The 63,302-nt window shown below is 30.7% G+C and overlaps 5 protein-coding genes across 9 annotated transcripts; 2 read left to right on the forward strand and 3 right to left on the reverse strand.

Annotated features, from left to right (window-relative positions):
* Positions 1-13,215: 13,215 nt before the first annotated feature.
* On the reverse strand, positions 13,216-19,463 carry LOC113398473 (mitochondrial pyruvate carrier 1). Of its 2 annotated transcripts, none has more exons than XM_026637225.2 (4): positions 19,323-19,463; positions 18,892-18,963; positions 18,658-18,758; positions 13,216-14,651 (listed from the first exon to the last, which is right to left on the reverse strand). In XM_026637225.2, exons 2-4 carry the CDS (start codon positions 18,957-18,959, stop codon positions 14,476-14,478), a joined length of 345 nt encoding a protein of 114 aa, XP_026493010.1. In that variant the 5' UTR covers positions 18,960-18,963; positions 19,323-19,463; the 3' UTR covers positions 13,216-14,475. The 2 variants fall into 2 exon arrangements, with proteins under 2 accessions (XP_026493010.1, XP_026493011.1); XM_026637226.2 differs by lacking the exon at positions 19,323-19,463 and adding an exon at positions 19,211-19,298.
* Positions 19,464-23,243: 3,780 nt separating this feature from the next.
* LOC113398468 (uncharacterized) lies at positions 23,244-29,717 on the reverse strand. Its single transcript, XM_064216412.1, has 11 exons — positions 28,788-29,717; positions 28,387-28,520; positions 28,170-28,299; positions 27,916-28,081; positions 27,078-27,258; positions 26,630-26,747; positions 25,990-26,110; positions 25,237-25,356; positions 24,567-24,855; positions 24,162-24,279; positions 23,244-23,539 (listed from the first exon to the last, which is right to left on the reverse strand). Exons 1-11 carry the CDS (start codon positions 29,559-29,561, stop codon positions 23,285-23,287), a joined length of 2,406 nt encoding a protein of 801 aa, XP_064072482.1. The 5' UTR covers positions 29,562-29,717; the 3' UTR covers positions 23,244-23,284.
* Positions 29,718-29,903: 186 nt separating this feature from the next.
* LOC113398467 (large ribosomal subunit protein uL1) lies at positions 29,904-33,451 on the forward strand. The gene is made up of 8 exons (XM_026637218.2): positions 29,904-30,039; positions 30,112-30,164; positions 30,264-30,394; positions 30,709-30,922; positions 31,467-31,634; positions 32,439-32,672; positions 32,933-33,030; positions 33,257-33,451. Exons 1-8 carry the CDS (start codon positions 30,021-30,023, stop codon positions 33,387-33,389), a joined length of 1,050 nt encoding a protein of 349 aa, XP_026493003.1. The 5' UTR covers positions 29,904-30,020; the 3' UTR covers positions 33,390-33,451.
* A 599-nt stretch (positions 33,452-34,050) lies between these two features.
* LOC113398460 (ras-related protein Rab-11A) lies at positions 34,051-49,589 on the forward strand. Of its 2 annotated transcripts, none has more exons than XR_010309282.1 (6): positions 34,051-34,361; positions 34,797-34,918; positions 44,866-45,098; positions 45,847-45,962; positions 47,318-47,505; positions 47,939-49,589. XR_010309282.1 is itself a non-coding variant. In XM_064216367.1 (6 exons), exons 1-5 carry the CDS (start codon positions 34,322-34,324, stop codon positions 47,446-47,448), a joined length of 642 nt encoding a protein of 213 aa, XP_064072437.1. In that variant the 5' UTR covers positions 34,051-34,321; the 3' UTR covers positions 47,449-47,452; positions 47,939-49,589. The 2 variants fall into 2 exon arrangements, 1 of the variants encoding a protein (XP_064072437.1); XM_064216367.1 differs by having other exon boundaries at positions 47,318-47,452.
* A 683-nt stretch (positions 49,590-50,272) lies between these two features.
* LOC113398459 (glutathione S-transferase 1-1-like) lies at positions 50,273-60,466 on the reverse strand. Of its 3 annotated transcripts, none has more exons than XM_026637208.2 (5): positions 60,323-60,466; positions 55,034-55,178; positions 51,402-51,602; positions 51,063-51,268; positions 50,273-50,514 (listed from the first exon to the last, which is right to left on the reverse strand). In XM_026637208.2, the coding sequence occupies exons 2-5, from the start codon at positions 55,172-55,174 to the stop codon at positions 50,412-50,414; spliced, it is 651 nt and encodes a 216-aa protein (XP_026492993.1). In that variant the 5' UTR covers positions 55,175-55,178; positions 60,323-60,466; the 3' UTR covers positions 50,273-50,411. The 3 variants fall into 3 exon arrangements, with proteins under 3 accessions (XP_026492993.1, XP_026492992.1, XP_026492994.1); XM_026637207.2 differs by having other exon boundaries at positions 60,327-60,462; XM_026637209.2 differs by having other exon boundaries at positions 60,281-60,378.
* Positions 60,467-63,302: the final 2,836 nt, after the last annotated feature.

Genomic DNA, 63,302 nt, shown 5'->3' on the forward strand with positions numbered 1-63,302 from the left:
AACAACTAACAAAGTTCCTAGTTTATAATATCAGTGAAATGGCCAGAAAATATTGACACTAAAATCGGGTTCGACTGTATCTGAAGAGAAAATCACGAGGGAATTGTGTGAATAACTTCAAAATCCAAGATCACGTCGTTGCTGGATGGGATTTAGAGATAAGAAGTCTTAATGTTTGACAGGAACGGAACTTCTTAATGTTTGCCTTAAAATATGAATAGATCTTATATTGTATCGAACGATAAAAAATCATCATTTCACTTCATTAAAAATTTAAAAAGCTTATCAAGAATAAATTAATAAATAAATCTTATTCATTAAAATAATACTTTAAAAACAAAACGCCTGGATTTATGCTCCGGTTCCATCACAGGACACTAATTATTGTGAAAAACAGCATTGCAAATCTGTTTATTTGAAAAGCGCAACGGGTTATGAGTTTCTTGCAGTTTCTTCTCGCTGGAGGCTGCTTTCCGCAACGCTGGTAGTGTTTAAATATTGACGATTCAAAAACGCATAATTGTGAAGTTTACTTCAATAAAATTGATTTGATTTGATATTAACCAGAATTCCTCAGTAATTTCTCCTTTAAAAATATCATCGAACAAGTAAAGATTTTCTACTAAAAAAGAAATATTTATACGATCTGTTTTTCTGTTACGATGAATATTGAGGCAGCCATTGTCATTTCTCAGAAAAACGTTATTTTTTTCTGTAAATTATTTTCATGACCGATTTGTTTAATTGCTTTGACAGGTGAAAATATTAATTTTATATTTATATTACTATTTTATTAAATATTAATTCTAAGTATCGACTTATAAATGTGCTTTAAAACTAGTCTAGCTAGGGACTAAGTCTGACTTGTCTTGGTGGCACGGTATGTTTATGCGATGCCGTGACTCCCCTCGAAAAGACATAGTGTATACCGCTGGTTTTTTTATGTAATAGTTAGGCGGACCGGCAAATGGGCCACCTGTTGGTAAGTGGTCACCACCGCTCATAGACATTGCCGTTGTAAGAAATAATTACCATTCCTTAAATTACAATAATGTGGCAACAACCTTGGGGGCTAAGATATTATGTCCACTGTGCCTTTAGTCTGGCGCACTCACCCTTCAAACCGGAACACAACAATACAACTTAGTATTGTTGTGTTCCAAACAAACATTTTGCTAATATAAAAATAAGACTAAGACATATATTAAAATATACAAAATTATAATATACATAACATTTTTTTAAACTAATATGCATGATTTTTCATTCGTGCGAATGAGTGTATGTATGTGTATGTTTCGTTCAAATACAAGTGCTATTACTTTAATTGTAAATACATAAATACAATATCAAGCAATACTGATTTAATAAAAACTTATTTGATTAAAATTTAAAATTAAATGATGAACATATGCCAAGAAAAATGTTCTTAAGTATCGAAAAGCTAATTTACAATTATGCGTACGAAAAAAATTAAATACTATTTTATATTATTAAATACAAAACGGGTTCAATAGAGACTGAGAAAACTGTAGGACGCAGGACACTTGATGTCAATCTCGTCGAAGTTATTGGTATAGTTGCGGCTTTTTAAAACTGAACTGTGTATATGTCTCTTCATAGTGACATTTTTGCAAAATCTATTTTTGAAATTATGAAAAGTGTCTTTATATTTTACTGCCTCGTTCGTCTAGTGGCTAGATATGTTGGGCCGTAGATCCGAGTTCAGTTCTGAGTTTAATCTTCAGGTCGGGCCGGTAAAAAGTTTCTGGGTATTCTATCGGAAGATAACAGACCGGAGTCTGGGAGTTGGAAGTGTGCACTTCCGTGCAAGAGAAAACACGTAAAGTAGTTGGTCCTGCGTTAGAACTCTTTCCGGTCGTGACTTGCATGCCGTCATGCATGAGAGAACAGAGAGAGCCTGTGTTTGGGCACACACTTGTGCACTATAGTATGTCTTGCGTTGGCTGATTTCCTTTATTGGTCGCCATGGCCGGAATCGGTCAGAACGATATCATTGCCTCAAAGAAATTTGTAAATATAAAAGTCATCAAAATATACAACAGATTGATTACATTAATCAATTAACCAACGTCCTTATTGATATACTATAAAGTTGAAAAAATGAACGTCCTTGGTCTGATTTTTGCCTTAAAAATATATTCAAATTGTTCTATCCCTTTATTCTGTAGCGATTCAGATTTATTTTACCTTTTTACTTGGACACCGTAGCGTTGCTCTTGCACGAGAAAAATTTTAAACTAAATTCCTGACAGGCATAAAAGCGGCCAGTGATAAAAATAAAAATTAAAAACAAATGCCAGTCATGACGACTGACAGCGGTGAAAATTTAAAACTATAAAATAACAATGTTTTTTTTTTTAAATAAGCATAGCCGCCGGCTGACGTCTTCCATTTCTTTTGGTATAAGTTTTATATATAGTGGTTTAGCCTCTGATTATTATTTATATGTCTCGAGACCGCGTCAAAAATAATAGAGGCCTCTAAGTACACGCACACCAAGAAATTAGTATGTCGTTTGGCGAGTGTAAAGCGTAGCTGTCACGCACACCACGACAATAAACTGGGCCCGTTTGTTTTGGTTCTTTTGTAGTGTGAGACTCTATCTAGATACATAAAATTTACCTAGATTCTTTTTTGATTTAGGGAGTACAAAAAAGCGTCCCCACACTTATTAATATAGACTAAGTATAGAGTACCCATTACATTTTTTCATATTTAAAATCTCTCAACGCACTTAAAGTAGTTTTTAACTAAATTTACTTGATAATATTAGTAAATACTGAGTTACTTGTCATCTCTTCTAGATATTATCTACATTCTGAAGATACAACAATACAAGTACAAGATGTACTAGGTACTTGTATACCTATGTGTTACCCTGAGTTAACTACAGTATATCAGTGAAAACCGCATTCAATTCGGTGAAGCCGTTTCCAAGATTAGCGGTAACAAACGAAATTATAAACAGTCAAACAGACAAAAATTCTAAAAATCATATTTTTAAATACCCGCAGTACAATTTTTTCTTAAATATCTTCTGTGTACAGATTTCGTTCAGTTACGATTTTATTATATGTATAGAATAGATAAGAATTTTTTTTCTCGTCTTTGTCCGGGTGTCCCTGTTGGGAACGGGTTGTCTCAACATATTCTCAGTATCGTAAGAGTTAGGCCATAATCCACCACGTTCTCATGGGTGTTGAAAGAGGTGTATGTTTGGTAAAGTAAACTTCACACATCTTCAAGAACTCTAAGACAAAAGTTACTCACGATATATTCATTCATCGCTAAAACCCGCGATAATTCACTAATAACATCGATAGGACAGAAGTACGTGCCATAATAAAATAAAAGGAAAAACATATTCCCATACAAAATGTTCATGGTTTTTGTAACTTTCAAACATTTAATTTTCATCCCGTCGATTCGGTCAACTGTCTCCTCAAATTAAAGAACGTATTTAAATAAAGGTTTCGAATCTACAATATTCGGATAAGGGCGTATTTTATATTTTAAAAATGTAGAATAATATCAGTAATGAAAAAGGATTGACATATTTATTTGGTGTCAAATATTCATGCGTACGTTCAAAAATTTATTTTGTCTACACTAAGGCTAATATATAAAGTATCTCATTCCAGTCAATCAGTATATTATATAAATATTTACTTCGCGAAAATCTATTCTATTTAATTAATATTGTCTGTCATTTGTTTTGTTTTGTATTATTAATATAATACCGTGATCAAAAATATCTAATCTTTCCCGACGGACCCGTAATGCAATTAGGCAATGGGAGATTTCGAATCAGTTCACAGATAAAGAACGACAATTTGCACTAGAAGAGCGCTGCGTTGGCGTGGCATGAACATACTTTGTGCTTCTCGAACACAAGAACAAAAGAGAGGCGACCCGTGAAACAATCGCACAGATCAATAACGAAATAGTCTTCGAAGTACAAGAATAAATACTTCAAGTGTTGATTTAGATCGAGCAGTGTTTCTAGACGATTGCGCAATTGAGTAGTCAGCTGTATTTGGCATGTGCACGCGTCGGTAAATCATCCTCTTTATTTGTTCTTGTGACTGTTTAAAAAAATTGTCGTTTATCACAAAATGCTTCATGGAAAAGAATTATACCGAGTGCACTCGTGCTGCACAGTACGTACGTAGTTAAATTCAATCATGTCTTGCTGACACACTATTGAAATACTTACATTTTAGACTTTTTAATTCTTCTTTGTGTTATTATCTTAATAAAGTACTGAACTTAATATTTATTTTGTATTAATGTCATAAAATCATAAATGAAGATCATCTAATCTGTAACACGACGTTCATTGACTGTTAGGCGGTACGAAGTTCGCCGGGTCAACTAGTAAAAGATAATAAACCGATTTAAATTAATCACCGACTAAACTAAAACTAAACTAAAGAAGAATCGTTATGCTAAAACAGCACTTTAACAAAATAGCATAAAAGCGCGTGCTAATTACGTCACGTTCAGCTAAATTAAATAAAGATAAACAAAATTAAATTGTATCGCACAGAGTTTGTTACGAGGAATTATCGCAGCCGTCTCTCGAAAGCTGGCTTCGATCGAACCGCTCATTACCGCTGACCGATACTATCTGCAGTATTCAATAAACAAGACTTTAACGACTTCCTAGTTTAATGTAACACTAATTAAGGTCATTTATTTAATCTAATAAATTGCAATTGAGGTATTTTATACTTAACTATACCATACGGGTATAACGTGCGCAAGTATAGACGTGCTGCGAGGCCAATTAGTGGTGTACCTGACATAGTATATTTAAAAGTAAATGAATGTCATGTATTGTCTTTTCAAATGTGTCTAATTTTATTCGACATTCATTTACTTTTAAATATGATATGTCATTCACCCCCTCCCTCAAAACACAACGTAATCATTTAAATAGTTCGGCATTCTTCGCTGCCGTGTCGAAAGACGTTCTGTAAATGACGAACTCGTGGAAGGGAGTTCAGGAGGTTGATAGAAATCATGGGTAGTAAAATCGAGAAATGTCCACACACATTGGGATCCTCAAACTCATTATCTAGTCACTAAACTAACATACAGCCAAAGGATAGTATCTATTTTGCTCATAGCAAGAAAAAACAAGCTTGTAAAATACATTTAATTTTATCACCTAACGAAGTTTTCAACTGTAGCGTTAATTGCGAAACTTTATTAAAACGCCACCTAGCATCCAAAGTTCAGAGTTATTGCAATTAAATATCAAGTTAATGACTATCTGTTTAAATATATTTCAACTAATTATAATAGTAGAAAAAAGACATCTATCTAACTTATATAATTAACCGATTAATATTGACATAAAAAAATTAAAAGAACACGACAATCTGTCATATTGTGAATTGATTTAAAAAAATATATGGCCAGTGTTACTCGGGATGTATCTAAGGATTCTATAAAATCTCTGAAAATATTACACTCCTTATTTCAGTCGTGTAAGAACATCAATGTTGACGTAATATTTTCGCTCCAATAAACGTATCGAAATAAATCATTATCCTGGCTATATACAGTACGCTTAGAGTGCTAAAAAACTAATAGATTATTCATACCCGACGGGAAGTTCGTAAGCAATAAATATATACACTTAAAGCCATTATCAGTAGTCAAAGACAGAGTTTCTCCGCCAGCTAGGTAATAGCTTAAGCAATTAGCAAGTATGTACAACTATTATTCAGATCTAGGGCATGAATGGCCGGCTGTAGATTAGAGGCTGAATCGGAAAATGCCTTTGTCTGCACGTCAAGCAATGAAATGGCCGCTGGCTTAACGGAATGGTGGCAAAAATGTGACGTTTTGTGATTTTACGTATACGGTCTATGCACTTTAAATAATCCTTTTTTTTTAATATACTTTATTTCAGTGAATATTGTAATGTAAGAGATTTAAATTTTTTATACAAAATAATACATTGTAAATGTTATAATTTATGTTGCTTGCAGAAGTAAAAATAAAAAATAAGGTCTTATTACAACTACAAGGTATTAAAGGTCGGGCAAACAAAAATACCGCAGCAAAAAGATTTAAAAAAGTTCGATAAATAATTTATTTGCGTGATTTTGCGTAAAAGGAAAGCGACAATTATAAAATATACATTATAATTAATTATTAAAATATATTTTAATTTATTGTTATTTAAATTAAACACTGTTAATATAGTTCTTGATCAAATCAACATATTTTAAAATATAGTCCACTCTTGAATATATATTAATAATTAGTTGAAAAATGTGGTCCTTGCAGCCGGATAACTAAATATTCTATACGTACATTATTCTGTATTAATTTGAGATGTATTTTGCTTATTTACAAAATACTGGAGATTAAAATTGATAAAGACATCGTTATATCATATTATGACAGAAAGTTTTATGCTTCATTTTATTAAAAACAAAATTATTGTTATATTTTGACCACCCAGGAAACGGACTGAATTCAAAATAATAATCCTTTAAATTAACATAGTTTTAAATAATAATTGTAAATTATTTTAAACATATAAAAGCTGATATAACATTTGGATCTGTAAATCAATACAACATAATTTACACGTGTAGTATTTTACGTAATGTGTTCGAAGCAATTACCATTATCTCACGGGAATCGCTATCCGATTTCCGGGAATAAGCCGCTATTAAGTATTTAATGGGAATTGTCATGTTGTAAATAAAACCTTTTATTATCCATCTATGAGCCTAGCCTGTGTAATGCGATTAACCTTTGCATTAAGCTGGTTTTTAAGGGACTTCGTGCTGCCCGTCTGGGTGGATACCGTCCACGTCGGTTCCCGTTTGATGGGTTAGTAAGCAAAGTTCAATAATAGGTACAACTGATATATCTACTTAGATCCCTTGGTTTGGGTAAGGGTCCATGGACGAATATAGCCATTTAACCATCAGTAGTGGCTTACTTCGTTTGAAAATATAGAATAGTTATAATAAAATTATATTGGACTAGTGGATCAATATCTACTGGTCTTTGTCTCTAATATGTTAATTGATGACGTTAAAGAAAACCGTCAATATATCGGAATTCAGAGAAATGTATGAGTATTGAAGTGCCGCAATAAAAACCCCAGTATTTAAGATAGCGCTCTATTTCTATTAGAGGGATGTTTAGCTTATCGCCCAAAATTGTTCATTATTCTCGTGGATTGGTTGATATGAACATAGCAAAATTTCAGCCAATCAAAAAGCAGTATATTCCGGCATATCTCCTTCATCGTTGAGCACGAAATTGTTACACCAATTAAGGATGTAAAACTGAATGCCCAGTCTCAAATTCGCGATCTTTGGTTAAGATCTACATTATCACCTGGCAACTCCAACTTTCCGCATCCCCCTTAGTGTATCTTCAATCAAAGCTTTATCTTGATTAATTATAATCATTAGCATTCATTGCATTGCAGTGCACACAATGCAGATCCTATAATGTAAACTGTATGTGAGGATTTCGAGGCTCAGGAGAGATTAAGGAACGACAAATTAAACGATGTCATCGTGTTTAAACAGACGTCAATTAGCATAAAGAACGGCTGAAATTCGTTTATTTACAAGAAATTCGTGCTTGTTACGTCAATAGCGTAAATTTAAAGCGGATGAAACCGTGAAGCGCATCCACTTATATAATGATGTTATATACTTTAACATTCTCCAAAACGCATATCTTGTTATATATTTTTTAATATATAAAAAACGTCTTCTCATTTTTAGTACAGATAAAAAAGTGTGTAATGGTTTTAGGTAGTAAATATATATTGATTGGTCCACAGGATATATATATATGTATTTTTTATGTAATAGGTAGGCGAACCGCCCATAGACATTAACGCTGAAATAAATAATAATCATTCCTTACATCACACCCTTGCGCCACCAACCTTGGGAGCTAAGATGTTATGTCCATTGTCTGTATTTACACTGGCTCACTGACCCTTCAAACCATAACACAACTAAGTATTGCTGTTTGGCGGTAGAATATATGATGAGTTGGTGGTACCTACCCAGACAGGCTTGCATAAAGCCCCACCGCCAAGTACATATATATAAAAATCCTAAAAATTAACAAAACGTCTGCAAATAAATGTCTATGTCTACCACTTTATCAGGTCCAACTGCCAGTCCAACTACATATATTCTAGGAACTACTTTAGTCATTCTAAGTATTAAATTTTTGTCGTTCTAAGCAAAATTCAAAACAATAGATTATAAGCAATTACCAATCAGTGTTCTGTGAAATCATTTCCATCAAAATTTGTCCATCGGGAACACCCCGGTCTAATTGTCAGTGATTCGTCAGACCTATGGTGGCAGATTTTAATTAAGTTAAACGAATTTCAGATGGCTAATTACACAGTAATTTAATATCGGTCTTTTGAATCGCCATTCTGTTTGAATTATGTTTATATTTCTTGTTATAAAATATTAAGAGATTAATAATTATTATACAGATGGTAACAATAATTTTATTTAAAATATAATCTTCCCAAAAATAGTTCGTTGATTTTTTTAATCAAATTTAAAATATCAACTTTCACTTTAGTATATTTACGATTCTGTTTTAATAACATTTAACTGGTTAGTTTTGGATTTCAAGGCTTATTTTCATGGAATTTCCTGAATAAACACTAAAAAATATATGTATTATTAATAAAAAATTTAAACATAAAACTCATTTCCTAATCACGGATTTTTATAACACAAATAAATAGATAGAATTTTAAAATATATTACTGTGCAGAGTTAATGTACTATCCTTTTTTTCGGCGCTGTATGAATTATAATCATTCTTTACATAGTACTAATTTAAACAATTCTAATTTGTAATTAAACAAATTTTGTAATAAATTTATATAAGATGTGAAGTTTTCAATTACGAGCAACTTGATACTTAATTGTCGGTTCAGCGAGCAACTTTATCACGAAGCTATCATATCATAACATCGCGCACCATAACAATTAAATCCGTCGTTTTTCCATAAAACGCCAATTTTTCAACACATATGTATTTCTGTGCAGTGTTACTTTACGATTCATTTGAATAACAGTTTTACCTTATATTTTTATTCTATCGCCCACACTACATAACACCAATGCACCACCAGCCTAAAGAGCTAAGCTGCTATGACCCTTTAAACCGGAATACAATAATATTATTGTTGTATTGTATTGCTGTTTAGCGCTGGAATAACTGGTGAGTGGATGGGTGGTACCTACCGAGACGGGCTTGCTCAAAGCCCTACCACAAAGTGAAGTATAAAAACAATAATATAATAACAATTAAATTGAGATCCTGTAAAAAAAATAATTCGTTTATTATTATAATTAGAAGGTTTTTAATTGAGATTCTTCTTGGATTTATTGCAATTAACTATATAGCACCAAAAATATATTATTTTCTTACAATATTATATGTTAAAATATCTAATATATAAAACAAAAAGAGATGAAGCCGGTAGCCGGTAATGTGTATCGTGACGGCACCGGACGGAGGCTCGGTGGCGCCGCAGCGGATTCTCGCACTTGCCACTCAATTGAGCGTGAACGCGTGAAGAATTTGTTTTGGCATACGATGTTTAGGAATACGTTATCGGGTCTGTTTTTCTTATAGAAATAGACAAATGTAAAAAAAAATATCCCTGACATATTAATCGTGATGAAACCTGCATATTTCGAAGGAAAGTCTGTTGTAGATGTTACCACCAACCGGCATTAAAGAAGCCTAGTGGAATAAGCTCTAATTGTCTGAGAGAAGGTCCCATCAGAGGTACATTAATATGCTGTTACTTCACAACTTAATAATGTATTATAGGTATAAAATCTTTAGCTGTGACCGCTCTTGATTAAGTTTAACCGGAACTGTCACGGTTAAAGATTTTGGGGTGGGGCCATAACAATTAAATATGGGGAAAAGATATAAACGAAAATCTTCTATTCTTATAGATCAAATCAAAATCAAATCAAATGTATTTTATTCAAGTAAACTTCAAAATGAAGCATTTTTGAATCGTCAATATTTAAACACTACCACCGTTTCAGTAAGCAAACTCCAACGAAAAGAAACGTCAAGAAACTCGCATAGTTGCTCGTTTCAAATAAACAGATATACAATGCTGTTATTCAAAATTAGTTTTCAATTAGTCCTGTGATGGAACCCGAGCCTAAATCCAATCGGTTTTTTTTTTTTCTAAAAAGTATTCTTTTAATCAATAAAAATTTTTACTAATCAATTTAGCCGGAATAAAATTAAAAAAAACTTTTAATGGTAAATTTGTGATATTTTCCGGTAACTTATTATATATGCGTATACCATTGACCAAAAACGTTCTCTGTACCGTATACAAATGTAAAATAGGGGTTACAGGTTTATTCCTATTTCTTGTATTAATAGTATGTACGTAATAAAAATTAATAGTATAAAATTCCAGTTTATTATATTTAAGACAAGATTAGTTGAATATTATAGAAGGCTTTTAATTTGATGTATACGATTGGGAGAGTCATGACTCTGACCTAACCTTAACCATAGTATAATAGTTACGTAAAATATAGTATAATGTAAAACAATAAATCTAAAAAAGAACAACTATCTCTAAAAAGTAAATAATTACACCAAAAATGTATAAAATCGGTGCTGTCAAAATCCTTTTTTTAATTCGATTAAAAAGAACTTTCACATTCTATTCTATTATATAAACTAAATTTTGTCGTATAAAGTTGTGTAAAAAAAATATAGGACACAAAAAAAATAATTTTTATATTCGATTAGGCTCACAAGAGCACTTTCAATTAAAGGTAAAGCTACAACAAAATTATAATTTAAATTTCATAAACAATAACTTCAATGAAACTAATTCGTTTTGAAGTTATATTTCTTTACGCGTGTTATGAAAAAACGACGGAGTAAAAGTTGCTCGCTAAACCGCCAAGTAAGCGTCAAGTCGTTTGAAATAGACAACTTCACACGAATTCATATTTAACAACATTTATTTTATAACAAATTTGAATTTTGAATGTGGTTGTTAAGGTAGTGGTGAAAAATGAAATTATTTTTATCACATATATTATTACCATTCATAAGTAGAGTTCAATATTATTATAATTATTTTTATGCGTTTAAAAACTATTTTTAATAACGACAAAAAACAATAACTTAGATATCACGGTAAATTGTATAAACGGACCCGAAAGTTAAAAACACGTATCAGTAACGCGGGTCGCTTAATAAGTTTGTTTACAGCGTACATTATCGATGGGACAGAAAGGGGACGAAATGGTGCTCAGTTATCGTTCTCCGACCAATTTATTTGTAACCTACTTGTATTAATATCGTGAAACGTGAGCGAGTTTCCGTTATGTTGGGGTTAATGTTACTTTTTCTTGTATTTTTCGTAGCAAATATTTTATGTAATATTTATCACGCGCCGCGTGACCGTTATTTGCCTCTTTAGAGTAAACCCTCCCTTTGGCGTGACTTTTATGAGCCTTGGGATAGACAAAGACAGGGATACGTACCAAATGTTACACTATGCCGACTAATCACAGCATTTTCCTTTTCGTTACGAATCTGTTGTCACGTTCTCTATAGTTACGATATACGTAGATACCTAAACGTAAACCTTACAAATAGAAAGTTTTATTTTTTTGTTTTAATGTTTAGTTTCATTTATTTATTAACAGTTTTTGTAATAATACATTAGTATTTGTATTCGGTTTTGAACGAATGTAACTTGGAAAGCGCTGTCGGTTGCGTTTAGTCACGTTTAGGCACATTTTTGTTACGTGAGAGAGAAGAATGATATGATTTAAAAAGAAAGAGAAAAAGATTTAGGTATATATTAAATTAGGTTCACTTCTATCACGCATAGTCTGCTGCAAGCTGCTTTATTTATTTCTGCTTTACTTATTTTTTGTTATTTTAATCTCCACAGACTACGTCTGTGCATTTTTTTTATTTGATGCACTACTTAAAAAATGTTACTATTAATGTACGTATATTGCAAGCAGTAACTATAATTGCAGCACTAAATGTAAATGTAGTACTGTTTCTTCACTGTTCAAATTCGCTGCTCTCGGCTCCGGCAAGCGCTTTCACGTTTATGATATTTGTGTTTGTAGAACTTCTTCTCACCTAGGACTAAGATTAAAGATTTTCAAAATATAAATACCAAATAAAATTATACAAACAATAAAAATATGTATATAAAATACGGTCTTATCACTAAGACCTCTTGTGGTTTCCTAATGGTTTTATAATAGACATATGTATTATATCTGGTAACTTATAATGTCCTATATTACGTGCAGACGTAATCATCATTGTTGTAGCACTGTTGATATCATATCAAGTTGTATTAAAATACTAAAACCGTTAAGTATAAGAAACACAAAAAAAGTCGTCTAAGATTAAACTATAATGAAACCATTATTCCGTTAGCTTCACACTTCACTATCTATATCTTATCTGTGAAAGTTTGCGAGCATTGCGCGGGAAACCTCTATTTCCTTCCAAGTTGAGGCGTTCAGACAATAGGGAACGTTTAGAAACGTGAACAATGAGACATCTTCATTGTGAACAAGTGTTTGTGAATATGCGACCGCGATTCCCAGGTCGCTATCAACTTGTTTTGATGAAACGAAAACGGTCCTGTGAAGCCATTGTACCGTCGCGAAACAACTATCAACTCAAATTCCATGAAGTGAGCGACTAATGTTTTTTTTTTTTAACATACAATAAGACTATGCCAGTAACCATCTTAACATTTCTTTAGCCCTTAGCAACTGTTATTGCAAAGAAAAATTTATAAATCGAATTAAATGTCTTATTAAAAATAAATCTAATAGTTTTTGAGAAAACTGTTTAGATATTTTAAATTGAGAAGTACATTCGTACACTTAATTATAATTTTTTCAGGATTATAAATAAAGATATCGGGTTAGAACGCGTGTTCGTCATTTATTGCGTGTTTATAAATCATTATTTTGTAAAAGGGGGTGAAGAAAATTCATGTGAGGAAACCTGCATGTGTCGAACGAAAATCTTACACGGTTGAATAAGCTCGAAGAATTCTTAAAAGGGTAGGATGTCTTAGCCCAGTAGTGAGACATTAACGGGCGTCAATAAAACCATAGATAACAGATCAACAATAGAGTATAATTAGATCGACATGATCACAATAAATATTCGAAAAATATACTTTTGTACATAAACAGCGATGTCACATATAATATGGCCACAACCCTAAACATTTCATACTCAACGTGTTAAACTTAATGAACATTATTATCTAAGCAGTAAAGTTCAAATTTCCACATAATTTAATATAAGTTACTCTCCTTCAGAGAGGTGACTGTGTATTCTGAAGAATACGATATATTACATGCAAATTTAAACTCTATACGCAAGACATAAGACTCAAGTTTATTGTAAATACGGATTTAAAAGAAAAAAAAACGATACTTTAAAAGTATTTACAATCATTTAGAATTCATTAAAAGTTAAGTATTTAAATTAAATTTCATTAATTACTATAAAAATATAATATTTAATATAGTTATCATATCTTTGTTATTAAATCGAGTAAGTTAGTTAAGTTGTTAAAGAGTAACTACTGAGTATTTTACCAGTCACACATCTACATGCCGTACCAGTGATAACTGTATATTATAAAATTTAATTTAATCTTCTGATAAAATTCTCTAGTGCTTCAATGCGCCTACTTTAATCGATTTGACTTATAAAAAAATGGACTTTGATTTATAAGTGCAAGAGTCTGAGACCCGTTCGGAAATACTATATAAGTACATTACGTATTTAATCGGAAATACAGTTAACAAAACAAGATACTAAGCTAAGTTTTATTAGCTTTTCATTCAGATTAACCTGTTGTCCAGAATAGGATCCGGACTTACGGGACAATAGTGAAATGAAAAATTGTTCTATTAATTTACATCCCTTAATTTCATTTAAAATATATTAAAAAATGATTTAAAACAGTATAAACATTTAAATATTCATTAAAAATTGCGTATTTAATTTTGTGCTTTATTGAAACATTTTTACTGCGAGTTAAAAGATTGTTACTGATTATATAAATTTGAAATACTACTATCATATTAGTAAACATTGTGCATTATTTATTCTGTATATAAATCTAAAATAACTTATTTTAATTTGGCTAATTTCTCTACACAAAATTACTCTTGGCAAACTTTCATAATAAATATAAACTTTGGGTAACTCAATAGAGCAAATATACAAATATACACACATTATACATCACTATATATGTATATATTTACATTAAAAAAAAAGAAACCGTTGTGGCCATTTTGAACAAAATTATTGAACCTACAATTGTCTACGATATAAAACTGTCTAATAATTATAACTTTAAGACTTCGCTTCGGTCGTCTTGTTTTCAGCCTGTATATAATAGTAGTTAATGAAGCGAGCACCCTGTGTTAGCTGTGCGCACTCATTCGTGAAGTGGCAAGCGAAGAGCAGAAGGTTACGCGGTTGGACTTTCCAGGCGAACCTCATGAACATGAGTGAATATATCGAGAGAGCTGAAACAGAAGAAAAGTTTCATTTTTTTTATTAATAATCAATAATACAAATATTTTTATAACATATATTTTTTATTAATAATTAGTTATACAAATAAATAAGGAGACGCTTCAGTAATACCTAACTGAAAACTAGAAAAAAATACACACGAAGCTGATACTAGCAGATACAAAGCGTTTATGAAAATATTTTAGTATTATTTTATTATTATTGTGTAAGTACCAGCTTTGCAGTTTCGCCTGCTTTAAATTCAGATTATTGTCATGATAAGCGTAAATTTCTTGTATAAATTCATTCTATAATAATTAAACTGAGGACTTAGTTTGTTTGTACTAGCTCATCTCTGGAACTACCATTCGAATACGAAAAAAGTATTTTGTACTTTATAGCCCGTTTATTGAGTCTATTTTACATTACGTTATAATCCCAGGGGACGAGGAACTTTTAACACGAGTGAAAACACGCGGAGTAACTAGTTCATTAATAAATGTAGATCAACATTTTCAAGTTATGATTTAAAGGGAAAGTTATATCTCTTGAATTATTTATATAAAGTTTTCAGTCTCTCGTGAAACTAACCCTTAACGACTTAGAGATATTAGTTAATAAATATAGATCAGATCCATAGAGAATAGAATAATTAACTTGGTATCTAGTTTAATTTGTCTAGCCTAGTTCATACTAGCGTTTGTTCGAAACTTAAGTTATGCGATTATTATTTGTTTTGGATTATTTGGCTAAAAATATCATAAAACACATAAAAAAATTATTATACACGAATAATGTAACTTTTTAAATTAAAAATATTTTATAATGGCAGACAAGCAATTGATGTTAATGGCACTGATCAGTGGTGTTCCTTCGTGTTCTTAAAATAATTCATAGTACAAAAATCATTTAAAAAATAGTTCAGGTGACAAACACCCAATTTACAAATTCAGCACGAACGTTAAAGATATTTATATATTTTTTATATTCTTCTAACCTAACCAATATAATTTTAATAAATTCATTGTATTTCAAATATAATTTTATAAAATGCAAATTAGTATTGTAATTATTATTCAGAGAACTTTGTATAGAACCAGTAGTTTATGTGATTAGAAGTCAGAAGAAAATATAAATAAACCAATAATAAATATTGGACAACATCACATACATTACTCTGATCCCAATGTAAGTAGCTAAAGCACTTGTGTTCTGGAAAATCAACGTAACGACAAAGTAACGACGGTACCACAAACACCCAGACCCAAGACAACATAGAAAACTAATGAACTTTATGTACATCGACTCGGCGAGGAATGAAACATGAAAACCGGTGTCCACACTACTCGGCCACGAAGGTCATCAAAATATGATTTATAATTGTGTGATGTGTGAAAAGTTGTTTGAAAAATAAAACTTTATCATTTGATTTTTACACCGGTAATAAATAAGTGGTCCTAGATTGACACTGTAAGAAATATAAATAACTTTTATACCATCAATGGAGCGCCGATACAGACTTTTGACCCGGTTATTATAACGGCGCTTTCAAAATATATATTATTTCATTTTTAGCAAAGTAGAGCTCAATAACATTTGTTTAAATTTTTTCTGTAAATACTTTTTTCTCGGGTTTTTATGAATAAATTTTATCTGATATTTATTTATCAAGTTTATCGTCGAATCAAGTGTGAACTAGTTTTTTTATCCTTTTATTGATGTTTAAGATATCATAAGATTTTAGATTTTATTGCCATGATAGAAATAATCTTTTTATAGCTTCAAAAATTCTGGTTCAAGTTATAAATTATGAGACGAATTTTGTTTGAGAAAATAATAATAAGTACTTTTATTTTGTTTGATAAAGTTAAATATTTTATCACGAATAAATCTTACAAAAGATATTTTGATATGAGTTGATTTTGCAGTAGACAGATTTTTTTTTAAGTAAACATATCTATGATATATTTTTCGTTATCTGCGACTGTTTTGGTATTAAAAGTCAATTAAAATTGTCGTGATTATTTTAATCTGATTGATATGTTCAAATAAACCTAAATCTTATAAAATATTCCGTTGAAAGACTTTTTACATCATATTAACAGCCTGTAAATTTCCCACTGCTGGGCTAAGGCCTCCTCTCCCTTTGAGGAGAAGGTTTGGAGAATATTCCACTACGCTGCTCCAATGAGGGTTGGTGGAATACCCATGTGGCAGAATTTCGTTGAAATTAGACACATGCAAGTTTCCTCACGATGTTTTCCGTCACCGCCGAGCACGATATGAATTATAAACACAAATTAAGCACATGAAAATTCAGTGGTGCTTGCCTGGGTTTGAACCCGAAATCATCAGTTAAGATGTACGCGTTCTAACCACTGGGCCATCTCCGCTCTAACAGACTAAATAACCTTTATCTATTTGAGAGCAATCATGGCAAGTTTTTTATTAATCAGATTAGTTAATTTAATTTGATAATATTAAAATTAATTATTTTAAAATAATTTAATATTTCCGTAATCTTAAAAAATATTTGTTTTATATATTCAAAATTTAAAAAAAGCATGTGCGTTCTATATTTCAAAATTAAATCGAGTAATGGAATATTGTCTTATTTGACTTAGTAATGCAGTTTCGTCTTTATCTATAGATAACATTCAAGCGCTTACATGAAGTCTAGAGATACAAACAAAATGTAGATCTCAAACATAATTGAAAAAACCCTCCATGTCACCGATACACACTCGCTATAATACAATAGGCACTTGACTATATATTTACTTATGAAATAATATTTTTTCCTAGAAATATCTTAATTGTATTCGGAAAAAAAACCATTGTTAATTAAAACAAATTAAAGCATTGGAATGCCGTATATCTTACTCATTTTTTTTTTCTAATGAAAACTGTCTGTCATTAATTTGTATAATACTTTTTTGTAGTCTATACTTAATTTTTTTTTTTTTTATTAGTGGCAATCTGTAAAAAATATTCCTATGTGACCTCTTATCAAAGTTTATTTCTTCTCTGCCAACATAACATTATTCATAATAGTGATAATCAGATTATCATCATATGTTCATCATATATGCAGTAATGAACTAGCTTGCCTATCAGTAAATATTTCTAATAACATTTTATGTAAGCACTTAATACTTACTATTGGTATTTGTAATATATTTTAATATAATTAGCATATTTTATTACAAATGGTGTTATCTAATACCATAAATCTATACTCATTTTATAAATGCTAAAGTAAATCCGTCAGTTATGCTTTGACGGCTAATACCGAACTGATTACTTTTTTTTAATGATTTGATTAATGAAAGCTACTTTTTTGTACTGAAAACCTACGACCACGTAATATACAGACGAAGCAATGGGCGAAAACTAGTTCAATAAAAATTTCAAAACATGTTTTTTTTATACTTATTTGATGAAAATACTCAGCAGCACATTTTTTGGCATAGTTTTTTTTTATATGGAATGGGAAGACGCATGGACCACATAAGTTGGACGCTGTAAGACATAACCATCACTTTCTTCTCCAATGCACTTAAAACCATGGGAACTAAGTTGCTATTTCCCTTGTTTCTGTTACTATGGCTCATTCACCATTTAAACCAAAACACAAACATTCATAGTATTGCTGCTCTTTGGTAGAATATATGATGAGTGTGTGGTACCTACCCAGATGGGCTTACAAAAAGCCTTACCACAAAGTTAGGTTATTAAATCTTCAAATCAAAATGAAATTGAACCTTCATAATGTGTCTTACATATTTATAATGAACTTGGAGCTTATATAGAAAACGCATTAGTAGCTGATTCTGGCTAAATATTCAAAAGGAATAACATTAGAGGCTTGTTAAAATTGTTTAACAAGTATAGAAAGAGACTTTCAAAGTTAATAATTTTGAAAAGAATAAAACAGACTGGCAGTAAATTTTTTTTTTTTTTTTCACCAGTTTGTTTCTATTTGACTATAATTAAAAATATTTTCTTCATACAAACCAAAAGTCATTTTGCCACTTATAAAACTGGGATCCTTCCTAGTATCTGCAATAGCAGCTAATGGTATTCCCCAATTTGCTACTGGACCCCAAAAATGTGTGCTGAAAAGTTTTAAAAAGATAATTATAATTTTGAAAATGAAATAATAATTAAATAATTTTATATTTTGTAATACACAGCTAACAGTAATAAAGTTGAAACATTAATTTATATTATTTAAATACAAACATTTACCTCATCAAATATTCTCTAAATTCTTTGCTTTTAAGCTGATTTAGTAATTTTCTTGCCATTCCACTCATTTTTCTGGAAAAAAGTTTTTTTTTTTAATATCGTATTTACAGAACGATTTATATATTTTTGAATAACCAAATATTGTACTTTAAATTCTATTAAACCATTTTTTGTAACTGGAGTCAAATTTATTGAAGAATTTAAGAAGTGTTGTTAAGTCATTTGAACTCTGCCAAAGTTATATAACAAGCAGGCACGTTTGTTATGTATCATGTTTTAAATATATTTATCAATTAAAGCTAATACATTTTAATTTTACCGTATATAATTACGTATACAACTTTTCAATAGATGTCAAGGTTATAACCTTCTCAGTGGTTTCATATGAAAAATTTGAATTATATGATTAAATATATGCTACAATTATTTACCTTTATTATATTTCCTTCCTTCTCTTATTATAAAACTATATTTCGTTATCTTTTAAAACAAAGTCACAGTGGTGCTTCTTTTATTGGATTTTAAGCACTGAGCAATGTCAGTGTCACTAGCTAAAGTCACTGATAATCATGACATTTGTTATCAAAAAGAAATGTCACAGTCATCAGAATTAAATTGAAATTTCATAGAATAAACTGTCGAGAATCATAGTTTCGTTAAAATTATTGGTTGAGATTTTTAGGTTTTTAGACTATTGTCATCTAACGGTTTGGCACGTAAAGAGGTCTAAACACAGAGATACGAGACCTGTACGTGAGACCGTGGTCATGTCTCTTCAAATATGTTGTAATATTTATTAAATTATTGGTTCAAATTACAAGTGATAGCAATTTTAGAAACAATTAATTTATTATTTATCTCTATAATGTTTAATATTATATGGCAAATAAAATGAAATTAGACCTTTGAAAGATCTACAAAACTTACGTACTAGTATAAACAGGGCCATATTTTAATAGCCCTTGGTGTGCGTAAGATAAGAGTAAATTCAACAAAAAAAATACAAGTACCTATAAATTATATTTGTTAAGTTTATTTCATTGAAAATTAATTTATTTAACGTGGAATGAAGTAAATAGATCTACATTTATTATGTAGTAAGGTAAAAGATTCTCTTATTGCAACTTTTTTGATAAAACTCAAATATTTGACAATTGAACCGTCATAATAATTATTATTTAATCAACAATCATCACAACACTTCATAATGTAAAATAAAAATAAAATACCGATAAAATGTAGTTTTTCAAATTATGAGTTTATTTCGTACTATAATAGTGATATACTTGCTTGTATATGTAATTCTTTACATAGCTCTTGTTGGAGCACTAATTTATGTGCGGAGCATGATCGTAACTGACCACAAGTGAGATTATAATTATTTTTTTACGAATCTCTATGACGATTTTGAAATTATTAATTAAGTTATCAGTTATATTGAACACTGGAACTTTAAAGATATATAGATTAAATGATCGAAATTATTTTATTTATAAAGCTCAAAGTCGAGTAAACAAACAAGCAGGATTTGGTAACATAGGTCCTTGAGCAGTAAAAGTATGTTCTTTACACAACTCCAAACTTGTTTTAAAGTGGAATCTTAACAAATAGACAAAAATTGTTTTATTATTATTAATTTAAGCAAATATCACCCCAACTTAAACTGGAGCATTCTATTTCAGTATACCTGAGGACTTATATATGCAGAATGGATAAATAAAACAAAATTATTTCACATGAGATTTAATTAAAAAATTGTAAAAGGCACTTAAATGGACGGCATCATGGATATATACCCTGGCTTTAAAACAAATAAGTAGAGCAGCCTGCAAGTGTAAATTAGTATAAAAATGCATTAGAGATAAAAAAACAGTACAGGAAAAATATTTTGACAAAAAAATAAATACATAATGGACACAAATTGAAGGATTCTCGAATTATTGAATGAAAAGAATATTAATCAATAATATATAACAAACTAAAGGCACTAAATATAAACAAAAACATGGAACACTCAAAATAATAGCCATTCTATTTAGAAAGTCTTATAATATAAACTATAAAAATTTTAAGATTTAAAATAAAGACTTCTTTAATGGAATGATTTAAATAGTTTTGTATGAATATACAAAATAAGAAAGTTGAAAGTTAAAAATGAGATTGTCTTAAGTTAAAAGCATATTAACTTCAATGTATAAATTCCTATGGCATACGTAATATAACTATTTATTTACATTAATATGATCTAATGGAAATGTATAAAAAGAAAATTACTAATATATTATTGCTTTTACAAAACCTATGTAGCATATAAACTACTTCAGTACAGTGTGTATAAAAAGTAATGAAATAAAATGTGTGTGTAATTACACCATGTGACAGGAATGAAACATCTTTATGTCAATAACATTAAATGTTAAAAATAGAAAAGATGCACTAATATTTAACATTTAAATATTATTATTACGACACCAAAGAAGTTTCACTTTAAAGATCTAGTAAAATGACACTTTTTTATTTAAGTCTTAATTCTATTCAAATTGTTTCAATATGCAATAACAACAAACCAAACAGAATATTGACATAACAACTCAAAACTGTATTAATTGTAATAAAATTGATTATTGTTATATTTAACATATTCAAAACCTTAATAAATTATCTAACTTATATTTAAAATATAGTGAAACCTAAGATATGCTTAATTTCATATTGTATATTATATGAAACACAAAGAATATAAATAAATTTAGTAAAATATATAATTTTAAATTAGCAATATGCTTTCAAAAGGACTTAATTTTAACTGTCTTTGACAATAAAAAAAAATTAAATGAACAAAAATTGATTTAATTAATGGAATGATTAATAAAAATGTCTATAAGAAAGTAAATTAATCTGGTGAGATAAAAATTCGTTTTCAAGTTATATAATTTTTAACTAACTTTTTCAATGAGTCAAATATACTTGCTGACTTATCTAAAATCAGATCTATAGCCATTAAAAAGATACTAACAATGGAAGCATTTAGGAATTCCTATTTTCTTTTTTCCCCTTTTAAATTGTATTACAATAACCAATGGTAGAACTTTTAGATTCACTCATTGGGCGGCATGTATGTGCTATTGATAATTATTCTAGAACTGTTTGTAGTGCATAACATAATAAGGTTCTATCTTAACCTAAGATTTGTTTATCTTAACACCTTCTTCCATTGATATAGGCACATTACAAATTCAGTGACATGTGAGTGCTCAATTAGCTTCTCTTTATGTATATCAGAAGCATTACTATTTTATTGGTAGCATAAAAGGTTATTGGATAGTAATGAATAAGTCTCCACTGGGCCAATATATGTAAATTTTATGATCTATTATCAAAACTATTTGTCTAAGTACACTGCTAATGATGAATTAACCGATATGTTTATTAACGAGGTAATTTGTAATATATAAATACATATAAAAAAAAGTTTTAAAAAAGTCTTAAAAAAACTTACTTAAGTATTTGTGAAATTATACAACATAATTGCTTACTATAAGTCATTAATGAAAAAAATTAATTAGTTACATAATTCAAGTGTCAATCAACTAAAACTTTTTACATTAATTGGATTAGTATTATATGTGTATTTTAAATAGACTGAACACTTTGAGCTCCTATTTACCTACCTACATTAAAGGACAAGTGAGATTCAGCTAAATGTTTTGGCATTTTCAAATTAATAAAATAATTAACTCCTATTTTGAAGTCAATTCTTACAAAAATTATAATAAGTAACTCAATTGACAACTCATTGTGTCATAGAATTAAAATACATAAAATAAGACGAAATGAGATTTAACTCACAAAAAGTGTTTCGAAATTAATATTACTTTCGTGTTGATTTGTCAAAAGTAGTTTAAAACACCACAAACAACAAAAAATGTAGACCATATAGAAAAAAATATATAGTCTATTACACCCAACAGAGAATTGAAACAAAAAACACCTTGGCTATAAATTGACGAGATATCTTTTGTCGAGATTGGTCGAGAATGTAAAATAAAGTAAAAATTGTATATAATGTTGTGGAGAAGTGAAATATTGTTATATAAAACATCTGAAGGTATATTAATCAAGAACTGTCTGCAATAGCAGAGCTATAAGCAAATCACATGGAATAGTATATCAAGATCTGTTTATATTAACTCCTTTGATTGGAATAGAATATATATATGTATATATTATACAAAGAAATATCATGAATATCCAAACATTTAATCTTTTCAAATATTTTAAGAAAAGTTTCCACTTAACAAAGGAACATATTTAAATTACAAAATATTTGAAATCTATCTATGAATAGTTGGGTCAGACTATATTTATCAGGTGCAACCAATAGACTATTAAATTACCTGAATCTCCACAAAAAGATCAGAACTGTAAACAATACAGCGAAGCTACCTTGAATAGCTGCTGCTCCAGCCAGTCTACACTTGAACATATCAATGCGTGTTTCCTTATTTTCTATGATATTCTGGAACTCAGCTTCTACGATCTGACCATCGTAGTATGTAATGGGATCCTCGAATGGGTACTCGTAGCCTTGTAAACATTCACACTTGTAACCACCAGCTTCAAACCCGCGTCCTTGGATCGGTACACACTGTAAGAGAAAGGTAAAGTTATGTTAGTTACTATATTCTATAATTTCAAAGGTAATTAACTTAATCCAGTGAAGTATATACTACTCCAATGCAAGTTAGTTCAATTTGATAAATGTTGCATATTTTCATCCAAGACTCACAATACAAACATTGAGTTGTTATTTCATTTGCGAGCATTAGATAAATTGTATAATTAATCCCAATAAAAAAATAACTTACATTTTTGTTTTAGCATACAATATTTTGTTTTCCAAATTGCATGATACATTTATCTATTAGCTTTAAATCAATTTACACCATAAGAGAAAAGCCAAATAAACATTTGACAGAAAATTAACGCGATATCATTGGTTATCAGAGCTTGATTAATTTATGATATTCACTATGGATTTGTAAAAATTTTCGTTTTGAACTTCGACGAAACAGTTATCAGAATTTTGGAAGTAAAATTAAAGTGTAAATAAGTAGTTAAGTGTAATAGTGTTGTATTATAAATAAGATATATTAATCTCAAACTCTTAGTAGTGTGCAATATAGCTGAGTTATTAGAAAATCGCATGAAATACGTAAATCTGAGGTTTATTTATCTTTATTCCTACTTCCATAATATGCTATACTCACATAAGAGGATCTCCTATCACACTTGTCAGTGCTTTTAAATGCATTTGGTATGTAAAATTTGTCCGGACACTGATTAATGTCTAAAGACATTAAAGACATGGTCACAGCCACAACTCCCCTGAAATAAGGAAATTTAAATAAATATTACATTACACATTTAAATATCACTTATGATTTTATTCAAGTCTCTGTGTTAGCTATTTAAAAAAAAAAAAGAATTTCGATTAAATAAATGTACTAGTATGCTAAGTATATTTTTGTTATTTGTAATTTGTTATTAGCAGATTAATTGGTTACTTAAGAAAAAAGTTCATAATTATATAATACGTATGAAATATCAGTTAAAACTTAAAGGATTTAACATAGACTACACATATAATAAATAAAATTTCCACCCGCACTCACTTAAATTCCAGCTTAACTTTGACACTGTCCCACCCAAAGAATGGTGAAGCATACGTAATAACCCATTGCTTCAAAGGTCCTTCGCAATCGTAGTACGGGCGTGTCCAGTGTCCATGTTTGAGACTAGCCGCTCTATAAAACGTGGGATACCTCTCGTATTGCTTCAAATATTTTCCGAATTCGGAATCACGTATTTTCATTTTAAGGAAATACTTCTCAAGGCTGTCGAAATTAGTCGACCATCTCTGTTTCAGGAATTGGTACCACGATTTGTTAATATACACAGCATCTGAATTTAAACATTTTTTCTATGAGTGTCTTATCAGATTAAGAAATTGTCTTAGAAACGAAACAGATTAAGTATTTTATTAACTTTTTTTTTAAGTTAATAACTATATTTCAGAATAGAATGATAAAGAAAGCCTTATTATGACAAGTTTGCTTAAAATATTTTTGTGCAAGATGTGTTTTGAAACTTTAATTCCATCAATAACTATTATTAAAGCTGGTAATTAATGGTATTTAACTATAGACATTTATTTTAGTTAATATTAATTTGTTCAATGTAATATCAAACATTTGTTGTAAATAAAATTAAAATAGAAACTATTATAGTAAAATAATCTATCAACACTACAAACTTATTTGTAATTAAAAAAAAACAACATACCAGTCTTATTAATTCGCGCCAAATCCTCGAGTTTGAATTTTCTAGTGTTTAGCTCAGTCTTATGTGCAAATGGTGCAAAGAATGTTCGGTTTGTAAACTTGTTTCTATCCCAATATGTACCTGAAGTTATTGCAAGGAAAATGTTTATTCAATATAGTGTTAATATTCACATAGTGGACAATACACAATAGAATTTAATTGATTGTCAAATTGAGGATTCATGGTCATCTGTTGGTAAGTGGTCACTCCTACCCACAGACATTGGTTCTGTAAGAAATATTAATAAGTCTTCATACAAGGAATGGAAACTAGGATGTTATGTCCCTTGTCTATTATGTACACTGCCTTACTCTCCCTTCAAACTGGAACATGACAACACCAAATATTTCTGTTTGGCAGTAATTATTTTTTGATTCATTTATTACATCTAGTTTATTTCAATAGTGATGGTTAGAGGAGGTCAAAAGGCCCACAGAAGACATAGACAGATTGTTAAAAACTTATTTTATTATGAAACTGTTAATAATTTAACTACTTCCTGTAAATACGGCTATTTTATTACAAATAATATGGTGTTAATTTTATTGTAAGTATATGTTATTCAAACAAACAGAAACAAAATCTGCATTAGGGGTATTTGCAACTGTAGCATTTTACAACCTAAGCTTTTATTTTATATCTATGCAATGTATCCATAACTAATACTGCAATCAGTATGTAAATTGTTTATTTTCAAGACATGTTATATCTTACCCGCAGACCAAATTTTAGAATCACCCAGAACTATAGCAAGAGTTTCTCCAAGCATCTGATCCTCAGTGAGGGGCTTATCGGCTACTCTTGTACCACTGAAAACTTCTTTGGGATCTGACACCTGAAACAATTATAAATTGTATTATTTACAAAATATTATAGCTAATATTATATAGAGAAAAAATAATTGTATCTTTAAAAACACTTCAGATTTTCACAAAACCTTTTTATATGAAAATGTCTGAAGAGTTTTATTATATATGTACAAAATAAATAAATGATTTTTTTTTGTGAAATAAATATTTTTGTTTTCCGGAAGACAAAGTGCAAAATTTAAGTGTTTATAAAACACAAGTGTGACCCTTGCACTCTTGCCAGATATGCTTTCATATTTAATTTCCTTATTTTTTTATTCAATTTATTATTTCTCTTCTGATTCTGAATAATATTGTTATTCAGTTTTGACCCGCAGAAGTCTGATTAAAGTTGTATGATAGGAACATAATAAACATGATTGTTTTTATTACAAAAAAATATTCAGATAGTTTATTTTTATGATATAATGTTGATTATATACAAATAATATGAGTATGTTACTCATCTTGAAAGTGATTAAATTATTTAGTTCTATGTGACATACCTGTAAGAAAGCACTTATGAAATTCGCCAATCGCACAGCCATTTTGGCTTGATTCTCAAACTGCTCTTCTGCACCAAAAGCAATGTCACCATTCAAGAATAAATCTGTCGGATTGTACCTGCAACAAAAAATACTTTCATACAGAAGTATATATACAATTTTATTTTTAAAATTATTGTGTAGATGTTTTTTTTTTCGATATAGTCTGAAACCTCTGGGCTGTTGCTGACATTTTTTTGACAAAATCAAAAACATATCTCATTCAAGTAGGCTTTCTTTTGAATCTTCAATTTACATAGTCGACTCATGGTTAGACTATATTTGGCAGGTTATGATAGTGGACCAAGGAATTCAATAGTCATTCTTTTTCATCTACCAAAAAATGTAAACATAATAAACATACACAATTTAATGAATTCATACACATAACACAAAAGCCGGCACTCACAGCGAGCAGTTCCAGGGCTGCACGGAGCGGATGTAGTTGAGCACCTCGTACACGTTGACGCGCTCGGCGTGCAGCGCGGCCGGCCCGCTCGTGGCGTTCACGTACTCGTAGTAGCGGTCCGCGTACAGCGCGCGGATCAGCGGGTGCGCCTTCTCCCACTGCACCGGCAGCCGCTGCACCCCTGCACCACACACCACATATACACGGTCTCCTCCAAGCACAAGGACGCAACAGCCAAGTAAACAACATCTGACATTAAATCGACGAATTGAGCCGAGAGCTTGAATAATCTGCTATTTTCAAAACAAAAAATGGCGTTCTGGACGTCGACGACGCTCTCAATGAAAGATACATGCCCTTAGTTTTAATAACTTATTTTGGTTGGTTTTTAAATAGTACTTACAAAATGTATTAATCTTTTTGGGTATAATGTTAGGTCTCATCTAATGCTAACCCTAATCTTTGTATCTTGAGGCTTGACAACCCAGTCAAATTTTAATCAAGCAATTTAAGACTGACCTCAAATAAATGGAATAATGACTGACATTGATAACTAAAGTATTTTAAAAAATAATTTAATAAAAAATCTGATGATACTTTACCAATATAAAGGAATGGTAATAAGATATAAATAAGTTTATATAGTTATTTATTTCTACTAAAATGATGTTCAATTGGAAATTTTTGTCTTCATTCTATATAAAGAAGTTTGACTATGATCAGTTGTGGCTTAACATATATGTCATCTACGCCAAAAATGCTTTTTTGCTTCATGTTAATTATAAGTAAGGCTTGGATTTGTATGCAGCACAATTAAAAAGTATAATATCATACATACACCCAATTTCCAGACAGTCAAAGTTGTTATAATACTGGTCGGATGTTGCTCGTTCGATAATCTCCCCGAGGTACGGTCGACGCACAATACTTGGCAGACGGAAACCGGGCCGGCACCGACACTGATAACCGCCACGACGGAAACCCCAACCATGGATTGGTTCACACTAAAAGAGATTCAGAAATCAAATAAATCATGTGTATCATTAATTAAAACTTGAAAAAATATATATATAAATATTAATTTCAAATTACTTCAGTAGTCTCCTCTTTACATCTCGCTGTAGAAGCAAATCTATTTGGTTTGTCATTACCCTGACTCGGTGGACATTGGTTTATATCTATCCTGTCATAATCCATTTCCATAACCACAGCTGCCGTATATCTGTATATTTTAAAAATATATTATATATATGCTAATATATAAAGTATAATCACACTTTTTAACTTTACTATGGTTTGATTAACTTACGTTGGATATTCAATATGCCTGAACTGAGTGTGACGGGGATAAATATCGGCAACAGGTGAAACTGCTGCCACGAGCCATTTGTTCAACCGACCGCAGTCGAAATAAGGTTTTGTCCAGTTCACTGGTCCAGGTGTCTATAATATATAAACTTAGACATGAGAAAAAAATACAATAACATTTTCAACCAGACTCAAAATACATCACAGTTTAGCTCATTCTTAGAATGTATGTTAAGGATTTAGGTAATACTTATATTAATATTACATTCAGAGTAGATATACTAAGTACAACCTGAATTTTTACAAATAAAAATTATTGCAGTTTTAATAATTTTTTAGATGAAAATGACAAATTACTTTATAGCCCTAAGTTAAATTATATCTATTTTTTTACATACAAACCTCATCATTGCCAGGGGGTCCATGGAAAGTGAATGTTTCATTGGTGTTATTAGCATATCTTATTTCAACTTGATATGTTGTTTTTGTGTCATGTCTGTTTGATACCTTGTCGGGTAACCATAAAGAATACCACTCGTTAGTACGATAGAAATCAGATGTGTAATCCTTTGACAAGCTTTCAGGGTCAAATGCACCCAGATCTTCCACAAAAAATGTATTTAATGTTGATATCTTTTGCAAATGAACAGGATCATTGAAATCATCTGCTCTTAGAGCTCTAGGCGCGAATCTAGGCATAGTCTTATTGAAGAATCCTCGGTATGAGGATGTATATGACATGTTCGGTGAGAAATATAATGAACTAGCGTTTATATATGGATTAGCAGAAACGTCGGCTACAGATGATAGAAAATAATACATCATCCCTGGATCGTAGGTATCGTTTATCGCAGGTCGAATAAACCTGGACTGCAGAATGTAACTCCAGAAAAACGCCCTTGTCATAGCCATATTGTGCAAATGTAACATTGCAGTACGATTTGCGAACACGGGATTAATGTTTATCTCTTTTACGTCGGGATGGTGAGACACGGAATCCTCAGGAAGGAAGAGATCATCTAAATGGCTGATAAAGCAGTTGTCGGTATTAATTTTATCCATTTTTCCTCGAATTTCGTCTACAGAATCGCGTATTTGCCATTCGTACTGACCGGCCACACCCCATAGCAAAGCACATAAAGAAACCACAAGTAAAGTACAATTGATTTTATACATTTTTACTTAAATTCTATTAACACCACAATATAACTCAAACTTGTGTTATAATCAGGAATATAAACATTGGAATGCTTATTTTGTAATTTTATTTGACCGCATTGTAACGGAAACCGATTGTTTTGGTTTGACAGAGATACACAAATTTCAAATGACATTAGTGATTTGTAGGTTTCAACGATAATTAATGTCATAATTTCAAAAGCTTCTTTTTCTTTAACACTTTGGGATAACAATTTGTAAGTGATGTAGATAGGACACAATCCGATACAAAATATGTATTTCTATGTATTCAAGTAAATCACATTTTGGAAAATAGATACGAGAACAATACTGTCTTTTAACCTTTTGCCTCTATTACATAAAATAAAACAAAAAGTTGTCTATAGTTAACCTAATAAGTGTTTAAAATTTTATAAACATTAAAAAAATATTTGACCTAATTAATAGTAATAAATAATGGCCGGAACGTTATTTCGTAAGTTTAAATACGAGATCTTTCGTATAATTTGCCTATACACCGTTTTTCATTGAATAATATCTATTACAGGTTCCTTGTTTAATACTGCTTTAAGTCTTCATAAACCCAATGTTACGACTTTAGTAAGTAACTGATAAGTTTATTGTTTTGTAATTGATCAATTATTTATAATGCTATTACTTATAAAACCAAATTGTTTCTAATACAAATTACAATTTCAGAAATCCATACACACTGGATCAGTATATTATGCAGCTCGTAAGGGTACTCGAGCCAAGGCTCGTGCGAAGAAAGTCAAAGTTGAAATCACTAAAATTGGTTTTATCCCCCATAACCAAAGAGGCAAAAATAAGTAAGCTTATATCGTTACTATACCATCACAGTTCGGTCTTTTCGAATTATAGGACTGAGAGTCTAGATAGTACATTTATGAGAATGAGGAATAAAGAGTAAACTTGTGTATTTTAATATCACCCGAGAATAGCTGCTATGACCGAGATCACTCAGAAAAAAGTATATAATGCATAACTATAAAAGAAAAAGATTGAACATTTTGTAGTCGGTGGTTTTATAATACATACATTTATTAATTTTTATTAAGTATAATGTATTTTTATATGCTTATTCAATTCATTATTTGATGTAAAACATTTTAATATTTTTTAGAATAACAAAAGTTCATGTGAACAAGCATTTAGATTATTCATTTAAAATGGAATCAAAAGATGATGTGTATCCTATGCGATACTACCGCTGGTTGACATATACTGCTGAGGATGCTATAACGGCACATAAGGAAACTCACGATCCAACAATGTATAATGCCCTTGATTCACTTTTGTTTGCTCAAATTGAATTTAACATGGAAGCTGTTAAAAAGGTACAATTTAATGATTAATAAAATAAAATAGTGTATTTTAAGTATTTATTTTTTCATTTGGTCTTAGAACCAAAAAACATTAATGTAAAAGTAATTTATTAATATTGATATAATATAGGTATTGATCTATGTAAGATTGATATTTATATAGGATTTATATTATTTAGATAGATTTTTATTCATATTAATTTCATTGCTTTTGGTCAGTTACTACATATTTTATATGGTTTTACCCTCAACTGATTGGGGCAGGTGTAACTAATATTAACTTACTAATTAATAATAATATTATGGTTATCATATACCAAACTAAGTGTTGGTAATAGGCTGAGAGATTGTATCCTATCAGCTAAATTTTTTGCTGTATCCTTATTAATATTCTTGAATCTATCAGTGTGCCAAGCAGTCAAGTAAAGTCGAGCTTCAATTTTAATTGAATTAATAAAAATCATTCACCCAGGCAAATATTATTTAATTTGGTCATAAAAACAATTTTCTAGTTATGTAACAAGTATAATATACCCACTTTTTTTTATCTTTACAGAATCGTTATTTAGACAATATTATACGTCTCACACTACTTCCCCATTTCTTCCCACGTGATGAGGAAAGAACCATCCTTGCATTTTGTAAGGGTCCTGAATTGATCAAACAAGTTACAGAGGCGGGAGCAACTACTGTTGGTAGTACAGAATTAGTTAAGAAGATTCAGGTAATCTAAAGTTATTTTTGATACTTAATTAATGCAGTAATTCTGGAAAACACTATGAAAACAGAATATACTTTATGGTTATTTAAGTGGGTTCTTGTCAATTTTCGAATCTCTCAGTTCCTCATAATCGGAATATAAGATGTATTCTGATAAGATATACTCTTGGATAACATTACATATCCTGTAAAAAAGAAACCCTATCATCATTGAAAAGTAAGAAATGCTAAAGCTCTGAAATGATACTTTTGGCAATGCAGCTTAAATCTAGATAAAAAATATTTATTTTAATTTTCATTGGAACTAAATTGCTTAAAAACAAATGAAATGATTTTTGATGAAACCACTTAATCCTTAGATGCCTCAAGTACCATTTCTTACATTTCAATAATGTTATAATTGAATATGTTTGATGAATTAATTTTTATTTTAAATATGGGCGATGAGGATTAGTAGTGGATTTCATTTCAATGCATTTCCACTGCAAACACCAGTGACTTTTTAATGTCACATCTATTTATTAATAGGCAAAGACAAAACAGTTCACACCTTTTCTTCCTGTGTTTGTCAAGCAATTGTTTGTCTCTTGTTCAGCTATTGAAGAGGTATAGTATTATGAAAATAAATTTGGAAACATACAAATATATATATGAATATGTATACTAGTGATTTTTTATTTCTAATGCTTGATGGTGAAGCAAAACATTGTAAAGAAATCTGCATCTGTATAGAAAAAATTCTGTCATATAATTTTCAAACAAAGCATGAATCCAAAAACTAACTTCTCTATCCAACTTTTATTTTCAGGAGGGAGAAATCAAACTAAGTGATTATGACTATGTAATAGCTCATCCAAATATCTTAACGGATTTAGTTCCAATCCGTGGTTTGATGAAGAGACGTTTCCCGAACGTGCGCTCCGGTACCCTGGACCCCAACATCTGTGACCTAGTCAAGAAATTTGCTGCCGGTGTCCAATACAGAATCGTTAAGGATGACCATCAACAAAACTTTGGTTCTGTGGAAGTTCCTGTCGGACGAGTGAGTTAAAAAATGTTTCGCGGTATACTGTCATATAAATATGATTTATACTATATAGCACTCAGGAGTAATGCTTTCTACCAGTGAAAAATATTTTTACTATTCGATCATTACTTCCGGAAATTATATATACTTATAAACAAACATATTTTACCTCCTTATAATAGTAGTATAGACACATTTGAATTTGCAATATTTAAAGATAAATAATCGCTTGTCTCATTACTCTAGTAATAATTACAATGTGTTCTCAATTTCAGTTGAATATGGAAACGAAGCAACTTATAGAAAACATTGATGCTTTATTGAAAGACTTACAATCTATACGACCGAAAAGAGATGGACTTTTTATTACAAGGTAGTATAAAGTTACTAATATTTGTCTATTTCTACTACCTAAGTGAGTCAAACATTGAAGCATAAAAAATCAAGGTATAGAGGTAAATGTGGAGCTATTTATTATTAGTTTTAAAATATGGACTGCCATTTTGCTTCACTGCATTATTTATTGAAAATAATGTGACCAACTGTTTATCAAATTATATTTTGTTAAGAAATAAAATAATTCATGATTTATTCCACAGATGCTATCTAACAAGTCCTCCGTCACCTGAAAAGCTTAAGATCGATCCATTTGTGTATGTTGATCGTACATTATCAAAGGAAGTTCAAGAGGATAGTGACAATGAAGATGAAGAGGTTGCCGCAAAAGCTTAGATTATTTATGTTTTTATGTAGTAATTATATTAGAATAGCTGGTTAATAAAAAATATATAATTGTAATAGACTTTTACTTAACCAAAAACATTTAACCTGTAAATAAGCCACCACAAATTTGCAATAAATTAAAATATGAAGTAATTTTTATTTTATTATTTATAATTTTTTTGTAATGGCAGAACTACAAATATTGCTATCTCTTTCTAATAATGGTTAAATCCAAAAGCAAGTCTAATAAGATTTAACTAGATTCTTTGTGTGCTTAAAAGAATAATTTATACTGGAACCATTAATGAGATGATCTAGATCAGTTTATTTGATCGCTCTGCGTTATCTATTAGACATAAATGAAAATGAAATCACTTCGTTTTATTAGATATGGTATAAGAGTTAACATCAATTTCAATTATAGTAAATATTAATAACAATGTTACTACTTTAAAATATTAGACGATAATAATTAAGTGTTTTAAGTCCTACAAATCATCTGGCTTTTTTTTAAATCCCATATAAATTATTAGAAAATTATATCAAATATATTTAGTAAAACAACTCTTTTTGAAATTAATAATACCTTTTAAGACGCTTTGAAAGTTCTGAAATCAGAATGTCATATATGTACAAATATGAATTGGAAACGTCATCATCTGCGTAAAAATAGAAGCAAAGATAACATAAATACATTTCTGAACGCAACATAGGGGCGTTAAACAATCCGCCATTTTGTCCCAGTGACAATTTAGGATTTAAATTAGTTTTTAACCCGTCTTTTTTTAATTAATCCGTTATTCAAAGTGATATTTTGTGAGCTGTGTAGTGTTTAAAAAGCCTGTGATATTTTTGTGTAAAACTATTTTGTTTACGTTACGCATATCTTGACGTTATTAGTTGACCGATTTTGACGTCGAACGGACAACTAGATAATCAAAATGGGTACAAGAGAGGACGAATACGATTATTTGTTCAAAGGTAAATTTCTATGAATATTTATACAATGTTCTATTAATATGTGTAACATATTATTGTCGTATACGTCAATGAACTTTTTGATGTTACGTATATACTACGAACCATTGTTTCATCTTAAATGACGTAGATATTACACTGTATATCAGATTTTTATCATATTTTAAATGAGAATATGCAAGTAATTGTAATAATTATAATAGTTTTAACCCTATGCATGATATTGTAATGCAATATATCGTTTTTGCTTTGTTTTTTCATCAGCTGATTGGACTGGTGTTCGATCGATTTTACATAAATTTCTCTAGGCATGAGTCATCTTTATATCTCCGTCGATTAAATTGGTGAAAAGTCATTCGGGTACATAGCATTGTTTATATATTCCCCTCGTCTCTATTTCTTTGCAATATTTACTATGACTCATTTCTTTTGTTCCAGTCGTTTTGATTGGAGACTCGGGAGTGGGTAAAAGCAGTCTTCTTTCGCGTTTCACTAGAAATGAATTCAACTTAGAGTCAAAATCTACAATAGGAGTGGAATTTGCAACAAGAAGTATAGAGGTAATTTTATTTTTTATTTAGGTTAATTAAATGTATATAATAAAGAGTTTAGATATGTTTTTTAAGAGATTCAAAATATTTATAATATATTCGACTTAACAAAACAGTAATAAAATTGGATAACCTTGTTTGCTATATTATTTTTCAGATCATGTCATTGAAGTTTCGAATGATCTGCTAGGATATTTTAATTTTATCTGTAACCCAATACGCATATTAGTCTGGGTTTGATAATTTATTATCAATAATAGATATTACACTTCTAAATACCTACTCAATGAACTGGTTTAAATATAATGATTTCTTCCTTTGAAAATATTTTCTTTTGTTGATGTAATTTTCACCTGCCTTTGATGGGGGCAGGTGATAGGTCTTCTGTTCTTTTCTGTACCATTGACAATGCATATGCAAAATTTCATGATGATCAGTTGAGTAGTTATGACTTTAAAGCATAATCAGTCATCAAACTCACATCCCCATTTAATAACATCCTCATCTGTGATACTAATACGGATAACTATTGACAGGACTAATGAGTCCTTTAAATAGTATCATTATATTTTCCTCTAAATTAATGAATACAATAATGTTTGTTTAATAAATATTTATATTTATAAAGTTTATTTTTTTGTGAATACACACTAGGTGATTTAAGTCTGAGATTAAAAAAAAATTTTTGCTTCAAAAGAGATTTACACAATACAGCATAGTATTAAACACTAGTTTTAAAATATACATTGTTAGTTGTATAATAAGGTGACGTGGTAATGAGTCATACATAAATATTTCATTAGTATGAAATTAACTCATGTGTTTAAATATTTATTCTATTTAAATAATTGTAATATATTATATATATTATTTTATTATATACATGATATAATAACTTCAGAAACTGCTTAGTTATCTTGCAGACATAAGATACAATTCTGTTATTGTATAATATATTATGAAATTAATATTATACATAATTGATAGAATTTTATGTATAATATGCCTTTCATCTTTTACACTCTAATAACTCATTAAATGCACAATTTAAGTACCAACTATACAGCTGCTAAGTCAACTAGTTGTAAATTATTTGTGATTTGCTTCACTTGTATATTGACATAAAAATGATGATGAAAAATTACAGGAAAATTAAAATGTAAAAGCAATCTTAATTCTCAATGTGTAACTTTATTGACTACTATTTGTTACTCGTGGCTTTGCTTTTTAGAGGTTGGTCATCAGATGATTGGCATAAAAAAGTTGCCTATGTCCTTCCTTGAAGTTCAAGCTTGCTTCATACCAAGTTTCATCATGTTGCCTGCTTCATCGAGTTCATAAAATATGGACAACCATTTTTCTTTCCCTGCATCATTTACTGAGTAATAATCAGCAAAAAGTTGCCTATGTCCTTCCTTGAAGCTCAAGCCTGCTTCATACCAAGTTTCATCATGTTGCCTGCTACATCAGTTCATAAAATATCGACAACCATTTTGCTTTCACTGCATCATTTATTGAGAAATAATCAACAAAAAGATGCCTATGTCCTTCCTTGAAGTTCAAGCCTGCTTCATACCAAGTTTTATCAAATTTGGTTCAGAAGTTTGGCTGTAAAAGTGCAACACACAGAAGAACATACTTTCACAGTATTATTTAATCAGTAAAAGTAATGGTTGTTCTGGATATAGTTAAATAAAATTACTTATATTATATTAAAGTCTCCCTTAAAGATTTTATTGGGTCATTTAATGAGCTTCCTAAGCTATTTTAGTATCTCAATACACTGTTAACGTGTTAAGAGTCAGTCATGACCTCGTAAAAAGTTTCTCAAACATTTGGCCCCTCTCCAAACATAGTATTTTAAAATTTTAGCCATAGTAAGATTTATTTGTATTGTGAATGAATAATTTCGTTCTTTAATTAATGTGTACTTATACATGGATTAGTATATATTCATTTATAGAAAAAAAAGTGGTAACAGTTGTTTTTATATTCTCTACAACTATGTTAGTAGTGTACATTGTAGCATGTTTAACTAATATTATGTATATGATTACATATGTACTATATGATATTATGTGAATTTTATGCATTTATGAAATAGTATTGATAAGTACAATATATCATTATATTACAAAGGTGCAGTAATTTTGGTGTTTTTGTTTATTATAAACATAATTCAATATGTATGTAGGAACAATATGATTTCTAAGGTTTAAATGCTGATAAGATTATGCAATTGTCTAGAATTAATATTAAAATGTGCTCCTTAAAGGACAATGACCTATTTCTTAGGTCATAAACTAGATTCTACTAAGATGAATTGACGAAAACCTCAGTAGATATTTTTTATAAGGTATATTCTATGTTATATTTATTTTCGATGATTATTTTTATGTTTAAGTTTAATTTTTCGAAATATACGAGTAGTGACGTAATTTAAAATGTCTTACTGCGCTATCGAGAGGTCATATATTATTCAGACGTATTGCGCGTAATAATGTGTTAGACGTTACGTTAAATGATCTCATTCTATTATTAAAAACTGTTACATCGACGATGTGTTAAAGTCTACATTGTGTTTATTCCTAATTTAAAATAATAATTGTAATGATTATTTAATAATATGACCTTTTGACCGAATTACGACCACGTAAGGTCCTGCACCTCATCCGGTTCTATAGATTGCCATTATACATACTATGATAGTTGAGTATTAGAGAAGTACACCTGTGTTTGCTCACACACACCTGTTCTATAAAATATTCTATGCTGATGTTCCAGATACCGTATCCACCATAATGTTAGCGTTTTTTATTAAAATTTCTTTCAAATAAATTTTAAAAGTAAATGTAAAAGTCTATTTAAATAAAATATCTTGATTCGATTTGATTCTAAGTAGTAGTCCATACAATAGGCTTTTGTACTTACTGTACGTTAGTTCGATTTTCTCTTATGGTAAATATTTGTGCATACCGGACGGACCGGACCGAATCGGTACTCATATATATATATATATATATATATATATATATATATTATGGCATAGGTAGGTGGACTGGCATATGATGCGCCTAATGGTATATAAATATATAAATTAGGACATGTTTGTTAACATTTTAACAGTCGATAAGTAATGGACATTTGATTCATTGTAAGAAGACGTGGGCTGTTGGTATGTTAATCAATAAAATATTTTGCAGCTGAACAAATAAGCTAGCAATGTATAATAACGATTGTTGACGCTGACGACGCCTTGAAAACATGTCAATAGTTTAGTTATCCAATGAATAAAACGGCATAAGTGTTACTGTGGTATATAAAAAATTGCACCCTTAGTCTTTCGATACGACGTTCTGTCCTCATTCGATTATTTCATTAATAAAAAAAAAATCAGTCTCCTAAATCGATACACATATTTAGGCCATCAAGAGTACCGATCTTGCATAATTCTATCTAAGCATGTCACCTTTACAGTTTAATAAATAATGATATGATACTTGTAGTAGTTTACTCTCATATCAATGCAAATATTTGCAAAAAAGTATAGCAAATAACTCTTGATTAAACTACAACCAGAAACTAAGGCGGAAAACTTTTGTGTTTAAGTTAGCACTGAGATGTATGCGTTTTATTATATTTTATGATTTGGTGTACGGTAAATGGGTAACTTAAATCCGAAGGGAAAAATAAAATTGAAACAAAAAAATAAACTGAAGCAATAACAATGTTTATTATCAAATTAATGACTCAGTTCATGTATAAATAAAAAAATTATCATTATTTCACGAAATAATACTAATTTCTTTGGCTCTCTTTGCCTCTCGTTCTAACGTGAGGCTGATGTCCTTATTCTTAAACTGTCTAATCACTTCTTTTGTCGTAATACATCAACGAATTAATTTGAATGAACCCATACCCTTACAACGAAAATCTGTACTCCGTACTAATATTATAAATGCTAGTAACTCTATCTGTCTGTCCACTAAAACCATTGAACTGAATTTAATGAAATTTACCATGAAGCAAGCTTGAATTTCAAGGCAGGTTGGCAGAGAATGCCTTCAGGCATTAAGTCCGCCTTTTGTGCCATTTACTTTTTGGTGGTCAATAATGTATTGAAATAAATAAATAAGCTACTTTTTATGTCTAACGTGTGACCAACACCTAAAACGCGAGCGAAGCTGCGGTCGACTATAATAATACAAGACTCTCACAATCAGATAAGTCTTGTTTACAAACATTTATTGTCGCGTCTTGAAGGTAAGGTCGACTCGTATGCCGTGACGGTAAACGGCATGACACTTAATATGCTGTCACAATCCTCCGCTGTCACTCTCTTGTGCGTGCTTGTTTATTCCATACTTCTTTACGAATTAATTAATAAAAAATTAAGAATATTCGTTATTCCATGTTCTTTTTTTAAAAAAAAAAAGAATCGATGCTCCTCATGCTGCACATACTCGTTACTTTTTATATCTGTTTTGATTTTAGGTAATAATTCCGTGATATATTTAAAAAAACGTATCTATTTCTATCTCTGCGGTTTCGCTTGGCATAGATATCGCATATCATGAATCAGTGTTATGATTCATATCTCAAGAGATTGCTAACGTATTGTGTATTAGCAACCGACAGGCTTATATTGAATATTTGTATGTTTCATCATCGAATGCTTATTACTGAATGTTAATATTGTTTCCGATACAATTTTCAGTGACGTCATACATCAAGATTACGAGTTGTCCGGTAATTACTTGTTGGGTTTTTTAATATTTTGTTCAAAGAAAAGTTATATAACTAAAACAGTAAGATAGAGTTTCATATTATAAAATAAAATTCTGATGGCGCGAGCGGAACGTTAGAGTGAAGCAACAAAAGCGAATACAACTTCTCATTCGTGCAAAACGACGCGTCTTTTTGTTAATACGTGAATAATTTTAAAGTGACAGCGCTTTTTTGCGTTCCATTTGTTTTATAGGCTGAGGATGGAGATTTCGGTAATTTTCAAATAAATCTCTAATAATAATAACATTTGGCAACGTGACAACTTTCATTTGTGAGTTGTAATCAATCCTAACTGCTTGAACCAATTGTTGCGTCAGAATTAAAAGTATGTTTATGTTGGGTTGTAAATTTCAACGTACCTATTAAAATAAATGCCTAAGAACCTATAGGTATATTTGTAAATACGCTGTTTAATTTATATATATATTCCTAACGTGTTACTCTTTTCTTCTAAAAAAAAAAAACATGTTATGTTCTTTTGTCAACCTTCATTCTTCATTTATAGTTTTATGGCTGTCATATACATAACTCATGTAGCCCTCTGTCCGTATTCTATCAGCTCTGGTAGTTGGTTTTATGTACTTAGTATTTGCTTAGTTTTTGAAGTGCAGTTGGTAACTCTTTGACTCTTATTACTCGCCATATTCTCCTCAGAATCTTAACACAACGATATTTTCAAGAGAGACAAAAGAAGAATCAAAGCAATATTTAAGTACTAGCTGAAATAAATACATATACTCGAAGTTGGTTTTTCTCCAGAGTTCTTAACAAGTCATAATTCGTACTTATTAAATTGCTGATTGCGTATATAACTTGCATATAGGTACGTCCTGAAAATCATTTTACTTTAATTAAAGTTAAATTGTTAAATCTTAATAATATTCCAATCACGAAGGCTTGGGTTATGTACCAAGTGTCCTTCCTAATAAATTAGTAATGTGATTGACTTGGACATTAATTAAATAGAATTTAGTTTGGTAGCTAATACAAAAAATTACACACAATTACACTTTAATCTGTCTGAACTAATTTAATTTGAACTTTAAAATGCATCAGCCTAATATCAAGCTTATATTAAAGTTTAATCAACGATTGATACACGAGGACGTTGGGGGCGATATGTGCAATCGTTTGAGTCTATTGCCTTGACTATATTTTATTTTGAGCACGTCCGTATGGGTAGATACCACATTGTAAATATTCTACCGCCAAACAGCAATATTTAGTATTTGAAGGGTGAGTGAGTCAGTGTAACGACAGGAATAAGAGACGTAATGTGTTTGTTCCCAATGTTGATGGCGCTTTGATAATTAAAAGGGATGGTTTTATATTACCTATAATATTATTTTACAACTGACTAGAACTACTTACCTTTTTTTTTCTAAAAATATAATTATAATTTTATTTTGTTGAGATATATCTCCTGAAGTATAAAAAAATCATCATATTTTTAAGTCAGAAAAATGATTTATATATAAACAAAAACATAAGTACAAAAACCTCGTACATATGAGTTGGTATTGGTTGATTTCCCTGCAGGTATAAATATAATTGTACAGGGTTGATGAAATTTCATTTGTGAGAAAAGGTAACTGTGACTTCTACGTGGAATCGATATTCCAATCCTGAGGGAACTTTAAATTTAATTGAGTTTTGTGACGATTGAAAATTTATTGTTAAAATACTTGAAAAAAGTATATTTATGTTCATTTCTGATATCTTCATTTTTGTGTAATGGTTGTCACTTAATAATATTTAAATAAATCGCCGATCTAAATGACCTCACTCGAAATTGGTTCAGAGGTCGGCGAGTAACGTTTTGTTTTTTTTTTGCTGTAAAAATACATCGTTAAATTCATATATTCTAAATTTATTAACAAGAACTTTAAGAATTTTGACTTAATATCGCCGGGGAAGAAAAAATGAAAGAACTTGTTTAGGACATACCCTAAGGCAGATTAAAGAATACTATAATATATTTATATTTAGCACATGTACGACATTAAATATACACGTTAAATTAATAACAAACTTTACCGAAAATGTTTTGTCGTCTATATTAAGAGCCTAAAAAACAGGAATTAAAAAAAAAAAAAACAGGAGATAAATCGCTATATCTAAATAAACCAAAAAATATCAAGAAAGACGGCAAAAAGGAACAGCGATTAAAGCTATTTTTTGTTGTTGTTTGTTCTGGAAATAAAAACTAAGTACCAAGCTTGAGTACAAATTAATAGTAGCCTGTAACAGAAGCAGTGCGGATCAGGGCTGCCAGTTGAGACAACTTATTCTTTATGTGTTACCTTTAATATACTAACTTTAAAACTGTTAAGCCTTTAAACTCAATGTAAAGTCGCTCGACAGTACATTGCGAATGACTTTAATACACAATGGATAAACAAAGTGATAAATTTGTACATTTTGTATATGATTTAGCAGCCCTGGTTATCGGAGTAGCAGGTTCGTTCCATAAATAAATATTTTATAACTCCAAGAGCTAAAGCGTGATCTATCTTTATGTTTCTTACCTGATAACTTATTTACGATGATTGTAATGTAAGTCGTATATCAATGAATTCATGTTTACACATCTTAAGAGTCAATCGGATCTGTACTTTACTGAAGACTTTTTTAAGGGTTTTAATAAAAGAGTTCCTGTTCTGTTAGAAAATATCTCCCGTAACAAAGGTTGAAACGAAACAGATTAATATGTTATTAACATTAAATGCAGATGAATTATTATCATATAACAAGTGATATCATTTGATTTGATTGGCTTTTAGGTAAGATACATAACGACAAAAATATGGTTCATGAGAGGGGGGGGGGTGTCATGAACTCGAAGAGATCAACTGGGTATATCATACTTTTTGAATGAAGAAGCAAGACTGATCATGAACGATAATTTCGCATTCCGAACCGGTGGTAACTTCACTTAATATAGTTTGTTAAATGACGATTCAAAAGTCCTTGTAAAAGGCTACTTGAATAAAGTATATTTTGATTTTGAAAATTGTGAATACTAATTATTAATTTTACACACTATTAATATTATTTGTTTTACTATTAAAACAAATAAGCTACGTGAGCTAGGTGCTAGAGTTAAAATATTGACGTTACATAAAACTTTATTGTAAAGTTTACTTGAATATAATATTTTTCATTTCATTTTCATTCATTACATTTAATTTAACAGATATGTATAAAAGGGATGAACGTATATAAAAAAGAAAATAAAAACTATTTTGGTCAATCAAAAAAAAGTCTTATCGAAATATTTTCATCTAAAATATATTTTCATAAGAAAGTAAATACCGTTGCCTACTTAATTTTCATAACATATGAATCTTATTACAGTAAGTTAACTGTAATAGCGAGGCGATGAGAACATACCGGAAATAAAGGTTTCTATAACCAATTATAGTGATAACTATTTATTAATATACCGACAGTCCTTTCGACTAAACAAAAGTTCCATCCTTTCGTGCGTTAGCGGATGTGTCAATGACCCTCAAATAATTTATATGACCCCTTCACAATCATTACCATTATTTAAATTCCGATGTCTAACGTCAATATGTAGGCGTTGAACTGACCAGTTTTAATCACTCACTCGAATAGGTATTCATTCAAATTTATGTTTACAAAAGTTGAGTACTTAGGCCAATAGGATCCGGGTATTTGCGGAAGCATACTATATGCGGTCAGTTTTTTTTAAGTAAAAAAATAGTATTCGAAGGTACTTTTGATACAAAGTTTTTTAATTTAAATTAGGCATTAAAAGTTCTATATAATATGCTTTGCGCAAGATTCATATATAAAATTCTTATCGTACTGTAGTGCTCATAAGATTGTCTATACCGTATACGGCACTTGTAACGGTTTCGTTTTGTTAATAATTTTGATCTTATTATTACTTGACTTACCCCTTATCAACTTTTACGGTTTACTATTTGTCGTAATCATATAGTTTTCTCAGGAGATAAACGAGAATAATGATAAGGTTGTTATTGATCGACTACGAAACGGGTTTTGTAAATATTCCTTTTTTGATGGCATAATAACATATCACAGGAACATACCAATATATTAAAAATGCCTATATTTATTCGTATGCTACGTATATTTCGTTCGCGATTCAATTGACCTGATACAAACGAATAAATTCTTTCACGCTAGGTTCATTGGCATTTAATTTCACAATATATAATTATTAACAGTCTATTCAGAGTTTCATAGTATTCCACTAAGGTTTTACATTTATCTGTTATGCTTAGCTCATACTAGATTTTTACCTATTAACTTCGCCCATTATTAGTGATGACCCCACTCCTTAGAAATTAATATGAACCCCATTTCACCGTAGGGCAGAGAGTGGTTTGGTAGATGTATCTCTGGTCAATATAATATTTCGTTTTAGAAGATTCTGTATTTCTTTCAGGATCGGTGGTTGATTTTGGACACTTAAGTGTACTAGTTTGAAAAATAAAACTTGTTAAAAAGTTTTAAACAGATTTTTATTTGATAAATCATATTTAAACTGGATTGGATATTTCCTAAAAATGAAAATAAATTGTGATCCTATCGTATGAAATCACCTGAAGTCGTATAATAAATGATTTCTTAAAATTCTAAATCCCAGTTATATTTTCAAAAATTGCAAATAAAATAGATCAAGTCGCCAACTCATACGGATACGTTACGCACGTATAACAGCCTCGTTTTATATTGAAGTCCGATTGAACACCCACACACGTCTACGTACTACACAGTACACGCTATCTAAGAATATTCTTTCGTATTTCGTTGGTCGGTCGTCGACTTGCGCGTGTAGCGCCACATCGCATTTCAATTAAGATGGACCATTTTTTTAAATCGTGGAAACACATTTACAATACGCGTACCCTCTGGGATCTTATCTGGGTACCTTGCCACTACTGTTCATCATTAATTATCGACAATTTATGTTAATTTAACTAATATTATTAAAACCCCTTTTAAGCCTCCTATTGTTCAAACTGTGATAAAGTTTTGTAGTTTATTGTAAATTTGGTGATACAGTGTTCCAAGGTCATCGACTATTCTAGAGATATTCGAGTCCACGATATATACCTATGTTTTTATATTGAGATGTTGTGTATGTAAAACGCTACAATTTACTTTTGCAGGTTGACGGTAAAACCATAAAAGCTCAAATATGGGATACTGCGGGTCAGGAGAGGTATCGCGCCATCACGTCCGCGTACTACCGCGGCGCGGTCGGTGCGCTGCTCGTCTACGACATCGCGAAACATCTCTCCTACGAGAACGTTGAGCGATGGCTGCGCGAACTGCGCGATCACGCCGATCAGAACATATTAATCATGCTCGTCGGGAACAAGAGCGATCTTAGGCACCTCAGGTGAGTCACTTACCTGACCTACCCTATCTACAATCTACATACATACAAATACCTATAGAGCTGTCTGTATAGGTGCAAACTTATTACTCCGAGAGAATGTCCAATCGTATCAGTAGCATTGCAATCTAAGATGTTTTTCTGATGACAATAGACTACTACCACGCCGCATCTCTTTCGAGTTGTGCAAATGGTTATTATGCAATTGGTGAGTTCAATGATGGTACACCTTGGAAATGAAACGTTTGCTCCTGTATATATCTTTATTGTATTGAAAATTTTATTTTTTTCCCAACCGGCTTTAGTTTTAACCACGAATGGTATTCAATATTTTCTAGAGATTTAAATGCGAATTTACAGTGTCAGTGTTTATCGGCGTAACATCGAGTTTGTGTTGAACCGTCGACCTCTTCTTACTCTTCTGGATAGATATCACCCACATCACATATTCTACCCCTAAACAGCAATACTTAGCATTGTGTTCCGTTTTGAAGAATAAATGAGCCAATGTAGCCACAGGCACAAGATACGTAACATCTTAGTTCCCAGGGTTGGCGTCGCTTTGGACGACGGTACTACTCGGTACTCGACGGTAACATTATCAGACAGCCAGTATTGAATCTATTCAAAAATTAATTAGTCGATAGTGAAAACCATACGTTACTATGGATGTTAATGCAGTAATTACACATTTACACAATAACACTTGTACTTTCTGATTGATATTTTATACATTAATTAATATTTGCAGATCTATCCCAACAGAAGAGGCAAAGGCATTCGCGGAACGGAACGGGCTTAGTTTTATTGAAACATCCGCTCTCGACTCGACTAACGTGGAACCGGCATTCCAGAATATATTAACGGGTAATTATCTTTTACTAGTGGATCTCCCGCGAAATTTCGCATTTATTCAAAAGTTTTTTTAGAAATTTCGAAACCTATGAGATTTTATTTTTATTTAATTTGAAAATTATGAAACCTCTTTTAAATGAAATTCTTTATATCAAATTGTATATATTAGTTCAGTTAGAATTGGAGTATGTCGAAAACATACTTATACTTTAATTTTACTTACGTTTTTCATGTTTTTTTTCTTATAAAGCTGTAGTACCGCTGTCTAACCGACCAGTAACTTTTTGCCGCTCTCAAAAATTCATTCCTTGTTAAATCGTAACAACTTAGTAAATTGCAATCAAGAATCCTCTTCAATTTTCTGCACATCTACGGTTGGAGTTCTTTAAAAATGAGATTATAACCTATTTATAATATGCAGCTATCGTCCCGTAATCACTGGGACTACAATCGGTTTACGCTATTAATATATAAGATCGTCCGCCAGGATGACATAAAATTTAATTAATATCATCATGGCATAATTTGTTTCTTGAAACAATCTTGTTTTCTGTCATACGGAAAAATCTGTTTAGTTCAGTGCAGTATTGAAGGTATCGAATAAATTTTTTAAGTAAATATTGTATCTGTTCGAGCATCAAAGAGAAATTGCTGGACTAGTTTTTTTGTTACTTTATGTTTGAAAGCTCCTATGAAAAATTCTCCTTGTACATGTTTGTACACTTTTTTTTTCTTATTTCTCTTTCGACAACATTTTTGTTTCCAAAAAACAAACGATTTTGCAAAATCCTGAAAATAGTATCAAATTGGAAACAATTACTTTAAATAAATGATCCATATTCAGTCATTAAGATAATATATGATTGTAAACAGCTGCCGGGGAGGTTGTTGACACTTCAATTACGATACAAGGTGTTCGGTGCAAATTTCTCGTTAATAATATCACATCCCACGGTTTTTACAAGACATTCTTCTGTAAGTTCCATCATTTAATGAATATCAATTATCGTTTAATGGTAATCAATTTGTGGTTTCGACTTTCCATTCCTTTGTTCGACGCCTTTATCGACATAAATCGTAAATATTTATTGTTTAGACTATTAGACAAACTCGGCAGGTACGGTAATATGTATGCCTCTCACCGTGGATAATTACTTTACGTTTTTTTTAACCACTTGCACATAATGGGACGACCAACGTCGATGATATATAATAATGAAATTAAAAACTTTGCGTCATGATATCATTTTTTTGTCTTGGGACCCAATTTCGTTTTTCTAATTACAATATTTCTAATTTTGTCAATTACGTCAAATTTATGGTGATAATTTGACCGTATGTATTGAAATATAAGTTGCCCTCCGCAGAGATCTACAGGATCGTCTCGCAGAAGCAGATGCGCGACCCGCCCGAGGGCGACGTGATCCGGCCCGACGCCGAGCCGGCCGACGTGCGGCCCTCCGGCGCCGACTCCGTGCGCAAGCAGTGCTGCCAGTAGACCGGTACCGGTCATTGTTGTTGTTGGTGACATAAACGAAATGTTGACCATTGTAAAGTACGATTCACAATCGCACAAGGAGCGCTCGCATGAGGTGGCATACGATTGCAATCAACTGTTTAATTTTTTCTACCACATATAAAATGAGCTTTTTACTGCGAGTCATTGTTATTGTTGGTGGAATTAAAAAAATATGACGATCACTAACAGTATAGAACGATTCAAATAAATCGAACCCGGAACGCGTATACCGAGTCTGCCAACTATGTTCATATATCTAAATATGGACTTTAAATACTGTATAGACAGTTTATTTTCTTTACCACATATAATGTGAGTATACCACATAAAGGTGATTCGATTCGGCCGGCGCGTTTGTTAATATTACTTAAAATTTTATCATACTGGTTGAAATATGGTTGATCTGGGAAGTTTAATAGGAATTTGAGAGTGATTAAGGTTAACTTAAATGTTTATTTATCTCTTACAGAAAGTCCTGTTATTTTTGGAGCGGAAGAGAGAAATGAAAAGGAATATAAAATGCAAGAAAATGAATCATTCCCAGACAAGGTCTAATCTATAAAAACAGAACTTTAGTTGCCAGATCAAAAATAAACAGTTAAACATAAAAACCTGCCATTAAAAAGAACTTATATATTATACACGGAGTTATAACTGTGTCTTGAAATCGCTTGTTAAAAATATATTTATTTTTGACTGGCAACACTCAACTCAGAAGCAGTAAAGAGCGGCTCATGTAGATAGCTTTGTGTAATTATTGATATTTAGTGTCGGAACTATTAAAAGGTTAAATCTATAATAATTATAATGTGGAGATGCAATTTATCACATCGTAGTACGAGTCAGAGCTATGAACGCACTCGATTATTATTTGGCGCTTCTAGGAACGTACACACCTGAATGATTTTTTTTATTTAAAAGGAAAAAAAATATTTGTTTCGACTTAGTGAATAATTCATATATCTATTTATTTAGTTAATAAAAAGTGTTTAACTAGCCAGTTCTTTAATTATTTGTTATCTATATAAATTGCGTTATAGCGCTACTTCCTGTGACGTCATTTGTCACGCGCTCATTTTTGACAGAACATCTGTCAAGAAAAGCGACACTAGCGCTGTATATTTTTTACTAAACTACCCTCAAAATAAACCTTTTTTTAAAGATATATCAGAATTAAAAGCAATAATATGTTTCGATTGATGAAATTAAAACAAGACAGCTTCATATCCATTTAACATTTCGCATAACATTAGCTAATAGTTGTATTAAGAGATGAGATAGCTTTATTAAATCATTTTTTTTTATGGATATTACGTGCCTTCGGACATGGCGACATGTACGTTTTATTAGAGCTTTTTTCTCCATGTTGAAGTTTGAGAATCGTCTAAACGCCTTATCTAATATTGATTTCCAATAACTTCGATGACAAACCGATCGATGACGTCACCATTTCAACAAAAATATTATTTAAAACCGTTTAATGTTTAAATCAACAATTTGAAATAATGATGGTATTCGGAGAAGCTTATTAAACGTGTTTCAATTATAATATTCGTTCAAAAGAAAGTGGCAAAGCATTTCTTAACTTAAACAAGTGTAAGGGTTTTCGGCTTTACTTAGAAATGTTGTTTAGAGGGGTAATTAGTTAAATAATGTGTCTTTTTCTCTCGAATGTTAAATGCATGCTGTTAGAAAGAGAGGAATCAGTATTTAACTTAAAATCCCTAAACAATGTTTGTATGTAAGGTGGTTTATGATTACAGTTGTATAAGAGTTAGTTTTAAAGCATTTTATAATATTAATATAGGATCTTTTGGCTGTGTCAACATGGAGTTATTGGTCACTTGGAAACGAACCAACAACAAATTCGCTTTATAGGAAAATAACATTTGCATTATTTGAAATAAGGGTTATTTTTAAGTGCCGTTTATGACAATACTCAGTATGGTCTCATTAACATCGACGGTCCTGTGGCTCCTTAAGGCTTGTCTCAACATGCGGTGTTCGTTGTATAAGAAATATGTTATTGTATTATGATCTTCATATGCATGGTTATTTTTTTAGTGCCTATCTGTAATTACTTTATTAAAGACAAAGATAATAAAATATAATGTAAATTTCGTTGTGTTTGATTGGTAATATTAAGAAATAGATTTTAGTGTAACCCAAGGTCTGCTTATACAGTAATAAAAATAATCTGCAGACTGCAAATTAAATTATATCAATGAAAATATTTGAACATCTTAAGCAGTGATCTTATCTCAACGAAGTCGCCTGTATTGTTTACACAATTTAACAAATAAATACAGTCAAAATCTGTTATAACGACATTGAAGGGACTACTCATATTTAGTCGTAAAAACCGATAGTCGTAACATCCGGTGATGCTTATTTTTTATTATTTAATGTGTAGGTCATAGGTATTAATAGGCAAAATATATTAATGTATGAAATTAATTTAATTAGCGTGAACAGACTTGCAAAGCGCTATCCGCCCGACAATGCTTAATGCTTGTTCAGACATGAACTTGATCACCACTATAAATACTTGATGCCAAAGGTACCTAACTTTTCTTTTTTGGCATCAGTTTGAGATAATCACTAACAAATTCATTGATTTTAATTGCTGAAATACTCGTACGGTTACTAAGGATAGAATTAAAAGCACCAATATTAAACAAATTTAAATTTATTTCATATTTTAGTGTTTCTCTCAAACTGTGGTTATGGACACATGCCAATAGGTGGTCCACGAGAAATATAAGTTTGGGAAGTACTGCTTTAGACGAAATAAACAACAATATAAGGTAGAATTTCAGTTCGTTTATTGTGCCTTAATTTCTACAACTTATATTACAATCATAAGTCAAATAGCAAGCGGTGTTGTACTTAAAATTAGTGAATAGAAAACATCTGTTCGGTTTAGTTCACACGAATAGGAATTACTTCTTTAGGAGGCTGTTTACGAGAGCCTTGAACGCGTCCAGACCCTTCTCATTGGCTTCTTGGTATCCAGGTGCTGTGGACTTCACGGTTTCGTACCACCTTGAAAAAGATTTATTGTTGTTTATAAAATGTTTTTCAATTAACTTAACCTGTTGGATAATTGTGATGGAAAGTATATGTTAAATTTTAGATACAGCCTATACATACCGGTTACCGGTAGATAATGTTAAACATTGTCTATGACTTACAGTTTATTACTAACAGTATTTAAAACGGGATATTTTTATGTTCACGAGAACAAGACATTCGTAGATAATGTCGAAATATCGAGCTCCACCAAATAAAAATAAAAAACATGGTAAATATCCCGTTTTAATTACTGTTAGTAATAAAAATAACCATGTTAATTTAAAAAGACTTATAGTTTTTTTTACGATTCGTTTAATAACCTTCATTAATGTAACTATTATTTTTATTCCGAAAAAAAGTAGTAGTGAATTTACGGTTGTAAATTACATAATAACAATATAAGTGCATACTTTGATAAAAGTAAATATTCTTTGTATTGTTACTAGATGTCCCTCGTGACTCCTTTCGTTTAATAACATTTCTATCATATCTTGCTTGTAATAAAGAGATTATCTTACCTCTTAACATTCGCATATTTCTTAAAGTCAATGTCAGACGCTTCGAAGCTGGAGACGCCAGCGACGATGCTGAGATCTGCTACGGTAAGGTTGGCGCCAGCGACATACTTTTGTCCCTCGAGGAAAGTGTCCAATAATTTGAGGGCATCCTCTACTTTAGCTAGCTTATCCTTATCAGCGGGCGCACCTCCGAAGATTTGTGGATACTGTAAATTCATCGAAATGTTTAAAATTATGTAATTGTCTATGGATGTTGAGTAATTAATAATATTTTTTTAAGAATAGCTTTTTTCTGAAGATTATTTGAAAGATTTTAATTACAAAAAATCTTATACTTACGAAGTAGTCACCGAATCTCTGATACAAAGTTCCAATGTCGAAGTACAAGCGTTGATCGACGAGTGCCCTCGCTTTTGGGTCTTCGGGGTAGAGCGCACTTCCCTTTCCGTACTTGTTCACGAGGTAGGTTATGATAGCACGTGACTCGTAGATCGGGTAGCCATCGTCTACTAGAGTCGGGACTGTGTGTTGAGGATTTATCTGTGGATAATAAGACATAAATTAATTAAAGCCGTATAGATTATAAATAAAACTATGGATTAATTGTTAGGTAAGCGAATTAATTATTCTGTATGTATTTAAAAATTGGTCCATATTTTAATTTTACCTATACATATTTCGAATTAAGAACTTTATAATAAAAACCCTTATAATTGTAAATTTAAGACAAATGTAGGGTACATCTTAAATAATTGTGTGAAAAATGGGTTGTTTATTTAAACATTTTGAACTTTAGATTATTAATTAAATAAAAAACATAACTAATATACCTATTTGGTCCAAGACTTTTAAGACAATGTGATGTTAGTTATGTATTTAGTTAAATTGGTGGTTTGTCACAAATAATCATTTTATTTTTTTTGTCTTTGGACCCGAAATTTTAACAATTCATTATTACCGCGATTTGAATCCAGAACCTCAATTTTTCAAACTCATAAGTCACGAAATCAACGAGACAGTTAAAAGAATATTACCAATAACGACACAACAAAAGTCGCGTGTTAGTAAGTTGATTAATATTTCAAGTCAAACGGTTTGAAATCGATTGGAATGTAACGGAATGAGACCGGTTCCTGTTGGCGTGTCGTGTAAGTTGTCATTTATAAACTAAAGGAATAACCACAGTACAAAATAATTTATGTGTTTGGAATACAGATCTATATAAATATGGGCTTTTCAGCCCGGGCATATAAACAATATTGGCCTCCCATCAGGGCCGGACCGTAAGTTTAGGGGGCCCTGGGCTAACACTACTTAGGGGCCCATTTAAGATATATCTTTGATCAGACAGATCTTTCTAAGAACGTAGATTTGAATTAAATTCATTGAATGGGTTTGATTAATTGCAGGACTCGCAGAGCTGTAAACCATAGGATCTGTTTAACTTAATAAATTTATGGATTCTTTCGCATTATTGTATATTTTTGACTTTGACTCGACTTAGTTAGGGCCCCCTTGAATCCACGGGGCTCTAGGCTGAAGCCCAAAAAGCCATATGGTAGATCCGGCCCTGCCTCCCATTCAGAATTTAAATATAATGGTTGAAAAAAGTTACAAACAAACATCGGATCAGGTATTTCTTTATTATATTAATATACCAATTAGCCTTACATAAATAGTAACAAGTTACACCAACATATTTTTTCAAATAAATTGCTAGATACAATTTTTTTAACTGCCGTTCGCCCTTTTAGATCCTAAACATGAAATTATTAATATTTACTTACTATATTAATGTACATATAAAAATAAACTCAATAGAAAAACTATTAATTACAATCTTTTACCTAAAATATAAATATTTATTATCTTGCAAATACTAGTTAAAATAAGATCTATCGTTACAATTCAAGTTGTTTACGCAATACAAATAAACCTAGTAAATACACAGTTCTAAAGATATGTTCGTTTTACAATGGAAACACGCGATGGTCTCCTTTGAGTTCAACGCCACCTCTAAATTACATCACTCGTGCAACTTCTGACCTTCAATGGTGTACCAGGACAATTTAGCCATTATTACAGAAGTGATAGGGTTAAAATTCCATTGAACTTTATAAAGGCTTTATTCGGCGGCCGGACCTGGCTGATTGCCATGGGTATAAAATTCTTAACTCTAAATTGCACAGTTATTCATTCATGGGTATAAAACTCTAAGTTGTTTTTTATACAGAAAGTCATTTATTAATTTTTTTTAACAATTATACCTTTTTTTTTTTAATTTAATTGCTTATATGGAATGTATGTAGAAAAGCAAATAATATTTAGTCTAAGAACCTTAAAGTATGTATTTGTTTTATAATCTGTGATATGAATGTAGATTGTCAGGGCCTAACATGTGTCCAAAATACAATTTGAGGGGATCCAGTTCTCACACTATAACCGATGAAGAGAAATGAGCTAAAAATAAAAAATATAAATAATTATTTTGCTCGATAATGTATAGAACATTGCTAGTTTCTCGTCTAGTGGTTACACTATAAAGCCCAAGACCCCGAACGATTCAAATCCCGCTTCGGACTTATAATAAGGTTTTAGTCCTGTGCTTCGGAAAGCATTGTTAAGTACCTATGTTACAATTACATGATACAGCTACTAGCAAAAGCTCCAAATTAAAAACAGTTTTTTTTTTAATTTATTCCGTCTGTATATGAACAAAAAAAAATAAAAATATATCCTTTATGCATGCAAGGCATCGATGATGAATTCGTGTAATTATTTGTTTTATAACATATGTATATATAGTATTATTACCAGTATGAATACAATAATATTTATTATAGATGCATTTGGATATACATAATCGTGTTTACGGCAAAGGATGTACCAACACGTAATTATAAAAATATATCGTGATATCAGGTAATACAACTTGACGAAGAACAAACATTAATGCATTCGTTTTTATAACAAATACGATCATATTTTCGTACAATGTATCGACTACCCCCCATTCGTATTAAATTTCTAATGACGTAGTATAATCACTCTGAGGTTTTTCTACGAATCTAACGATAATTATGTTCCTAGTCGATATAGTGGTTGATAAAATAATCAATCCGTCCCGATTTTGTAAGGTTAAAATTCATAAAATGTTTACACTATGAAAATAAAAATTATCAAAAATGTTTTCTCACAAAACAAACATATATAAACAAACATAAATTTGGAGTACTCCAAATTTATTTTTCCTAGACTCAGTAGATTTCTCTGTGAGTTGCCAGTCGAGATGGCCCAGTGGTTAGAACGCGCGTATCTTAACCGATGATTTCGGGTTCAAACCCAGGCAGGCACCACTGAATTTTCATGTGCTTAATTTGTGTTTATAATTCATCTCGTACTTGGCGATGAAGGAAAATATCGTGAGGAAACTTGCATATGTCTAATTTCAACGAAATTCTGCCACATGTGTATTCCACCAACCCGCATTGGAGCAGCGTGGTGGAATATGCTCCAAACCTTCTCCTCAAGGGAGAGGAGGCCTTAGCCCAACAATGGGAAATTTACAGGCTGCTAATGTTGCCAGTCAGAACAAACGATTTCATTAGTATAGACTAAAGTACTTCTCGAGTCTTATTGATGATGAGACCAAAAATCTTTATTGAGTACTCTATTGCGGTTCTCAGTCACGGACCTGAATTAGAAGTTGTTTAGTCCGGTGTCTCCGAAGAACATAAAGCGGTTGGCACTGCGCCTGAATCCACTCGTCTTGTCCGAAATTGGACATTATCATAATTAGACATAGTTATGCAAACCGGCACTATAATTTCCTTTTGATACTATTAAAGGTTTAGACGGATTTTTTGTGAAAAAAGTTATTTGGATATTTTTACCATTTATGACAATAGCTCAAAAATAGATTTCTGAGTACCGGTTCCATTTTACATAACTGCGTTAGTATTTATCCTTACCTTAAGGTATTCAGGTTTAAGGTGTTCGCCGTGATGCAGATCCACTAGTTTCAAGTTGAGGTTTAAGTTGAGAGCACGCGCAGTGAGCAGCACCGCTCGGCAGGGCGCGGAGCCAGGCACGTAGTACAAATCAACAGGCATTTTGCTATAAAAATACGAAAATACATAAAATTAATAACAAAATGAAACATCGCAGTAATAATGGACAAAACTTTGATCGCAACTTGCAGGAAACCTTTTTATATTTTATACCAGCCGATTACCGGTATGCGGTGCAAAGTCTCTTTATTTTTGTGATCATTATCCGATATTCGCATCGGATAGTGATCACAACCACCTATTGTTCGTTGATTTCGAGTACTATTGTGTAAGCTACACGCAAATAACAAAAAAGTATTGTAGTACCCAGAGCCAATGATACGATCCGATATGATATGATACGATCTGAATAAAACAAACTTTAAATAAAATTATTCTTCAAAACAATAAATGTCTATCAAAATCGGATTTACCGTCGGAATTTTATGATTTAAGATCTTGTTGTATACAGAGGTACAATGGGTTGTTACATTGTATTTAAAATTTTTAACTTACAGAATTTTTTTACTTTGCCGTTTCATAGATTCAAATCATTTGTAAAAAATACATTGTTAAAGAAGGCATATTATACGATACTTAGATGATAAAAAAAGCGTTGAGTTAATGCTCGTTGACTTCCAGGCGGGATATATAACATACATATATAATTGTATTTAACTAACATGACTGTATTTTTAGATGTTGAAAAAGAGTAACTACTGAGTTTCTTGCCGGTTCTTCTCGGCAGAATCAACATTCCGAACCGGTGGTAGCTTTACTTTATAGTTTGTTAAATGACGATTCAAAAGTGCTTGTAAAAGCCTACTTGAATAAAGTATATCTTGATTTTGATAAAAAAATCAAGAATCCTCTCACATATTGATGATTTTGATAAACAAAAGTACTTACATACATTAAATGTGAAGGAATAACGAAAGACGCTTTTTTAAATTAGCTGCGGTCTTTTATTTGGACTTTTTGTTAAAATACATAGAAGTAATATAATGATTATCGATTTTTATTTAAAATTACTTTTATTCGTTAAAGTGTTTGAGTTGGTACTTCCGTTCAAAAGTGACTAATGATTCCTAGAGAGTAATTTTTTATTAGTAAAACCGTCAGTATATTGTAAATTTACAATTCTATTGTTTCATACGTGAGAAAATATTTGTGTGGTATATCTGCAACATCAGTAGGTAATAATACTTAATATAAGCAAGTGAGCTTATGAGTTATTGTCGTGGTTATTAACTGCGCATACAAACTAATCATGAAATCGTGACAAGTTTATTGTTAAATTAAAAAAAAGTAAAGTCTCATGATTTTATTTTTTTTTAATTTTGTTCAAGGCTGATGTTCTCTAACCATGTACCATTTTTTTTTTAAATTTTACTCATAATTATTTAAATTGACTTAGATGTGTTCATGCTGATTCGTTTTTTTTTTTTTATTTTATATCATACCCGTCTGAAAATTATTCTAATTTAAGTCATCCATTTTTGATTTATTTGGGTAAAATCTATGAGTTAGTTTGATTCATGAATCATGGCTCTAGGATTTATAGAGAAACGTAAATGTGTCACGTTTGTATTTCCTTGTGAACGCGGAACGTAATCAACTGTAGTTCGATTCAATGTTACTAGGTAACTGGCGAGGCCGTAACATTCCTTTTTGTTGGTCGATACTGAAAAAACATATAATCAATGATACGACGTAAAGAAAAAAACCGGATATTTTTTCTGCAATGACTAGACACTTTTTTGACAAGCCAACGTTTGTTTTTTCGCTACTAAAAAAAAGTTGCAGTTAATATTACAAAACGACAGACATGCTAGAGACAATTGGGAGCACAGTTCGCAATCATTCGTATATATTCGTATATAAAATCAATATTTTTTTTTTTTATGTGCCTGTAACCTACTTACACTTTATGTTTAAAGTGATGCTAATTTGTTTCTCGATTAAAAGATAACTAAATGAGATATACAAGTAGGTACACAAATCGGCATCATCATATGTCTTCAGACAGACAGGTAGGTTAGGTATACAAAATGCCCTTGTTATGTGTATGTTTTTAAAACAGTTTACCTTATTGCTGAATGCGATAATTGTTACGCTTTTAGATCGATTTTTACGCATGACTTTAAATCAATTAAATACTTTCTGTGTTTAATCAATTGAAAATGAAAGTCTTGATATTCTTGTTACTGATTGAAAATTACAATATGTTATTAATTTTAAAAGTATTTTTAATTGTCTACGGAAATGATCCATTTTCATATATTGTCTAGACAGTACCAACGCCCCGAGTTGACGTTGAATTTGTCTATCGAAGAGAGTGACTTTGATAGACAAATTCAATTCCCTCACAAGTCAGAACACTATGTATAATCATGTAGTCTGTTACCTCAACCGTACTGATCAATCTCTTTCGTGTCTTCTCCATCCTACGTGACATTGGCGAAATAATCTGTGCCCTGTCGGCACAACTAAAAGCCATTAAACTAAGAATTTAATTGAATTGAATAATCATGTATTAGTTATTGTTGTTGTTGTTCATTGTATTAGTATCGACCTGCACGATTTTAATTACTTTAATCTAGACTAATATTATAAATACGAAAGTAACTGTCTGTTGCTCTTTCACGCCAAACCACTGAACCAAATTTGGTATGGAGCAAGCTTGAACTCCAAGGAAAGACACACCTAACACCTGATGATAAACAACTAAAACGAGAGCGATGCCGCAGGCGAAAACTAGTATGTATATAATAACTAAAATTTCCTCTGGCATAAAATTATACCAAAGTGAAACACAAATTAAAGTATCTTTCGAAAAAAAGGCATTGATAAGAATTTACGTCAAACAATTTTATATTCCACTAGCTTCAAGAATAATAAAAATATAGAATTATCAATAATAAAATTAATCATTTTTATTGTAAATGATTGTTATTTTCGTTTTATATGCTTTTGAACTTGGAACCGCTTGCTTTAATGATTTTCATCTACACTTAAAATTTCAATTTTTACGATATTTTTTTTCATTATATGATGTCACAATGTGAACGCGCACCACTACGACGTCGAAATAAATTGCCGGCCGGCGTCTAGAAGTATCTATTTTTGATTGATCTATGTTTTTGTATAGGTACGCTTATTGTTGTTTAATTACAGTACAACCAAATAATTTATATAATAATACATCATCAATAGCCCGATGGTACGCAAAAGTCTCAGGATTGATCGTGACCTCTTGGGCTATTATTGTGCCCACTTTACGCTTTAGTGGAGAGGAAAATGATGTCGCTAAAACTCTGGTAAATAATGTCATAGGAACTGGTTTATTAATTATTTAAGGTTTTTTTTGTTTTGTTTTTGCTTATAATAATTGTACATAGAATGGCAACGTCGACGAATTGCAAATTTCTACTTTAATTTATGTTATCACATAAGTGACTGTATGTGTTTGTTGATAATAAAGTTCTTTAAACCTTTTTTTTACGTTTAAATGCAAATAAGGTAACTTGGTGTCATTTGAATAATATTTTGTTATGTTCCTATCACATTTCATGTGAATAATATACGTTCCTGACTAGCTTAACCTGCGGATTTACCCGCGTGAAATTTATAAAACAGAAACTTCCAACTCTCGTTTTACCCCCTTAGCGGACGAACCTGCCAAATTTCAAGTTTGTAGGTATTATAGTTTCTGAGATTTCGTGATTAATCAGTGGGAGGTATTTCGCTTTTATATATGTATATATTTGTATGATATAAGTGCATACGATTTAATTGCATCTCACATATTAATGTTGCATTGATGTACGGACGTAGAATAACAATAAAATCGTTGTATCAATTATCCGACTATTCCTAGCGTGTTATAGTTGTTAGTTTGTACCCCTTTCTTCTAAATAAAACATGAATTTATATTAAATGTGTTATATAAATTGTATAATTCAATCTATACTAATATTATAAATGCGAAGGAAACTCTGTTACGCTTTCACAGCTTTCCACTGAACCGAATTTAGTCGTTGCGCCTGCAGAAGTCGCTTTGTGTTTTTTTCTTATTTTTATGCCATTTTAATAGTTATTTCAATTTATGTAGCTTTCGATGTATGAACGTCACATAGCTAAATTTTAAAACTTTTTAATTATTGAAGTTATCACAAAACTGTTTTTACAGTACGTGCGTATTGAAATAACGATTAAAATAGCATAACAATCTAAAAATAAGAAAAAAAAAGTGACTTTTGCACTCGCAACGACGATAAGCTACTTTTTTATGCCTAAAACCTAAGATGTAACACGTGGGCAAAGGTGCGGGCAAAAACTAGTTTTATCAATAAATTTATCAGGTTATAAAGTGTTGTTACTTTAGAATTTAAACTATTGTAATTTTGACACTAATTAAAGCGTGGGAAACATGAAGGTCAGTGGAATGATAAGTAATTATAACAGAGCTCCTTTCACTTTGCCTTACTTCCGTTAGGTTTTAAGTGGTAACTTAATTTTATACTAAAATATATTGAATTAATTTAAATTAACTAGACGGAACTTAAAATACACAATGTCTATATTAAAATATATAATATTTATTAAATCAAACATTTTATGTAGTTTCGTATAAAATTAGAAATTGCAGTTGAATATTAATAGCGAATTAACTATACTAAATATAAAGAAGTAGATTAAAAAGTTACGTTGGAAATTATTTTGCAATATCATTATGAAAACGCAGTTTGTTATAGATAAGATAAATTATAGGTAATTGTTTGTAAAATTCGAGTTCAAAGCAATTTAATTATTATTACTTAATATTTATATAGAACCACTTTCTTCAACTGGTTTTTTTAGAGGTTAATATACTAAAATTACTTATATATTTTAATTGGGGTGAACGACCAAAGTCAAAGTTATTCAATACTTCGTGGTCAATATTTATATAATTAAGTATTATAAATTAATATAGTATCAGATTTGACCTCGATAGGTATAAGGATATATTTATAATGGTGTTTCATTCAATACAAACAAACATCAACATCCTTTTCGTGTGATGGAAAATTTACATAACTGATTTTAATATGAAAATTCAATAAGCTGGTCGTTAGTTTTTTTTTTAATACTACATTCATTGAAAAAAATAATGTATATACTTACCGGTAAAAAGATCGTAAAAATCACAACACTATAATTCGAAACTTACTTTGTTTTAATGAGACGTCAGCACGAGATGCAGATCGGCCGAGAGTAAACGTCGGCGGTGGGAGGTATCGGGTTTTATACGAGCGGACATGTACTACGATTCGACAGGTTTTTCCTGTAACACGGCTTGTGCGTTCCGTAGCTCTGTTTTATTATGATAAAAATATAAAATAACCATTAGGTGACTTAACTGATTTCCCCACGATATTCTATTTTTATTTCATTTAATTGATTACTTCTATTTATCTATATATTATATAAATATTTTTATGCACTCCTTTAAGGGATGGGGTCCCTTTTTATCATGACCAATGCCAGACTACCCATCATAACCAGCAGTACTCTCTCCGTCTACAGTGGTGCCTGACGGCTGAGTTTCTAGGTTTCATTGGGATCCTGTCACCTAAAGATCCAATTTGATATGTTTGCAATGAAAACTATTTAAGTTCATGCTCTATTAAGGTGTTAATATTATTTTAATAGCATTAAACATAGATGCTACCAGCATAAGACGCCCCTCTGTACACTTGGATATTTTAAATTACGCAACGGATTTTAATACAGTTTTCATTAATAAATAGAGTGATTCAAGATCGAGGTTTATATGTAGTACATGCCTATTATGGTGAAGATATATTTTTTACTTATAATTTGTATATAGACCCTTATTGTAGCCATGTGAAGTCGGGACGGATAGACAGTAGATAATAAACAAGGTTGAAGTAATTATTTGTTGATTTTCATAGAGGATATTTAATTGGATATGATTAATACACGAAGGTGATTGGTGTTAAAGGGTAACTATAGTAATTTTACGTCGAGAAATCGCATTAGAAACAAAACTATAATAAATAACGAAAAACTTAGTTAATAATTGCCAGTAATTGTTAATATAATTATAAAATATATATTTTTAAGCATAATATTTAGATTTAGTTATTTCTTCAGGTATTTATACATTTATATTCTTTATATTTTGGAAACAACATTGAATATAAGATTTTAAATTAACATGGTTATTTTTAACATTGAATAGTTTAGCCTTAAAGAGGCTGGTAAAAATATTAAGAAAAAACTAAGTAGCAATCTTCAATAGTTTCCAAAATTACTGACTGAATCATTAACCAAAGAGTAACTCCATCTCTGTCGCTCTTTTTAGTTGTCACAATACTATATGGTGAAGATCCCATTACCTGTATGATACAGCATGTTTTCCTTTTCTATAGAAATCGCTAATTTTATTTTCGATTTTTACAAGCTTAGGTTTTAGTTAATAAAATATAAAAAAAATTGAATATCAGTATTAACATCTAAAACTAAATTATACGCTTTGTTTTTTTTTATATCAGTTAAAGTCAAAACTTTACTAAACAACAAATAATGATGAACATTTAAAATTTATATTACGGTTAAAATGAAAATATAAATTATATTTTTATTAATATATAAATCATGACAAGAATACTGCTCCCTGAATGTCAATTAACGAACTTCAATTAAATTAATATTAAGAACGGTTTTTTTTTATATTTTATGAAAATCTATAACATAAATATCTAAACTTTACTCTTCGCTTCTTCAACTTAATTTATTTAAAGATTATTTTATATTACATATATTAGCATCCTGATTCAAATATTCTAACGTACATAGACTTACGATACGTTCTCGATTTTATTTCAATCAAACTTCGAACGATCCGCAACGCATAGTAGAATAGAAAAATGGCTGTACGACAATGATTACCTAAGTATGTTCGATTCGAGATTGCAATAAGCCGTTTTAAAGTTTATTCTATTACGTTGCTCGTCGCTTGATACACATGTGGTAGATTTTTTTCCAACACAAGCTTCACGATGATTCACGCCACTCCACCATCGAGCGAGTCGAGTCGAGATGAATTACAAACGTAAATTAGCACGTAACTTAAAAAAAATAAAACACGAGTTATTGAGTTATTACCGCTTGAATAAAAATTGTATTTTTTTTTTTAAATTTAATACACAGATATTATACATACGTTAATGAAATCTATATTCGGCAGGTACCAAACTGTGGATATTGCTGTAAACGGTCACATATAAAATACCTAATTAGTTAAGCTAGTAAAATAGGGAAAACCCTGCGTAAAGTTACAATGGTACGTCACCATGTTACAGTCATTTTTTATTCAAGATACGCATGAATCATTTTGGCTTTTAAGATTTCGATATTTGTCCGTCACAAATGGACCACGCAACAAAATCAAAAAGTGCTGGAACCAGAACTCTACGGAACGTTACCTTAAAAACTTTTTAGATATAACTGAACATAGAACTCAAAATAATATTCAAATCTTGAAACTGAAGCTACAAAGAAGAAGTACACGGCGATGCAACGTCTGGCACATTCGCCACAGGCCGAAGCTAAAGTGTTCTTTTTCAAATATGATCGCGATGAGTGCAGGCATTACGAGCGTTATCTACCAAAAAACATACAGACATGGCTAAGGTTTTAATTTTGGCATTATTCTATAATATACTAAAACTGTTATATTTTAAATACATAATTATAAAAAATGTAATATATAGATATAAACTATTACATGAATAAAGATAAAATTAAGTAAATACAGTAATATATGCATATAAGGGAGGACATCAAAAACAAATCGTAGTCTATATAACGAAACTAAAAGAAAATGTAACACAAAGTACAAGTCCACCGCAAGACGTACTTGGACGTGCACTTTTGTCTCGTATTTTATTGTTTTGACAGATGTCTTGGTGATTTCTTTGATTCAATTTTTTTACTTGGTTCTTTTTTCGTGTAATTTAATGAGCCATGGCATGCAGACATCGGAAATAGAGTTTATTTCAATCTTTAGAGACAGAATGTAACGTACAAATTGACTGCATCTTACCTGACCACAAATGAATGATTTGTAAAATAAAGTAAGACGCTGTACGAGATCGGGATTTGCAACCTCGAAGTAAAC

Source organism: Vanessa tameamea, chromosome 12 (assembly GCF_037043105.1).
Source record: "Vanessa tameamea isolate UH-Manoa-2023 chromosome 12, ilVanTame1 primary haplotype, whole genome shotgun sequence".
Lineage (NCBI taxonomy): Eukaryota > Metazoa > Arthropoda > Insecta > Lepidoptera > Nymphalidae > Vanessa > Vanessa tameamea.

Coding starts and splice junctions, on each gene's coding strand:
- LOC113398473 (XM_026637225.2), bottom strand. CDS start 18,959: ATGAGTGGAATGGCAAGAAAATTACTAAATCAGCTTAAAAGCAAAGAA. Junction 18,759..18,891: donor TTTAGAGAATATTTGATGAG/GTAAATGTTTGT, acceptor AAAACTTTTCAG/CACACATTTTTGGGGTCCAG. Junction 14,652..18,657: donor AAGTGGCAAAATGACTTTTG/GTTTGTATGAAG, acceptor CTTCTGTTTCAG/CTCTCTCGATATATTCACTC.
- LOC113398468 (XM_064216412.1), bottom strand. CDS start 29,561: ATGTATAAAATCAATTGTACTTTACTTGTGGTTTCTTTATGTGCTTTG. Junction 25,357..25,989: donor TTCTAAAATTTGGTCTGCGG/GTAAGATATAAC, acceptor CAATAACTTCAG/GTACATATTGGGATAGAAAC. Junction 23,540..24,161: donor GTGATAGGAGATCCTCTTAT/GTGAGTATAGCA, acceptor TTTCTCTTACAG/TGTGTACCGATCCAAGGACG.
- LOC113398467 (XM_026637218.2), top strand. Junction 30,165..30,263: donor AACCCAATGTTACGACTTTA/GTAAGTAACTGA, acceptor TTACAATTTCAG/AAATCCATACACACTGGATC. Junction 33,031..33,256: donor GATGGACTTTTTATTACAAG/GTAGTATAAAGT, acceptor TTTATTCCACAG/ATGCTATCTAACAAGTCCTC.
- LOC113398460 (XM_064216367.1), top strand. CDS start 34,322: ATGGGTACAAGAGAGGACGAATACGATTATTTGTTCAAAG. Junction 34,362..34,796: donor ATACGATTATTTGTTCAAAG/GTAAATTTCTAT, acceptor CTTTTGTTCCAG/TCGTTTTGATTGGAGACTCG. Junction 45,099..45,846: donor AGCGATCTTAGGCACCTCAG/GTGAGTCACTTA, acceptor TAATATTTGCAG/ATCTATCCCAACAGAAGAGG.
- LOC113398459 (XM_026637208.2), bottom strand. CDS start 55,174: ATGCCTGTTGATTTGTACTACGTGCCTGGCTCCGCGCCCTGCCGAGCG. Junction 51,603..55,033: donor TTAAACCTGAATACCTTAAG/GTAAGGATAAAT, acceptor TATTATCCACAG/ATAAATCCTCAACACACAGT. Junction 50,515..51,062: donor AAATATGCGAATGTTAAGAG/GTAAGATAATCT, acceptor ATCTTTTTCAAG/GTGGTACGAAACCGTGAAGT.